We start from the raw sequence: 60948 nt of genomic DNA, 5'->3' as shown, positions 1-60948 counted from the left end.
CTTTTATCATTTATATCAATTTAGTGAAAATATTATTGTGTTGTCTCACATCATAAATGTATTTTCTTTAAAATTTAATTTAAATTCTACTAAAGTTTATGTTATATAGTTACATATAAAATTAATTTTTTGACCCATATATTTTTCTTTTATTTCAAAATTTGTTCTTATTAATGTTAATTGGTTATATAATTTCTCAAATTGCAATTATTTATTCATTATTTGTCAGCTTTTTAAATAAAAATCCACTTGAATCTTTTTACTTATATTACTAATAAGTTGTATGTTCAAAACACGATTAATATAATACTGTAGTTTGTGTTCCGTATTCAAAACTTTATTATATTAATGTTTGCTACGAATTTCTTCGAGATGATATTTTTATGTGATTTATTAATAATTTTTAAAAGAGAAGACTTGTTTAAAAGGAAACTATTTTCTTTTACGACATTAATCTCTTTTCACATTTATTAGAGTAAGAATAAAAATGAAAAGTAATTAAATTGAGTAAGCATAAAAATGAAAAGTAAGTAAATTCTATCTAATTTTAAAATATAAATATTTTAAGTATATTATTTTAGTAAACATAACAAATAAATGACACGGCGAAATAGCAAATTTTACAACAATTAAATATCTAGATTAGATTACAGGCTAATATAAGAAAAGAAAGGAAATTCTATGGTTGGCTACTTAACCTTTTGAAGAAAAACAATAATATAGGGTCCACCTTTTTGTTGTATAATGAAGCCACCATTATTAACTTAATGAGAGATACTTTGGGAATTACATGGATAAGTCATTGCTTTCGTTGCACAATGTACAAATGTTCTGAGCTGGAATTCTATAGGGCCAGTCGAGTAGTTCTCTTCTCCCATATCTACCAGTCGAGTAGTTCTCTTCTCCCATATCTGCCAGTCAAGTTGACTCATTTTGATTATCGCTTTGGGACCCGACTGTTGACACCCAACTTTGGCTCATCCTACTTGAAATTAAAGTCTCAGCACAAAATGCAAGTGTTTACATATTTTTCAAATTTTAATACGATTTATTGATACTTATCCTTATTTATTTATGCAAAGATTAGAATTTTTGTCAATTTATTGTCATTTGAATTAATTTCAATAATCGTTAATTTTTCAGAGTCATCTGTACAGATACAACACAATAGTGCAATTATATCTCAGTAAATAATTTTTTATTTCTTTACAGCACATTACAGTTTCAAGTATCAATCACATTTTTATTTACATTTTTTTAAATTGTATATTAATACTCGCATTTTGATATGTATATATACAGTTCGTTAATACAGAAAAGCCGGAAGAGTTTATCGCAACACAATTAATTCAAAGACACCTTGTGCAAATTACCGAATTATCACTCAGTGTACAATTAAAATCTCATCTACCCCTCATATGATTTCTTTTTCCTCCTTTTTTCTCCACGGGCCCAACGTGTTTCCCCTTTCTTGACTTTTCTCCCCTTACTTTTTCTCCACCCGCCCAACTTTCTGTCTCCTTTTTTTTCCCACTCTCTTCCTCCCCTTTTTGACTTTTCTCTATTTCTCCAAAATTACGAAACTGCCCTTACAGGCATGTTGACGATGATCCTGCCTAAACTCACGCTTCTATGTAGTATAAAAATCCATAAGTCTCCTAACTAGTATTTTACGATTGAATTACCACATTGGTATCAGAGCCTTTTAACCCCCTACCACCCAACAACAAAAAAAAAAAACCTCATCCCTTTCGAGAATCTTGTATGAAGTGAATTTATTACTCTCTTGAGTGATGGACATAAAAAAATAGTGCAACCATAGATGTTTAAGTTTCATTTTTCGATTGGGCATTATTATACATTGTCAAACCCAACTCAATCATCACGTTTGTCATTGAAATCCTTATAGAGAAACTAAATTTGAGCAAAGTGCTCAATTTCATTACTCTTGTGTTGTCTATCACACTCTTTCATTATTTTCGTATTTGTTTTCCATCAGAAAAATGATAAAATATATTAAACAAGCATGTGTATAATATCACTCGATATAAATTTAGTTGTCTCGTGGCAAAGAGATATCACTCTTACGAAGGATAGAGGTAAGAAATCACGCAAAATTTAGGCTTGTAGAGGGAGGAGAAGGGGTGGTTGTTGTGGGATTTCAAACAAGTTTAGGGGGGCAAAATATGTGTTCTCCTTAACATATTTTACGATATGGAAGTATGAGAGTCGATTTAAATGGAGAAAAACTGATAATTTGGATATAATATAATGGTCATTGTAACCTCTTAAATTTTTTCGTTACTGTGAAGCTTTTTACTGGGAGTAGTCCTTTAACATGACATACATTGAACGGATAATATTTTAAAATCACAAAAGATAACACTTCTCGTCCAACCTAGTAGGCGTTTGGACATGCGGTTTGAAACCATGAGATGAAATTGACGTTTGGACATGCATTTCATCTTATGGTTTCAAACCAAACCCCAAATCATCCAAAAAGGCATGATTTGGGGCTTCAAACCATGGTTTCAAAAAAAATTAATATAAAACTTGACCCATAAGTTTATATTTTATATATATAAAAAAAAGATACATAAGTTGGTAAATATTTTTAACAATTACTCCCACCAACCATTTACCAACCTCATTAACTTCTACCGACCTTTATTTATGTCTACCATATGGGAAGATTATATTAAACAGTAGTTACATTACTATTCATGTTAAATTTTTATTTTTATTGAACTAAAGTTTGATCAATTGATGTTGTATTTTTTAGAAAGGCCTTCTAGTACCGTATTAATTTTGTTATGAATTATGACTTGCTCATTTTGGTAAGATTGTACAAGAATTGGGAATGTTTTGATAGTTTTCACAACTTGTGGAGTTTTTATGTCTATAAGAGAAAATACAACTTAAGATATCCAAATTACATGTCCAAATATGATTTCAAACCATGGTTTCAAACCATGTCCAAACGGCTCCCTAATAGAGCCTTGGGTGACATTCTTTAAAAGCTAACATTAACATGCATAATCCTTCAAGTTTAGAGAACACAAGTGCTTTTGGTTTATCCTACTGGAATTCCATATGGATTTCACTACAAGTTGCAGAAATCGATCATGTGCAACATTAATTTGGAATGTCGAAAGTGGAAGGTGAGTTCATTTCGAGCAAGTAGGGCTTTCGGGAACTCTTAACAAGTCGATTTTTCTAAGTTTTTTACTGACCAGGATCTTACTGACCTCCGATTTGGAAAACCAACCTCTGGGTCAATTTTCAGTGTTTTTTTAGCAGTGATAATTAATTCGTACAATTAATTACTTTCATAATGTTAAAATTGTAATTCCGTCATGGTGTTTAATTCATTTTAAGAGTCCTTTGGTTTTTGCATATATGGTTTTTTTGTTACTTATACCTTATGTTTTCTTTATTTTATAATTTAGTTTGTATATCTAAGCACATGAATTGTCAATATTCTCTAGGTGTGGTGAAGCACAGGAGTACAAATGTTCATAGCTGTATATTGTGGTCACAAATCGTTTGGGTTTGTTGAAAAAGAAGTGAAACAGAGATCTTTTATACATGCTCTCTTCTAATTTTGTCATTTTTTTTTTCTTCCTATTTTGTCCTCATGATAATTTTGTTATCAGAAAATGATTTTATTATTTTGTAAAGAAATAAAGAAATTAAAGTGTAAATTTAAAATAAAGAAAAACATAAGGTATATATAAATCACAAAAAAGAACATATATGCAAAAAACAAAGAACTCTTAAAATGAGGCAACACCATCAAGGAATTACTTTTTAACATTATGAGAGTAATTAATTGTACGAATCGGTACCATTAATTATTTTTTATCCTTTTCTACATGAATTCTTTCTTACTTCATTCGTTCCCAACTTATGTGATGCATTTCAACGGGCACATAGTTTAAAAAAATAATTAAATATATTATGATCTAAAATAAGTAATAAATATTTGTGTGAATATAAATCTCATTAACAAAAATAAAAAGTTTAAATTTAAATTGTCTCTAAATATAAAATTTAGACAAACTAAATATTAGAGTGCATCACATACATTTGGACATGAAGGATTTCTTTTCTCATCGATTGTTTCATTTTTCTCATCAACCAAAATTTAATCTAATATTAACATTTAAACATTTCCCCTATCTATGTTGCTTTTCTTTAACCAATAACAATATGAAAAAAGACCAACAAAAGTTGTGGTATAGTGGCTGGTATTACTCCATCTTTAATCAAGAGGTCTCGAATTCAAGTCCCCTTGGGTACAGAGTCACCATTACTGGAGAGTGCTTTGCCCCCCAATGTGGGACTACTTGGCACGAATCGGAATTTAGTCGGGTTTCAATGAGGGTACCGGACACCGAATGAAAACAAAAAAAAAATGAAAAAAAGAAGACGTAATCAACAAACAAAAGAATAGTTAAATATTACTCTCTCCGGATCGAAAAGAGTGTCCACCTAGACATTTGCATTCCCCTTAAGAAAATCAATTTCTAGACAAAAATAGATAATTTGACTAACATATCTCTTAAATACCAAATTATAAGATTAATTATTTCTTAGTTTAATAAGTAAATATTTTTTTTGAACAAAAAACAAAAGCTAAATGGTGGCTTTTTGATCCGGAGTGTATTTTGCCAACAGTATTGTAATTTTAGTCGGCAACCTCAAAATCTCAGATACTGCATTCTCTGTTTGACTTTGAAAGGTGCACCACTTCATTTATTGTGTGGTAATTTATTGGTAAACAAAATTATGAATCTATGATTAAACCTCCACCACATCTACCAGAACAAGAATCCAAAAACATAGAAAAGGTCGAAACCTTTGCTTGTCTTTATTCAAGAAAATCCAACCAAAAAATGTAACCCGTTAAGTCTCAAGAACCAATCAGACAGACCACACGTCTCTAATTTTCTAAACCACTAAATTGCAATAAAATCTTAGAGAAACTTGAGGTAAATAGCAGGATAAGCCCCCCCAAGATATGCTGTGAGTATCAAAATAGAAAGAGAGATTTTAAGGATCAGAAACTTAAGTTTAGTTTAGTTTCTGAGGTTTGGTTTCTCTCTTAAAAGATGGTTGAAGGTTGTCTTATGGCTTCTAATGGTTATCCTCCTTGGTTATTTTCACCTCCAGAGCAGAACATAGGAAGGGTGTCAAAGGTAAGTTAATTTAATAAGTAACTCTTTTATTGGTTTTGTTTGTTTTCAAAGATGTATGATATTGTAAGTTTGTAACTATCTTTCTTTATCTGGATTTGTTCACTTTTATAGTGGATCTCTACTTAGTTTGGGATTGAAATTTAGTCACTGATTGATTCATTACTTGATGAATTCAAATTCTTTGCAGTTTTAGGTAACATGGTATTTTTGGCTTGCTTATGTGGTTTTCAGGTGAGATTTAGTTGGTTTTCTGAGTCATAGTTATTTTCTGAGAGATTATCTATAGGTTGAGTGACTTTATATTGACAAAAAATAGTTTAGTGACTTTAGTAGAAAATCGTCCAAGTTCGATAATCATTTGAGGAATTAACTCATTTGGTTGATAACATATTTCGTTATGTCAATTTGTATTTCTTTTTCATGGTTGATTTTGTTGTTGTTTTGTTTCTCCTGGAACCATTGGGCTTTGCTGGTAGACGGGGGTTCAATTGTTAAGGCATGGGATATAATTATATGATTATTTAAAAAAAAAAAAAGACTTGATGACGTAGTCCGATACAGATGATCGTTCCAATTTTGTGAGATTATACGGTATTAATAAGTCAAATTTTCATTACAACTTTGGAGAGGCAGTGGTTCACCTCGTAATATACGTACTTATATTTTAATTTTGTTTCTAAATCTTCTATACATATATATATAGTTCGACTGCAACTTGTTTATATGCTGGCATGCTCTATGTTTGGTTCCACAATATGCTATGATGGTTGAAATGAAAAGATAGGTAATGCTAGTTGCTTTTTTTTTTCTTCCTAGCTTCCTTCAAGCCTGGATTCAAATATTATTGTTGGATTATCTGACTCGAAAAGCAAGACATTATGTGCTTATCATCTTGTTGTTCTACTCTAGTCTTATGAGTAGAAGCATGTTCCTTTGCAATTAGAGATGTGTTATTTACATTAGAGTTTCAACTTTTTATGGATTTGCTTTAATTCTGGGATATCGAGTGACATGCACCTAAGATATCTTAGGTGTAAATAAAGTTCTACAATCTTATACTTGTGTATTTAAGGCCTGTGTCTGATATTTGTTGTTGTCCTTGTTATTTAAAGAATTGCCGAGTTGTCTGGCACTTAATGAGCAGTTTATCACTCTACTATTCTACTCTAATCTTAAATGTTATGCTTTCGTTCTAATTGCAGGATAGTCTTCCTTTTTATCCTATTCCTGGAGTGAATCAAGATACGGTGAAGTCAAGTTGTGCTAGCCTAAGGTTGAATCAAAGACTGGATTTATGGAAACCAATGAGTCGGTTATTGGCAGGCAATCCCTTTGTCAGGATCCTATCAAGCGTTGAGGGACCAGTACATATAGATGTGCAAGGTTCATAGTTCACACTTCCTCAAAATTTTTGCTTAACTTTTGAGTTTTAATTACTTGATGGTCTTAGATGGATCCATTATTGCTCATGAGAACTACTCGTATCTTTTTAATACTGTACCATGCTGATGACCCCTATCTTCTGGGATTTTTTCATTTTTGGCCCGTTGGCCGGAATTAATTACGGACGCTAGCCCAAGCATACAAACCTATACACTGATTATGTATATTTATGTATATTTTATGTATAATTGTACTTAATATACAAAACATATACATTTTCCGGCTATTATTTCATAGAGCAGTCCAAATATGTAATTATCCCCTATCTTTTTCCGCAGACAATCACTTGAACTCAGTGCTCTTCAGCTTTGGGATTGCTGAACAATGCACAAGGCAGGAGAAGATTCTGAAGTACCTTAGGTCTAGATCAAATGATGTAGAAAGGGGTGGAATAGATATGTCTATACTCTTAGATCTCATGGGCCCACTGGCACATGCGATAGACATGCATCAACAACAATTTGCTTCTTATATCGACCAACAATCTCATGATGATGCTAAGTCTCCGCCATCTCTTGTTTATCCAAGTGCTGCACTCCACCTATGGGAACCTTCTTTAAATTTGATAGGTCTCAATTCTGGAAATATGATTCATTCTGATGGCCGTCTATTAGTTAGTGGTGCCAGTGCTAGAGTTGAGATGAAGGACATACTTTCAATTATCTCCGAGTTCTACTTCTCAAAGGACTCAATCAAATGCACAAAACACGCAATGCTGGTTCCATACTTTGACAGGTAGCAATAGTTTCTCTGCTTAACTTCTATTCGAAGGTTTTCATTAAGTTGATTAGATGTGACTAGTGTTTTCTTGGTCATGTGGTTTATTGGCTTTTCTCTGCTGTATTGGTACTCATCTCTGAACAAATGTAGCCCATAAAAACTTTCTTTCTGGCATGCAGCACCATTGCTGTGGTTCCAACACTCAAATATAGAGATATCGTAGCTAAATTATTATTTTTCAAACTTGAATAGTTCGGCATCTCAGTCGAAGTGAGTTAGTGCCTTGTCTCTCAGCTGCTACTTTAAGGTGACAAAATGTGTTAGCAAAATATAAGAGTAACAATGATAACGATTATCACGGATAAGGACTAGAATGGGAAATAGTTAAAATGAAGCCTCTACCATTAGAGTAGTTGAGTTACTGACAGGTGAGTTGCTCAGAACCATCTTCTTCTTCATCAATTGAGACAGTATACAATCAGAGTAGTGGCACTAAAATCATCCAGCATGTTAGTTTCCCTTTCTGTTAATACTGGAAAAAATGCATGTGTTTGATAAAGGGACCACAGCACCTCAAAGTTTAAGTCAAGTTGTTCGCTGTGCAGGAAGACATGCAAGACAAAGGCTAAAGGTGAAAGTACTGCTCAGAAGCTTGACGTGAATGCAGCATCTCTAAGGAGGTATATCTCGCATACTCCCTCTGTTTCAATTTATTTGTCTTACTTTCCTTTTTAGTCTGTTTAAAACAGAATGCATTGTTCCTAATTTTACAACTCTTTAATTTCAACATTCCACATGGCATGTTAAAACCACAAGATTAAAGGGCATTTAGGTACATTATATCCGTGTAAAGTCAACCTAAGACAAATAAATTGAAATGGAGGGAGTAACATTTTTTCCTGCTCTTTGTTCTCTTGGCTAGGTTTTCCTTTTAACGATATCCATGACATGGAAATCTGATTCAAAGATTTATTTAATCTATGATTTGTAGTTTGACTTTCTTTAATATTTTCAATGATTATTTGACTAGTAACTGTAGCAGGATCCATGTTTCCCGTATCTAGGTTAATTAGTTTCACTTCTCAGATCTAACCCGCAAGGGTGGCTCAGTTGGTTGAGCATGGGGCTTTTATAATGGAGGTCTCAGGTTCGAAACCCCCTGCCTACGACAACAGGGGATTTGCCTTCTGGGTCGAGCTCGTCGCACGGGGCTTGCCTAGTGCGGGTTATCTCTCTGTGTGGTTTGCGAGCTATTGCATAGGAGCTGGGTTTACCCTGTGCGCACCTTCGGGTAGCGGCTGCGGGTTCCCATGTCATCCAAAAAAAAAAAGAGTTCCAATTCTCAGATCTGAGGTTTCCCTTTGTATACTCTGCAGTAGTTTACTTGACACAGTTCTAGCTGTATCTTTACTTGACACGTCTAATAAAACCACCTGACGACAAGCTCTTTAGTAGTATTCGTATAATTATTGCATATTACTGACAGGGAAATGAATTCAAGGATCTAAAAGCCCTATATCAATATTCAGACACTTCCTTGAACAGATTTGATCCATATGAGTTGTTTACTGTACTCGGCTTATTTAAATGGAGGAAAGAAATTTCAACTTTCATGTGTAATAGCATTGAGTTGCATGAGCACTAATTTCGTGTAATTTATAGTTTACACAACCACAAGAAAGATCTCTCACACGTTTATACTTTTTTGCAGTCCTCAGAAAACTAAGTACCAGACATCACCCCAGAAAAAGAGCAACAAGAAAGCAGTTAAAGAGAGAGATATCTACAGAAACAATTACCTCCATGCATGTGAAAGCCTTATGTCCATAATAGTTGACAAGAAACGGCATGGGAAAACTGCAATACTTTCATTGAAGAAATCAGGTCCCCAACTACCACAATTTCTGACCACGTTCTCTGCTAGCATAGCTGGAACCGGCATAGCTGTCCTTTTCTCTGTTGTCTGCAAACTAGCTTGTGGAAGAATTGTCTTTTCTGCGCCTAAATTGTTGAACACCAGTTTAGGCCTTGGACTTATATGGCTTTCTTGGGCTGTCAATAATTTGAGGGACACCGTTGTTGTGATCAACAGAAGTCCAGGCAAGTTGGATATGATAGAGGATGACATGATGAATAATTTGGACAAAAATGTGAAGGAAATCTACTTCAGAGCTGCAACTTTGCTGGCGGTTGTAGTATTGAGGCTTGCTTGATTTCAAGAATTCAAGATTTAGAGACTGTAAAAACATGCGCAACTTGGGGGACGATATCAGTAGCTGATTTCGGGACATCCAACTGTAATATAATAGCTGAGCAGAAAGAAATGGACTTTAACAAGCACTAAATATACGTAGTGAGTAAGAAAGCTCAACCCTTTTCTGCTCGTCCAGTTTGTGTCGTAGAGGATAGTCTTGTAAAATGACGTGAATAAAGCTAGCACGAGAGTTTTGAGCTATTGGGACAATTAAGAATTTTTGACATTATATTCAGGAGCCAAGTTTTTATTCATTCAGATCGAAGGTTGACATTTACTAACCCTTTTTTTTTTTTTTTTCACTAGAAGGATACATTTACCACTTACCGTGAGGACATAAATGATACAAAACGCTGTTCTTATACGGTTAAGTATGCATGCTTTTCCTTCTGGACACATTCTTGAAAATATTGTGATTGCCTTATCAATAGAACTCTATTCTAAAAGTGATTTCACCCGAGATGCCAAGATGATGAACGGATCCTCCAATCAAGGATTCAATATGAGACTGCACAAAATTCTCATTTCCTGAGATAAAACTCATTAAAATGCAAAGATCAAATATAGGGCTTCTGAGAAACATTTTTGGCGAGGTTGTTCATCTCATTTCTATACCTACTGTCAAGCCTAAATATCTGGTACACAAAAACTTTAAAATCCTTAATTATTTCAGACCAGTAGCTTGAACATGAACAGGCCATTAACATGTTCAGATTTGTACTAAGTTGTGCCCACTGTAGATTTCACATTTAAACCCCAAGTAAAAAGTGTACACTTGGAGCATTCATGTTTTACCCATTCATCATCTGCACAACATTTTACCTTTAACAGCAGCTAGAAAATCAGGAAAAGAGTCTGCTGCTTGCAGTTAAACAGATCGGGCATAGATGTGAAGGAAAGTTTAAGGCCATCAGACTTGGTAGAAAACAGACCATATACAGAACACCTGAGAGAAGAAAGGAAGCAAACAGCTCGAAATGATATTAGGATTTATTGTGTACATTCATATCGTGCAGCATCTACCATGGAGTTCCTCGTGAATGCAAAAAACCATAGTTCATTACACTAAAAATTTTATTATTTAGAGTAATTACCGCTTATGAACTATAAGATGCTACAAAATGGACTCCTTCCAATATATTCAATCACACAACACATGGACTCTCTCGCCATTGCAACAAAAAAAAATTGTGTCAAATGATGATTACATTTAGCAATCGTCGCGTGTCTTGTATTTCCGCAAGTAGAGCAATAGAATTTTCATTTGTCAACCCCTCTCGAGACAACCAGACTGAAACATACGCTGAATTTTCTGTGAACCCTCAGCTCAGTACTTTGGAAACAACCCCAGCACCAACCGTTCTGCCACCCTCTCTCAGGGCAAATCTTTGTCCTGAAAAGTTACAAGGTAGATGGACTATACACAATCAGATGTGTTCTATTCAAAGAAATGCTTTCTTCTTCAACAAGGAAAAGTCTAATTAAATGCCGTAACGTGACTTGCAGAAATACTTGTTCTATCTATGAATAAGAATCCAATCTCTTATAAGATATCCTTAAAACACATGCATAACTATGAGGCAGCACTTCATACAATTTGACATGACTCAATGATGGACTAAATCATGTGGAAACTTCTAACACGCAAAAGACTAGCTGCATAGCCAATGCAGCCAAGGGGTCAGCATATACCTAAATGATTGCCCTTATTTCGGAAATCATTGCAGCCTCACAAACTGACTTTAACCCACGTGGCACAGGAGAGCAATTTTACTCTAAAGCAAAATGAACGCAAGTACAATGCCATCTAACCATATAATCAGTGACACTAAATGTATCATTTTAATTTTGCTCTATGCAAAGACAAGAGTAACTATACTTTGGTCTAATATCTTGAACATTATCAGTAGGTGCCCAATGTGTAAAGAACAATCTGAAGTTTCTGGCCACCTCTTCTTGCATTGTAGAATTACTAGTCAGTTGTGGTGCATGTTTTTGGCAATATTTGGCATGTCTTGGGGACCATGCCAAAAATCTATTTTTGAGCTACTAGAATGCTGGATCAAAGAGGGGCCACGCAAGAAATCACAAAAGACATGGAATACCATCCCTCAAGCCATTTGGTGGGACTGTATGGCTTAAAGGAAATAGCAGAATTTTTCAAGGCAACGGAAGAAACAAACGTAGCCTTAGATAAAGATGTATATTTTTGATAGCTTTTAGTGCAACCTGGTTATGTACACGATGAAGATGCAATCCGTGATACAATAGAGGATTTGCATCACAATCTGTAATTATGTTGTGGCAATGGGTTAGTGCAAGTATTTATAAAATCCTTGATTACTTATCAAAGTATATCTTGAACATTATCTTTGCCCAACGAAGGGAAAAGAAGACAGATTCAATTCCTAAGTTGCAAAATAATCCAATATCTGCATAGTAATAGGTAGAAATAGGGGTGTTACAGGTTCGGTTGGCCAGTTATTCCAATATTTACAATATACCAACTTTTCAGTCATCTTTCCAAACCAATCCAATCATCTTGGTTCTCTTCTGCTTCAGTTCTTAATTTTAGGTATTCTATTTTAAGACGTCAAATAGGAATACGAGTGTTACTAGGAATCACACTTGTTATATAGAATACTAATGTTTAGATGTTCATTTTATATTTTTTTAGAAAGATTATATGTCAAATTTATGTGTACTATTTTTGTACATGTCATTGGTGCAGTTCTAGACTACCTGTCTTTATGGGGGAAAAACCAGTAAATCGTTTCAGTTAGGTTTAATTCCCAGTGTTGTAAAAAAAACTGACACTCCCAGAATCAAATTCAAAAACTATGTATCAAATGAGTTTCACTGTACATCAAGGTTAACACTTAACAGGATGGAAAGGATGGAAACTTCTGACGAAGTGGGACAAGGCATCGATTCATCATGATGTCGAGAATCCAAATATTTTGAGAATGAGATTGATTATCAAATTAGCAAGAAAAACATTGAAGGCAATGTAAATGTTCCCCAAGTGAGGTGATGATTTCTTTTTAACAGGAAGAAAAATAACCAGGCTAAGCACAAGTTAATATAAGGCATGCCAAAAAATCTCCAGATCTCAATAAAATAGCGTCGCACCTTGTAACTGACACTGACCATTTCAGAAATATTGTCACTATGCAACTTCGATGGGAGAAAAGAAGAATTACAACAACTGAGGAAGAACCCTTACTCCACAGATAAGCAAAATCATGAAAGGATTTATAGAATAAATTTACCTGTTTCAAGAGGAACTGGAGATATCAGCTCAAAAGTAGCAGTAACATTATCACCAGGCATAACCATCTTGACATTTTCAGGCAACTCCACTTTACCAGTAATGTCAGCAGTCCTCATGTAGAACTGAGGCCTATAGTTTGAGAAAAAAGCAGTGTGCCGACCACCTTCATCCTTTGTTAGTACATATATCTCCGCCTCAAATTTCTTCGACGTTTTCACACTACCAGGCTTTGCAATCACCTATAGACAAAATGCTATATAAGATGCTGGAAAATACACATGTACATAGTTACCTTATTCAGGTAATATATCGCACTTTGACTTCATGAAACATCACATTATCAGACTTGAACAAGTACGATAGCTACTTCTAATAAAATGTTAGGGGAGAAACAAACAAGCAGCCAATGTAAAATGTAGAACAAAAACGAAATCAGATGGAAAATGCTTAGGTCACTTTACAAGTAACACACGAGTGAAATTCTGACTTACCATTCCTCGTGTAATATCTTCTCGTTTTAAGCCACGTAGAAGAAGCCCGACATTATCACCAGCCTAATTAAGAAAATAAAGCAGAATAGAACACACATTAAGTGATGCATGAAAACTATTAGAAAGCCGCATGGATTGAGTCAAATTCTTACTTGACCATTATCCAAGATCTTCTTGAACATTTCAACACCAGTCACTGTAGATTTTAAAGTGCCCTATAAAAGAAAATTGATAACATGAACATATGCTAAGAAAAGCACATTAATAATTCTAATATGAAAGCACAATAATGTCACTTAACATATACCGGCATTAACAACCAAATAAAGAACCACAATTTCTCAAAACTACACATCCAGCTAAGATTAAATTAAGCATCTTCATGATTACAATAATAGCGAACCACAACCTAAACTTGCTATTATAAGGGGTCCACAAGTAACAAATGTACGCCTTTCTTGGCTGGCAAGTGAAGGGAGCAATCCTAATAGATAAAAATTTGAGGAGGATTAAATATATTAGTTGGTGCTTTAGTGTAAATATTCAGGAGGCTTTTTGGATAATTTACTCCCACTTCCTTCCACATTGATAGGTGGCCATTCAAGCCACCTTGTGGCGTGAGATCTTGAGATACCCTTGACTGCAATAGGCCATGCTGGGCACAGTAAAGTTGGCACTTTTTAGTTGGACATCTAGAAGAAGGAAGAGAAGTCAAAGTCCACGAGACATTGAGCCACTAGCACTATGTAGGTTGTATGGAAGCAGAGAAATAGAAGAGCTTTTGAAAAGATAGAGAGCCATTATGTGTACTTGATCTCATTCCTAGTTTCTTTTTGGTGCATTCATGAAGTTACAATGGGTGTCTATAACTTTGCTTGTATAGAAGAGATTTTTCAATACCTTGTAACAAAATTTATTCTTAACTTGTCAGATTGTGAAAGATTACATATAAAAACCTACAACATCAATAAGTTACATCGTATTAAATTGGTTACTCATCAGGCATGGCGTCATTCATCCTCAGGCTTCAACGCAGACAAATAGCAAAGATCAAAGTCTAGATCACTAGCAGTGGAAATTGGACTCATGTTACGAACCAATATATTCTCCCCCTAAAGAAAGTAGGTAACAAAATACTGAATACGGTAACAGCCAACCTGCATCAGCCCTAAAATCTCCACATCCTCTCCAACCTTTATTGTTCCCTGTTCAATACGGCCAGTAGCAACAGTTCCACGTCCCTACAAAAATTTAACAGAAAAAGATCAGTATCGCATTAGAGTCAAGGTTCAACCATTAATGTTTTTTCCTCTTATGGAAATGAAAGATGGACTGCTACAAAAATTCCTTTTTCTACCTTTCTCAGAGCAAAAGGATTGTATTAAAATAAGCAGCAAGAGCTATAGTATCACAGTATAAAGGGTAAACTAAAGAAAGAATAGCTTCTATGAATATATGGTTTTTTCAGCACTAAAGATACTACAGAATTTTCCTCCACAAATGGCTGGAACTATTCCCAGTTGTACCAGCAGTTTCAGTTATCTCCAAAAATATTAGACTGTTATTTACTGGCTTTAAGGCTCTAAAACCACATGCATAGAGGCATAGAGCCATATCACCCATTCAAAGTAAGAGAGAAACCTCAAAAATGAAGTGGAATTCCAGTGACAGGAAAGAAACAGAAAAGAGCAAAGTAGTTTTGACTGATCTCTGGCTAAACACGAGCTACTAGAATATCAGATTACCTGAATTGAGAATACATCTTCTACTGGCATTAAGAATGGTTTATCAAGTTGACGCACTGGATCTGGAATGTATTCATCTACAGCGTCCATTAACTTTAAAATAGCTTTCTTTCCAATTTCTTCATTTGTTCCCTGTAAAGCAGAAAGAGCTGAACCACGGATGATAGGAATTTCATCCCCAGGAAACTTGTAGAAACTAAGCAGTTCTGCAAGAAAGGAAATCTCATGTAAGGAAATGAACATAACAAAGTCATAATAGCTGCAAGCCAGTTACCAGGACTTCAGGTTCTGCATAAGTAATAATACAATTGAAGCAAGTACTGGAAAAGCTGGCGCACCCCGAAGCTCCATTTCAACAAGTTCCAGCAGCTCAGGATCATCAACAGCATCAACTTTGTTTAAAAAGCAGACAAGTGACGGTACACCGACCTGCAAAGTATAAGAAAGAGCAACAATTAGAATCACCAAAAATAGTCTATTTATGGTATTTCTCCGGTCTATCCACGAGTATCCACCTGGCGGGCAAGAAGAATATGCTCCTTTGTTTGTGGCATAGGTCCATCTGGAGCAGATACAACTAGGATACCACCGTCCATTTGGGCAGCTCCAGTAATCATATTCTATAGATTAAAACAAATCATTAGCAACTGAATAAAAAGAAAGTTTAGGAACATTAGAATTTTTTTAGAGCATATTGGAGTCTGTTATTAGCATTAACAACAGATGTATAACTTCATTTTTTTTTTTGGGTGCAACATGGCTATTGCAAATGATATAGACGCCATGGTTGACTTCTTGAGCTTATTACATAAACAGTAATGTAGCCCATATTGTAAATACAGCACTTGTTGCTGAGATTATTACAATACTTTTAACAACTAAAAAAAAGGAAGTTTAGGGGGGGGGGGGGGGGGGGGGTGGGGGAGGAGTTACAATTATACTTGAAATCCTTTTTTAACATCAAGCAGCAAAAAAAACCCTTGAATCAGGGAATGTGTTATATTTCAATTTTTGCTTCAAAAAGCCAAACAGATTCACCTTTAGGTAGCGATTGTTAAGGAACTTTTATGTCTCAGAATTTTGCAACTTGACTACCGTTTTTATTGTCAGTCTTCATAAGCTTTATTTTCAAGAAGAAACAATCACCACAAGAAACAACATAAGGTGTGACCAAACAAATATGAAGGGATCTTACGAAGGAGAACAAGTTAAACCATCTCCCACTCCAGAGAAAGATTGTCACTGTTGCTCCCAATTAACATTACTTTTCTTGTTCAGAGAGCAGAAAGCACTTGAAGAACCATTAAACAATGAAAAAACGAGAAAAGATCCCACCAAAAAAGGGTTGAAAATTTTTTATATTCCGAAATCAAGAAAGTAGTAGTGTTTTTTACATTAAGTGCTCCTGCATAAATCAAAATTTATTCACACCAAACCATATATTTTCAACCGGATAAAGTGAAGCACTCACAATATTAGTAAGAAAAGTTGCTTGATGTCTACCGTTTAGAAGCTGAGCAGGACCTCTATTTTGCCACAGTATTTTAGCCTCTAAAAATACAACTCCTTCCATTTACTATGCATTGACACTCTTACTTTGCAACATCCTAAAATGTATTAATTCTTATACCATCTCATTCATTGTATTTTTACACAGATCCACGTTTTGGTTATTTTTCAATTACAACTAATATAATATACAAATCAGAGTTAACTCCTTAAACTCAGTAATCAGTCAATAGTGTTAAATAAATGGGACAATATTTAAGGTAATGAGGATAGATGGTCTAATATGATGAAATTCCTACTTACTTTAATAGTTTCTCATCAGGAAAATAGCAAATGGAGACGTTCAATACTATGAGCGAATAGAGCTTATTGTTTTTAAGTATTTTCAGTTCTTGTTCACACAAATTTTTAATCTTAAGGAACTAGTATATTGCTTAATTACTGGCTTTACAGTCAGTGAAATAAACTCTCAAATGATACACAATCAACTGAGAACAATTCAGACAAGCCATAATTAAATACCCCTACACTCTTATTTTTAATCTTAAGGAACTAGTATATTGCTTAATTACTGGCTTTACAGTCAGTGAAATAAACTCTCAAATGATACACAATCAACTGAGAACAATTCAGACAAGCCATAATTAAATACCCCTACACTCTTAAGTCTTAACAGTCGCGTTAAATAAAAAATGTGGAACGAGAGCACTACATGAAAAATAGGTAAGTTTTGCATCTCACTTTAACGTAATCTGCGTGTCCTGGGCAATCAACATGAGCATAATGTCTTTTAGCAGTCTCATACTCCACATGGGCCTACAAAACATCAGCTAAAGCATCAAATATAAATAGATATTAAGAAACGTAACACCACTAAGGAAAGAGAAGTATCCCCTACTGTGGCAATAGTAATTCCTCTCTTTTTCTCTTCAGGGGCTTTGTCGATTTCATCAAATGCAATCGCCTTGGCCTTTCCTTCTTCTGCTAGGACCTAGACAAGGCACAGTCGCTTATCAAGCAATTGGTAGCTTATATAATGAGAGTGGAAAGAAAGGAAAACCATAAAAAGAAATGGGACTGAACATGTTTGACATCATTCCATAAATAACACTCCATCCATTTCAATTTGTCTGTCTTACTTATCTTTTTAGTTGGTTTCAAAAAGAATGCCACTTGCTATATTTAGTAACCCTTTACAACCCAACATCCTACATGGCACATTTAAGACCACAAGATTCAAAGGAAATTTTGGTACATTACACACATCTTTAGTTAGACCACAAGATTCAAAAGACTTCTTTACTTTCTTAAACTGCGTGTCGAGTCAAACTAAGATAAACAATTTGAAACGGAGGGAGTATCTTTCGACACAACCTTAAAAAATTTCAAGAATTCAAATCCGTTCACTGTTCTATTTTAAACTTTGATGTACTATTTTCTACATCAAAAGTAACCATTAACATTACTTTGATACTTTAATCCATTACCACAAGTATAATACACTAATCAATTTAACATTTCTAATCTCCTAGCCATATAAAATGAAATGCAGGCAGAAATAATATGAAAGGTCCGACCAAACTAACCCTTGTGATTGCAGCAGTAAGAGTAGTCTTCCCATGATCAACGTGGCCGATAGTTCCCACATTTACATGAGGTTTTCTGCAAGAACATATAATTAGATATTGACAAAATTCAGCTTAAAAGAATCAAAATGGCTACAATTTACAAAGCGAGGATCACATAATCACAGGCCAAGCGGAAAGGAAAGTTGAAAATTTTATTTAAAATTACAGGAGTGACACAAAATAGTAAGTGGATCAAGTGAATATTCAGCCAGCCACCAATGATTTAAAATTTCGAATCCACCTCGGGAACCAAAACACACTACACATTTGAAGCTTGTTTGTATGACTGTTACCTATCGTATTGTGTTGTTTGTTTAAATACAATGTTTGCTTTGATTGTTACTTAAATTTAATGTATTGATCGTTAAATCCATCTCTATGTAACGACGAAAAGTCCCATTTTGAGCAACGACCAATTTGTTGTGATCGCGTTATACCTTATTTTTTTTCCTCATTTTGTCTTTGCTTATTAGCAAATAATCCTATTTTATCCTTAACCCTACCTTTTTATAGAAGCTCTACCCGGTACAACTTTTCTTGTAGGTTTATCCTTCAAATTGTTGATGGCTACTCCAAACATTGTATTCATCAAAACAATACATTAAGATACAATACAATATAATACTCCATCTGTCCCAATTTATGTGGTACTTTTCGCTTCACGAGATTCAAACAACATGAATTTTGACCAATATTTTAACATTTATCTTTTCATTAATCTAATACAATTTATCTTCAAAGTTTAATCAAATTGACTCTTAAAAAGCAAACAGTATAGCATAAATTGGGACAGAGGGAGTAATGCATTATGAAACAAAATGTAACAACCATCCAAACAGATTATTAGGAAGAAACATGTAAATCTACAATGTTGAGTTACTGTAGAACTACTTTTTCTGCAGAACCAACCTCTCATGTTATGTTATATTATATTATACGTTCTCTATAACAGCAATTCGCTACAGCAGCCAAAAAAAATATTGGAACCAACAACTCCGTTATAGAGAGGTTTGACTGTACACATGTAGGGAGAAATAAGTAAATGCACAATATTGAGCTTGAAGTTTTAAGTTTTTTTAAGCTTACGTGGATCAAGTGAATATTGAGTAAAATGGCTACACACTACACATTTTAGGGAGAAATAAGTAAATATTACAATGTTGAGTTACTGTAGTTGGAAGTTACTATAAGCTTACGTTCGAGTGAAAGTGGCCATGGATCTCCACCATGGATTAGAGAGATTAGTAGTTGTTTCATTTGCATTTATAGCCTCGGAGAGTGAAAACTGAGTGGAAACTCTAGAGCATGATGAGTAGATTTGAGGGGAGAGTGATAACACGCGCTTCGAATTTGGATTTCTGAATGCGACTGACGCCATTGATGGAGGAAATGGTGTTTTGGGGGTTATCAAGGGTTTAGGTTTCTTTACAGTGTGTGTTTCTCCGGCTCTCCAGCAGGGTTTTACTTGGAAGGCCCAAAAACGACGACGTTAGAGTGATTACTTCGTTGATTGGGCCTGCTTTGCTAAGTGGCTATTCATATGACATGGGCTTTTTCTTATGTAGGTCCATCAGCATCTGACGAAAATTTCATAAATTGTTATAATTTAGAGCGTAATTACGAAATGAAGTTACAGTTTGTGTATTTACAAAATGCAGTTATAGTTGTTGTATTAAGTGGAAAAGCTATATCACGCGGTTATCGGTTGTATCAGCGAAAGAGTTGCATCAGGCGGGTATCAGTTGCATACTGTATTATCTGAAATCGCGTGACAGAGCTGTATCGGTGCTGATAGATACGTTTTATGATTACGTTTTCAAGAATTTAGATTTTACTTTCCAGTGTGTGTTTCTCTGGCTGTCTAGCACTGTTTTACTTGCGCGGAGCTAAAACGACGACGTTAGAGTGTTTACGTCGTTGATTGGGCTTAGTTACTAAGCAGCGTATCGTATGACATGGGCTTTTTCCTGTGTGGGCCCATGCAGTTTTTCTTTTTGCAGCCCACGGAGTACGTTTGGTTACGTGACTCTCATTAGTGATCGAAAAATTTTGATAAATAATCAGGTTTTTTATGGTTCTTTGTAACTCAACCACTATTTTACTAGTATTTGAAATTTATAGCTTGTTTGTCCAGTCTTCTAAAATCAGCTTATTTCGAAAAGTTATTTTTGATGAGAAGCAAATTCTGTTTGACTAATTAATTTGAAAAACATTTTTATGTAGCAATTAGTGTTTGGCCAAGCTTTTAAAAGTGTTTCTAAGTTTATTTTCTCAATGTGATTGAAACAAAAGGGAGTAGGAGCTTGTTTAGATTGACTTATTTTAGGTGTTTTTTTTTACTTTAAGCACTTTTGTAGTGTTGGTGAGATAAAAAAAAAAGTCTTTAAGCCAAAATAACAAAAATAAATCAAAAGTCATAAGTTAGAATTCCTAAAGTTATGAGTTATAAGTCAAAAGTAATAAGCTCGTCCATCCAGACTCTAAAAGAGTTTTTAAAATATAGAACAAACACAAACCAATATGCCCGATTTTGTTTTTTCTCATTAGTTATTTCCCTATCAATTAGCATATTGTACCACCTAGGCACCCAACACTTCACAAACTTTACTGTACTGTCCAATAATATATGGTTCCCCAGCTTGGACATGATGTGGAGAGTAGTCCATAAATAAAAATACCCTATCCCTTCGATTAGTTGGAAGGATCATATCGAAAGAGAAATATAATAGACTAATTTGGCAACTATGGTCTTCCTAGCTGGAAGAATCAAAGAAAAATCTTGAGCATTTTGTAAGTATTCGTTTCATATATATATGGATCATATCGAAAGAGAAATATAATAGACTAATTTGGCAACTATGGTCTTCCCAAGCTGGAAGAATCAAAGAAAAATCTTGAGCATTTTGTAAGTATTCGTTTCATATATATATATATATATATATATATATATATATATATATATCATATTGTTATTTTGCCCTTGCTATAAATTAAATTAATAAATTAAAATGTAATAAAACATATAATTAATTAAATATTACATACTAATTAATTTATAGCAAGGGCAAAATGGTAATCTGACTTTGAAGGTAAGAGATTTTCACTTTTAGTATAATATGATAAGTGGGAATCCCCAAAATTAAAAGTTGATGACAATTTATTGAACGACCATTCTACCCGTCAATTTAATAATATTCATTTAACATTTTTGTATAAAAATGTAAATTTACATTAAAATAAATACTTTATAAAGATAAAATTGATTACATTCATTTTATGTACAGGACAAAAAAACGTTACATTAAATGATTAGTATTTAAGAATTGTTCCATCTATATAAATTCGTTTAGTTATTATATATGGTCTTTACGTTTTGGTTTAGAACTTCCATGGCATGATGCCAACAACCATTTCACTTGTCTTTTTACATTCTTTATTTTTTAGTTATTGTCCTTTAATTGTTTATTTCTTTCATCTTCCAAGATAATGGAGTATTAATTCTTTGCACAGCCTTTTCACTTTTTTTTTTTTTTTGCACTATAAAAGTGTGATCTATCAAACTCAAAGTGAGTTTTCACAGTTCTATTTTGCTTTGCTCCAACATCGATATTTTCTATGTTCTTTTAATGGTATCGTAATTTTTTTATGGAAATGTAATATGTACAATTTTATTTTGTGTTATATAACTCTTTCTTACAGATTATGTTATTGACCCTAAGTTCACGGTTACTACTTACACTTTAATCGGAGTGGTCGGTATTTCTCTCCACAATTTTTACATGTTTTTTTTTTAACATTATGTATTTGAGTTCACAGTTGTGGGACAAGTTCTTGATTTTATTATTTTATTTACTCATTTATTTGTTTTTCCTTTTCAGAATTTGGTATTCTTTTTTTCCCCAGCTTACTATGTTCTTTAAAATTTGATGAAAATTATTGTGAGGAGGTTGTACGATCAAGGTATGATTTAGCGGTCACTTAAGTAGGTAAAAATTACAAGACGATATTTCAACATTGGAAAAAAAGTTAGGTGATTTTTTTCATTTGAATAAGTCTTGGTCGGGAAATTGTCCGATACTTGTGTTGGCAGAAGGTGGTAACTGATAGTCCTAGCGCACACAAGCTACACAGAGACCATCTAAGGTTATATTGTGGGTTAAAAAGTGAATTTTGTGAGCCTCCTTGTCAGATCATGAAAAATAGGAAAAACATTTGATATCCGAGCCAACTTGCACGCACCTTAACTAATTCACTATGTAAAAGTCGTTGCTAGCTTCCACCAACAAAAATACCAAGGGCCTGTTTGGAAAGCCACCTGGTAATTGGAATTGGTGTAATTACTAGGGTAGTAATTACACAACCTAGTAATTACACAGTAGTGTAATTACAACCACCTGTTTGTTTGTCATAACGTAATTACAGTGTAATTACAAGCGTGCTGTTTGGTTGCACCAGTGTAATTACACAGTTAGTTTAATTTAAAAATAAAATTTAATTATAAAAAAATTAAAATTAATATTTAAAAAATACTGCCTTTATAAATGATATTAAATTCGTTATTTAATAATACATTGTTTCTTGAAAATATATTAATTAATAATCATATATTTGTAACTAATATTGTAACAAAAATAATTGATATATATTTTTCAAATTAATATTTAATTTTAATTACTTATAAAACTTAAAAGAAGACTTTTTTTGTGAGAACGTCATGGATTAGATGTTTGACAAAAAAATAATATTAATAAATATAATGCCATAACATTATTCAAATGTTTGACACAAAAAATCCATTAAATGTAAGTGAAAAGTAAACAACATGCAATGTGAAAGCAAATAACTTAAAATTGGACATATAACCTAAATTCAAAATCTAAAAGAAAAAGTTCAACATAATTACTCTTATGTCAAATTCCAACATTACATAAGTAAGTTCCAACGTAACTTAAGTAAATAATTCAAAAGAAAGGAAAAATATAAGTCTATAACCTCATTCACAATGAAATTCTACTTTAATAACGTCACTCGTTATATGTCAAGTTTGTTAATGACTCATTCTTTCCAATATTAAGAGGTGTAGTTTCAAATATTAGAATAATAACAAGGTTATGCTAAATGAATAAAAAAAAAAATACGAGCAATTACATGGAACCACAAGAAGTAAAAGTTGGGAATGAGAAGAAAGAAAATGAAAAATAAATAATATAAAAATAAAAATACATTTTAAAAAATAAAAATAATTCAAAAGTAAAAATAAAAAAGAAATTAAAATGACAGAAATAAAAAAATATTAAAAATCAAAAAAATTAAAATAATAGAAATTAAAAATAAAAAGAAATTAAAGTAAAAAAATAAACAAACTAAAAAGTAACTCTGTAATTACACCCAATTCTCAGCCCCCCTTGAGAATTGGAGAGTGTAATTACACCCTGTCAATTACACACAATTCCCACCTAACTGTGTAATTACTTGGTCAAACAAACAGGCCAAACTGTGTAACTACACCCAATTACACCCAATTCCAATTACCTCGGTGGCTTTCCAAACAGGCCCCAAGTAACACCATCTACGTGATACTATACTCAAGTTTAGACATATGAGGAAAAAGAAAACAAAATCACTTAGCCTTTTTCAGATTTGTACTCTAATCCCCCATGGATCCTTCGAACTTTTTTGACCAGTGACACGTTTAAGTGCAAAAAGTGCTCTTTTCTTTTTTCATTTTTTGATTGATCATAAAAATGATAAACAAGTTGAATACAGAAGTAAACGGCAACTGTGCACTTCTGCAGCCTCTCTGGGTAATAATAAGAAAATAATTGTCAATACTTTTTCTTCGAGAACTTGAATATTAAAGTGTTAAAAAAATTACGCGGAAATAATTAGATTATTGTTCTTTTCGAAAAACTTTAGAAGGATAAATACAAGAAATTTATTCAAAAGGTAAAAGATTATAGGGGGAAAAAATTATATGAATGACTACTGGAAAACTTCTAATTTTCTTGCGCTTTCTAATAGAGTGTTTTCATATTTTCAAATAGTATGTTTCCTAATAACCTAAAACGTTAACTCATTACACATCGTACCCATCTAACTAAATTTAGTTATTCAACTTTGCATATTATGTCTAATCACTTAGTATACAATAATAAAGTTATTTGAATTAGCTAATTGTTCATCACTCTGAGTTTATAATTTTTCCCTTCAAATTTATTAGTATTATAATTTTAATTTTATCTATACCGTTTTAAAAAATATATATTAATTAGTATGGAGCGTACCTGCAACGCATGTGTCCAAAACTAGTATATATATATGTGTGTGTGGGACAACATCTTATCTATGACTTATCCAACAGTAATCTTCCTCATCTGAACTCTGAGGTGCCACATAAATATTCGAACTCTGAGGTGCCACATAAATATTCTTTCTTCACTTTGTTTTCCGAGTATTTTTGTCTTTACAAATTACAATGCATGGTGGGATATATTGCTTTTTAGTTTATTCTTCTTTTTCCTTTTTCACATTTACGGTTTCAATATCCCCGTTTTGTATTTCTTTAGTATATTCTTTCATACCCAAGGAAGCAGGGTGTTCGCAACTTGGCATTATCATCAGGGGCGAAGCTACTATTCTAATTACGGGTTTAATAACTCAATCGTTTTGACGGCGCAAGACTCTGTATTTGTGTTGAAAATCCACCTAATATATATAAAAAATGCATAGAAAGTTAGAAACCTAATAACTTTTTTCTTTTTATTTTTTAATAGTTAGAACTCATAAACTCAAAATCCTACTTATGTGTTTGATTACCGTCTCTCAAAGTCTCCAACAAAAATAATGATATTTTCTTTTTTACAAGCAAAAACTCATTGAAATATTACTGAAAGTGCAGTGCTACTTTTAGACTTTGAGGCCGTATCGTATCTGATGCTATCAGCTTTTTATATGGTGATTGGTGATGATGTGGTAGCTGTGACGTAGGTCCATCTTTACCAAGTTTTCACTAAATTTATAGCAGCAGTCCCTTAACTTCAAGTGCGTGCTCTCTAAGTTTTAATACTCCCCCAGTTTCAATTTATATGAATTTATTTAATTGAACACAATATTTAAAAAAGAATAGAGACTTTTGAAATTTTTAGTTCAAAATAAATCTAGAATATTTGTGTGGATGTAAATCATTTCATAAAGTAATTTTTTTTCAAATTAAGAAAGAAGTCATTTATTTTAGTCCGGACTAAAAAGAAAATAGGTTCACATAAATTGAAATAGAGAGATTATTATATATACAGAGTTGGAAACTTTTCAAATATATTAGGTTGATTGCACCCAATATTAAAAAAAACAAGTATTGGCAAATGAATTGTACATGATATTCCGTGCGTGCTTATTTATAGCTTCGAAGCTTACCAAATTGCACTTATTAATAGTTGTTGTGCTCATTTTTCTTTACGAGTTTAAGTAATATACACAATAAATATTTTTTATACTATCAAGTCATCATTATATATATAACATATCTGATATTCAAAATTTGAAATTTCATATTTTGAGAAAGCTTACCGATAGATATCGAATAACCTGCTAGCAGGGGCGGACCTATGTAGAAATTTTGGGTGCTCCGGCACCCATTAAATTCAGTTACGGAGTGTATAACTGTATAGAAAATATAAAGGAAACAGATATAAATAGTTAATAGAGCACCCCCGAACTCAAAATTCCTGGATCCAGCACCCCCGAACTCAAAATCTTGGGTCCGCCTCTGCCTGCTAGTATAAGAAATTATTTATATTGATGGTGTATAAAACTTTAAATGCGTCTATTAAATAAGAAAACAACAGAGAGTCATCAACGCGAATATATCCCCTAATGACTATTTAGACACCTTGTGTGGAATCTTGCAGAAGTTTGATGCTAATGCCCGATGAGGAATATCTGCTTGAAATTTGGCCTCTATGAAATTAAACAATTCACACCGACGAGTAAGATATGATTAAGTTTTAATATATATAATCTATATTAAATTCCTTAATCTCCCCTTATTTATTTGCTCTATCCAACCCTCTTTGCTCCATCTCAGATCACGCATTAGCTACTATTTCCCAAAGTATAGTTCCCTGTAATTTTGAAGAGTACTCGAAATGGGAAAGAACCAAATCACCACCAAAAACACAGAGTCCCAAGGTGTATGTGAAAAGATTTTCAGAGCAGTGAATATAAGTCCAGCTTTTCGATCATTACGACGAATTTCTACAGTTCATCCACAGACACAACATCCCAAATCTGCTAGTACTAATTCAGCTACAAAACCAATAGTAGCAAGTGCTGATCATCACATAAATGACCCTGCTAAAGCCACCAAATTCAAGCTAGTTGCTCAAAGTGGATCCACCATTCCTCTTGATCAGTTAAATGGCAAGCAAATTCCATTGCAAGAGAAAAATCAGAACTTGTCTAGTGCTGCCTCTAACATGGTACTGTTGAATTGTCTGACCATTTTAATTACTTATTACGTTTCAATATACTCTTTCACGTGTGAGTCTAATTCTTTTTCATTGGAAGTATTTTTTTGCTAACGGGTTGTCGTTAGACTTGAACACAAAATCTCTTACTTGATTTAATAACATGTCTAAATCTTTTGGCTCATTAACTGTATTCAGTGCCGGCTCAAGGGCCAAGCAAGTCAAGCAGTGGCTTGAGACCCCCAGTTTTTTAGGGCCCCATTTTTTTTAAGTTAATATCCTCTACATTTTATTTTATGTGACGTAATTTAACTTGATATGAAATTTAAGAAAGACAAAAAAAAAAAAAATTGTGATATAAAATAAGCCGTAAATATTTGTGTGGTTATAAATTATGATCTCAGTAAAGATAAAATAAAGAGTTTAAAGTTAAATTGAAACATTCGTATTTTATTTTGATATCAAGTTATCAACTTACTACTATCTTTTTCTTAAAATTTTTTTTTTTTTTTTACCTCATAATAGTATAGCAAAAATTAATTTTTTTTACCTCATAATAGTATAGCAATTTTTTTTTGAATCAAGTTACTCAATTTTTTATTTTTTTTGAATAAGACATTTTATTAAAGTTTAGCTTTAGGCCCCTAATATTCTTAAGCCGCCCCTGGTATTGACTTTTAATACTTTTCGTGTAGCTTTCAAATATGTATATTTTATTTTAAATGTTTTGAAGAATCTACATGCGAACATAGGCAAAATTGAGTATTTTGATCCTCGTACTCCGAACCCTTTGATATAAATTGGGACACAAGGGGTACTTGTTATGTGACCAACACGCTTTCTCATGTGTGAGTCTAATTCTTTTTCATTAGTCAAATACGTGAAACTTTTTATTTCGCTAACGAATGATAGTGAGACTTGAACCCAATTTCTCTTACCCGATTTAATAACATGTGGAATGGTGTGATCATATAATCTAGAAAAATTAAGTTGTTACTCTTTGCACACTTTTAACTACCGTAGTTAATTATATTATGTCTCGACAGGTACGTGTAGAATATAATCACAGGGCAGGAGAAAGTGCCACACCCAAGTTTAAACCTGAATCTCTGAAACCTGTGAACAAGCTCCATCAGCAGAATCAAGATCCTTATAAAGGCACGAAAGTTGAACCTCATGTGAACAAGTCCCCTGTAAAGAACATGTTCACTACAGTTCGTTATCAGATAAATGAAGGACCTAAAGATGATAGTAATGAAAGATTTTCTAATTATATCGATCACGTGAAAAACAAGATGATAAATACGTCTAGTTTTGATGATGATCATAAAGTCTCTCACTATGTTGGCCGCTCCAAGTTCAAGACCTGAACTACAACTATTGCTGGTGGGAACAAAGGAGCTGCTTGAAGAATCTTTGCAGAGTTATGTGTATGATTGTTTATCCTTTAAATAAGAGAAATTTGTTGGGTGCTATATATATGATTTTATATATAGGTTCGTATATGTATTAGAAAGATTGAATCTTGGATAAAGGAAAGAAGCTTTTAAGGGTTTGTGTATAATAATGACTTTCTGCTAATTTATGAGACATATATACTTTATCATCTTAAAGGACTTTTGATGGGTGTACGAACTGTATGTATTATTCTTCATAATAGTATGCTAAATATCATACCATCATAGAGACTATACAAGTATATATGGTTGTGAGGTTTAAGGAGAGAGCCAAAAAATAATTTTTTTCAATTGGAAATGCTTCGTACACCGAACTATCTGTAATATGACCTTCATTTTGATAATAGGCATAAGCCTATTAGCAATGAACTTGGGCATCAAGTTTTAATATGTGTGGTGGATGCATTTGTTCATGACATTACCCATGACATCAAACTTGGAGACCAAGTACTTCTTGCTATATATAGAAGAGCTTCCCATAGTTGAAGACACACCAAAAACAATTTGAAGATCTTCTCTTTCTCTTTGTCTTCGTCTCTTCTTTTAGAGTATTATTTTGTAAGAGAGTTGTGTTGGGAAACACTTGTGTGAACCCATTCTTGGAGTGATCTTGTGAGGTTATCCTTTTGGGGTTTTTGGAGTATTAGAGTATTTAATTACTCTAATTTTGTACTCTCTTTGGTTGTTTTGTACTCTTTTTTATATCCGTTGGTGTCGGTAAATTTGCTCCTCTTTTGGTTGTGGATGTAGGTCAAGTTGACTGAACCACGTTAAATCTTTGTCTCCTGTTATCTTTGTTATTGTCTTTAATTGACTACTTTGTCTAATTCCGCACTATCCCGGACTCTCGATCTTAACACTATCCATAATCAACTTAAACAAATCTAATCGACTTATATATTGAATTGCTCAAATTTACTATCTGCATCCGAGTTTGTGTTTCATTTGCATTTATCGACTAGGAGAGTGAAAACTGGGTGGAAATTGATCCTCCTCTATAACATGAGCAAATTTGAGGAGAAAATGTAAACACGCGCTTCGAATTTGATTTCTGAATGCGACTGACGCCATTGATGGAGGAAGCTGGAGATCCTGTTTGGGGGTCATGAAAGGTTTAGGTTTTGTTTGTCCAGTGTGTGTTTCTCTGGCTGTTCAACAGGGTTTTACTTGTGCAGCGCAAAAACGACGATGTTAGAGTGCTTACACCTCGTTGATTGAGTTGGCTTTGCTAAGTGGCTAATCATAGGGCAATTTGCAGGATTGGCCTTCGCTGGAGCTGATCTTTAATTTTTGTCCTTCAAATTGATGGTCTTTAACTTTTGCCCTTCGCTAAAAATTCCTTGATTTCGGGTTTGAAACCCCGCTTAGTCAAAAAATTTTAAAAAAATTCGCAAGATCGAGTTTCGAAAAATTATTTTTGATAAGAAGCAGTTTGAGTTTGGCTAATTAATTTGAAAAGTACTTTTATATAACAATTAATGTTTGGTCAAACTTTCTAAAAGTGTTTCTAAGTTTATTTTCTCAAAAGTGATTGAAACAGAGGGAGTATAGTAAGAGCTTGTTTGGATTGGCTTATTTTAGGTGTTTTTTGACTTTAAGCACTTTTGTAGTGTTGGATGAGATAAAAAAATGTCTTTAAGCACTCGTTTTTAAGTTAAAATAACAAAAATAAATCAAAAGTCATAAGTTAGAATTTTTAAACTTATGATTTATAAGTCAAAAGTTATAAGCTCATCCATCCGGACCGTAAAAGAGGTTTTAAAATATAGACACAAACACAAACCAATACGCTGGATTTTGTGTTTTTTCTCTTTAGCTATTTCCCTATCATATTGTACCACCTAGGCACCTAACACTTCTCCACAAATGTTACTGTACTGTCCAATAATATATGGTTCCCCAGCTTGGATATCATGTGGAGAGTAGTCCAAAAATAAAACGGAAAAGGGCCACATATACGCCTGTACTATCGGAAAAGGATCAAATATACCCCTCGTTATACCTTGGGTCTAATTATACCCTTACCGTTATACTATTGAATCAAATATACCCCTCATCAGTTAAGTATGTCCAAAGTGGACATTTAATCCAATGTGACACTAACATTTGATGAGGTGGATGCCACATATGACATGCCACCTCAGCGCCCCTAACCCATTTATCCCTCTCCTCTATTTTTTTCTTTCACCGCTAAAATTTCCTTCCCTCCACCACTAGTGTAACCATTACCGCCATCATGACCCCTCAATTTATTTATCTAACTTGAAAGATGAAACTTTATCCTTGGATTTCTAAATAGTAATTAAGATAATTTTTTTTGGAACGGACGGAGTATCTTTTGAACATTCTCTCGCATTGGCAAATATCACCGGCTATAGTTCAAAAAGTGACAATCTTGGTGGTGCCTAAAATGCCATGAACAATACTATTGACAAGGAGCCATTAATCGATTTAAACCAGCCTTCCACTGGAGCCACCGTGCTCAGTCAAAGTCGATATTCTGTCGTTTATCAAGGACTGTGATCCTCCTTTAATTTTTCTCTGAAATTCTGCTTCTCTAAAAATCTTGAATTTATGGGTTTTAGTTAAATTTTTAGTTGTTGAATTGTCTGATATGTGAATTTTTTCGGTGGAAATGCAGAACATTCTTCTCTTTTTAGTATGTGTAATTCACTGCCATTCGTCTTGGAAGAGCTTTTGTTATTTTCAATCCAACAATCAAAGTTTTGGTTTTTGATTTGCTTTAAATATTATATGCAGAGTTCTGACTGTCAAGCATCATGGTTATTGCTTTATTCGGTGGTCATGGTGGTAAAGGTGGTGGAGGGAAGGAAGTTTTATTGGTGGAAGAAAAAATAGAAGGGAGGGGTAAATGGGTTAGGAGCGCTGAGGTGGCATGTCATGTGGCATCCACCTCATCAAAATGTTAGTGCCACGTTAGATTAAATGTCCATCTTGGACAAACTTAACGGATGAGGGGTATATTTGATCCAATAGTATAACGGTAGGGGTATAATTGAACCCAAAGTATAACGAGGGGTATATTTGACCCTTTTTCGATAGTTCAGGGGTATATTTGGCCCTTTTCCGAAAATAAAAATATGCTCTTCCTTCTATCAGTTGGAAGGATCATACCGAAAGAGAAATTTAATAGACTAATTGGGCAACTATGGTCTTCCCAAGCTGGAAGAATCAAAGAAAAAACTTGAACATTTTTAAGTATTCGTTTCATATATATGTGGCAGGTGGCAACAACCTATCTAATGATTTATCCAACAGTAACCTTCCTCATCTGAATTCTGAAGTGCCACATAAATATTCTTTCTTCACTTTGTTTTTCGCGTATTTCTTTCTTTACAAATTACAATACATGGTGGGATATATTGCTTTTAAGTTTATTCTTCTTTTTCCTTTTTTACATTTACGGTTTCAATATCCACATTTTCTATTGCTTTAGTATCTTTGTCTATACCCAAGGAAGCATAGTGTTGAAGTTATCGTCAGGGCGAAGCTAGCATTTCAACTCAACATAATTTAGTAGATTTTGATAGACGCAGACTTTCTATTTGTGTGTAAAAATCCACACAGTATATATAAATAATGTATCAATGATTAATACTCCCTCCGTTCCATATTACTTGTCCACTTTCCTCTTTGCACGCCTCTTAAGAAATCATAAATAAAATGTATATTTCACTATCTTTACCTTATCTCCCTCCAATAAATTACACTCTAATCAATATTTATTATTTTCAAAAACACTTATTTAAAATATAGAACTTATAAACTCAAAATCGTAGCTTCACCCCCGATTTTTTTCTCTCCAAGTCTCCAACACAAATAATGAGATTCTTTTTACAATTAAGCAAGAAACCCCATTGAAAATTTTACTGAAAGATCAATGCTACTTTTGGACTTTGAGGCCGTATGGTATCTGATGCATTTGCTTTTTACCAAATTTTCACTTTATTTAAACCAGCAGCCCCTTCAACTTCAAGTGCAAGCTCTAAGTTTTAACCTATTACATATAGAGAGCTGGAAACTTTTCAAAAATATTAGGTTGATTGCACCCGATATTAAAAAAAAAAAAAAAAAGGTATTGGTGAATGAATTGTACATGATATTTCGTGCTTACTTATTTATAGCTTCGAAGTTTTACCAAATTGCACTTTCTTAATAGTTGTTGTGCTCATTTTTCTTTAAGAGTTTAAATAATATACATTGACACTGTAAATATTCTTTATACTATCAAGTCATCATAATATATACTTCCTCCGTTTCAATTTATATGAATCCATTTGACTGAACACGACATTTAAGAAAGAATGAATGCTTTTGAAACTTGTGGTTTAAAATAAGTCTTGAATATTTGTGTGGCTGTAAATCATTTAATAAAGTGAATTTATTTCCAAATTAGGAAAAAGATCATTCATTTTGACACGGACTAAAAACAAAATAGGTTTACATAAATTGAAACAGAGGGAGTATAACATATTTGATTTTCAAAATTTGAAATTTCATATTTTGGGAAGGCTTGCCGATAAATGTCTTTTGAATAACCTGCTAGTATAAGAAATTATTTATATTAATGGTGTATAAAACTTTAAATTCATCTATTAAATAATAAAACACCAGAAAGTCATCAACGCGAATATTTCCCCTAATGACTATCTAGTCTAGACACCTTGTGTGGAATCTTGGAGAAGTTTGTTTGCTAATGGCCCATAAGGAGTATCTGCTTGAAATTTGGCCTCTATGAAATTAAACAATTCACACCAACGAGTAACACATTTAAGTTTTAATATACAGAATCTAAATTAAATTCCTTACTCTCCCCTTATTTATTTGCTCTATCCAACCCTCTTTGCTCCATCTCAGATCACACATTAGCTACTATATCCCAAAGTATAGTTCCCTGTAACTTTGAAGAGTACTCGAAATGGGAAAGAACCAAATCACCACCAAAAACACAGAGTCCCAGGGTGTATGTGAAAAGATTTTCGGAGGAGTGAATATAAGTCCAGCTTTTCGACGAATTTCAACTGTTCATCCACAGACACAAAATCCCATATCTGCTACTAATTCAGCTACCAAGCCAATAATAGCAAGCACTGATCATCACAGAAATGACCCTGCTAAAGCCACCAAATTCAAGCTAGTTGCTCAAAGTGGATCCACCATTCCCCTTGAGTTAAATGGACAGCAAATTCCATTGCAAGAGAAATATCAGAACATGTCTAGTACTGCCTCTAACATGGTATTGTTGAATTGTCTGACCATTTTAATTACTTATTACGTCTCAACACACTCTCTCAGTGTGTGTGAGTCTAATTCTTTTTCATTGGAAGTATTTTTTAGCTAATGGGTTGTCGTGAGAGTTGAACCCAAAATCTCTTACTTGATTTAATAACATGTCTAAATCTTTTGGCTCATTAACTGTATTCAGTGCCGGCTCAAGGGCCAAGCAAGTCAAGCATGGCTTGAGGCGCCCAATTTTTTAAAGTTAATATCCTCTACGTTTTATTTTATGTGGTGTAATTAACTTGATATGAAATTTAAGAAATATTTTTTTTTAAAAAAAATTGTGATATAAAACAAGCCGTAAATATTTGTTGGCTACAAATCATCTCAGTAAAGATAAAACAAAGAGTTTAAAGTTAAATTGAAACAATAGAATTTTATTTTGATATCAAGTTATCAACTTACTACTGTCTTTTTCTTTAAATTTTTAAAAGTTTTAATTTTTTACCTCATAATAGGATAGCAATTTTTTTTTATCAGTATCAAAATTCAAGTATGTCAATCATAGGCATGAATCAAGTTACTCAATTTTTTTTTTAATTTTTTTATTAAAGTTTAGCTTTAGGCCCCTAATATTCTTAAGCTGCCCCTGACTGTATTAACTTGTAATATTTTTCGTGTAACTTTCAAATAATTATATTTTATTTTAAATATTTTGAAGAATCTACATGCGAATATAGGCAAAATTGAGTATTTTGACCCTCGTACTTCGAACCCTTTGATATAAATTGGAACACAAGGGGTACTTGTTATGTAATAATCAACATGCTTTCTCACGTGAGTCTAATTCTTTTTCATTAGTCAAATACATGAATTTCTTTGTTTTGCTAACGAATGATAGTGAGACTTGAACCCAATTTCTCTCATCTGATTTAATAACATGTGGAATTGTGTGATCATATAATCTAGAAAACTTAAGTTGTTACTCTTTGCACACTTTTAATTACCGTAGTTAATTATATTATGTCTCGACAGGTACGTGTAGAATATAATCACAGTGCAGGAGAAAGTGCCACACCCAAGTTTAAACCTGAATCTCTGAAACCTGTGAACAAGCTCCATCAGCAGAATCAAGATCCTTATAAAGGCACGAAAGTTGAACCTCATGTGAACAAGTCCCCTGTAAAGAACATGTTCACTACAGTTCATTATCAGATAAATGAAGGACCTAAAGATGATAGTGATGACCGATTTTCTAAGTATATCGATCACGTGAAAAACAAGATGAGAGATACGTCTAGTTTTGATGATGATCATAAAGTCTCTCACTATGTTGGCCGCTCCAAGTTCAAGACCTGAACTACAACTATTGCTGGTGGGAACAAAGGAGCTGCTTGAAGAATCCTTGCAGAATTATGTGTATGATTGTTTATCCTTTAAATAAGAGAAATTTGTTGGGTGCTATATATATGATTTTATATATAGGTTCGTATATGTATTAGAAAGATTGAATCTTGGATAATGGAAAGAAGCTTTTAAGGGTTTGTGTATAATCATGACTTTCTGCTAATTTATGAGACATATATATACTTTATCATCTTAAAGGACTTTTGATGGGTGTACGAACTATGTATTATTCTCCATAATGGTATGCTAAATATCATACCATCATAGAGACTATACAAGTATATATGATTGAGGCAGAGTTGTGAGGTTTAAGGAGAGTGCCAAAAATTAATTTTTTTTAATAGGAAATGCTTCGTGCACCGAATTATCCATAATCAACTTAAACAAATCTAGTCGACTTATATATTGAATTGCTCAGATTGACTTTAGTATCTGCATCCGAGTTGGTGTTTCCTATTGTAACAAGTGTAAAACACAAGAGATGATAAGTTGCAACATGTAAATGAGAAATGATATGTTTATGCTAGTTCGACAGACGTACAGTCAATTCCATTTATGAAATTGATTGTCAGATTATCCATCATTCAATTTATCCTTTTCACTTTGAGATCTTCCAGCTATTTTCTTTTCAAACGCGTGTCTTGTTTGATTGCTTGATAGTGATCCCCAAAATCTTGCTTCTTTTTAGTCATGGAACATAAATTCAGCTGAGCAGATTTGAATATTTCTTCCGCTATATTATGTTTTCTTTTTGACCAATCCTATCGAAAACCATTGAGTTCATTAGTTTAGAAGACTTTTATTGGATACCTACCTGTTGAAAACCATTGAGTTCATTAGTTTAGAAGACTTTTATTGGAGACCTACCTGTTGAAAACCATTGAGTTATCAATCAATGAAGTGAGTTGAGAATCATATTGAGGTCTCGGGTAATAATGACGTCTCGGGTTCATTCTTCTTATGGGTTCAAGCTTGGGTGGACAGAATTATATTTAGTCTCGTTTTAAACTTCAGTCTACCTATATATGACTGCGACTATTTAATGTTGTTGTTTTGTTTCTTTTTTTTTTTTGGTCACTATTATTAAAAAAAGAGTGATTTAGACATATGTCTTCAATTTCCTTAGTTTCGGCATGCTTCAGGAAGAAGGGATTTAGTTGGCATCATAGACTCTCAAAAGACTCCAAAACCAATCAATCTGAGATTCTTATACAAAGGAAGAGAACACATTGTAGGCAAAGTATACACTTTCTAGACTTTGAGGCCATCTCTTTCTCACATCTTTTTGCTAAATTGTAATTTAGTAATCTAGGGGAAAGTTACCAACTGGAATATGATTCCTAATAGTGACCATCCAATCGACACCTTGTGGAACCTTGGATTTAAAGTGACTAAATCAGGCTCCATATATGATATATAATGATCTCCTCTTATTTATCCAACCTTCTCCCATTTCACAACCAAAGTTGGTTATTTCCCAAAGTAGTGCATTAATTTCCCTGGAACTCTGGATACTTGAAATGGGAAAGAACCAAACTATCATCAAAGATACTGAGTCTCAAGGGGTATGTGCAAAGATTTTCAAAGCACTGAGTTTAAGTCAAGTTTTTCGATGTTGTTCCCGAAATCCCAAGTCTGCTACTAATTCAGCTACTAAGCCAAGAATAGCAACCACAGATCATCAGAGAAATGACCCTGCTAAAGCTACCAAATTCAAGCTAGCTGCCCAAAATGGATCCACCAATTTTCCCCTTCATGAGTTGAAGGGCCAAAAAACAATCCCATTACATGAAAATGACCAAAACTTGTCATTTGCCTCAAACAGGATACTAGTAGAATATAATCACAGCTCAGTGGACACTGAAATACCCAAGTCAGTGAACAAATCCCCAGTAGAGATGTTTGCAGCAAGGGATCATCTGCAAACTCAAGATTATGATGAAAGTACTAGTAAAGACAGGTTTTCTAAATATATCGATCACGTGAAGAGCAAGATGAATATGTCTAGCTTTGATGAAGATGATAGTAGTGGTGTTGGAAGAGCAGCAACAAGAAGAGAAACAAGCTTTGATGAAGATGATAGTAGTGGTGTTGGAAGAGCAGCAATAAGAAGAGACAGTTTCGACGACAAAATCCCTCAGTATATCGACCAATCCAAATTCAAGATTAGAACTGTAACTATTGCTTGTGGGGATTAAGGATCAGCTTAAAGAATCTTAGAAAACTCATATTTTTAACTACTTCCATGTTCATCTATCTATTAGGAAAGATTGATTCTTGAAAGAAAAGGAAATGGGCTTTTAAGGTATTTGATTAAGTAAAATAATCACTTTTATTACTTTGGTTGTAATGATTTACAATTGGTGGTACATCATCTTAAATGTCTTGGTTTAAATACCAATTGCCTGCTTTATTCTTAACAATGTCCAAATTATCATACCATCACAGAGACTATCAGAGTAATCAGGTTGTCTATAAGTATGTTGTTTTTCCAATTTATTAAATACCCCCCAACTTTTAATTGGAGAGTTTTGGTACAACGGTAGAAATTGTTGAGCGACCCGGATGACCTCAAGTTTTGGAGACAATCTCTTAGATAAAAGTAAAGTAAGACCATGTACATTGAAATTGATGCAAGAGAAAGAGAGAAAAAAAAAAGCCGGAGCAAAATAGCTGATGATTTTTATATTTATTTCAACTTGCATGTTTCTAACCAGATTAAAGTGACACATGGCAACTATAAAATAGTTGTAAATGAAACAACTAGGTTTTAAAACTTCCAACCCGTAATTTGCACTCCATCATTTATATAGATCCTTTCTTTTGTATGTCTTCTCGAATCGTCGGATTATGAATTTCTGAAGTAGACAATTTTGAATGAAAGAATGAACAAAATAAAATAGTTTGGCATAATTTTATGATAGAGAAATAAATGTGGAGCCTCCTTGTTTGGGATACCAGATTTATGTTGATTTTCTACCTCCCGAAGTATTTCATCGATTACTACGCACTTCCTCTCTGGGTGCCTAAGTATCCCCCCCCCCCCCCCCCCCAAACAAAAAAAAAAGCCTTTCCTCCCCTCTCGCCACACTTGTCGACTCTAAGAGCTCTACCTTAAAATGCGTTAGATTTTCTATGTTAACAAGAAGGAACGGTTCTATTTGTTTCTTACCTTTAGTCCAAATGTCTATAGAATGGATTAGATTGATTCTAGAATTTTACTATGTTTTTTGTACAAAAAAGGTCAAATTTGCCCTTGTACTTTCACAAGTAAGCTATATTTGCCTTTAGTTATACCTTTTCCACATATTTTCCCTTGCAATCCAATTTAAGGTCATATTTGCCCTTGTACTCTAAAAAATAGCCATATTTACCCCTACATTGATAAATCTCCATGTCCCACCCTAATTTTCCTACGTGGCATTATTTTTTTTCCAAATTAAATTTGGCCACCATTTTTTTTAATCGGCCCACCCGATTAAACTCGACCCACCAATCTAATTAAACCCAACTCCCGCTTAGTACGCTTCGAATGGCTTCAATGCTTGGTTTCTTCTGCACTATGGAGCTCACTGCAATGATACTCGAGCTTTGCAGTTCGTTTGTCCATGTGATTCCACAAAGTACCTAACATATGCCTAGTTCAAAATTTAGAGCAATCCATTAGGTATAGGTTCACAAATTTACCTCAACACTAGGCCTCTTGAATTCAAATTGAATACAAACAACTAAATTTACAGGAACAAGGCAGTGATTAAATCACTTGGAAACATTACAATTTTAACTGTGAAGAATAATTGATCACTGCGATCCAACAACATCAACACTATGTTAAACTTATTCCAATGAACAGAAACAGATAAAATTATGAACAAATCGAATCACACATGCAAATCACAAGAATGTAAACAAATGTGCAAAACAACAAAGACTCTACTGCAATTTATATTAAGGCTTTATATCCATTTGCAGTGAGCTCCATAATGCAGGAGAAACCAAGTATCAAAGTCATTCACAGCGTGCCAAGCGTGGAGTTGGGTTTAATTTGGTTGGTGGGTTGGGTTTAATTAGGTGGGGTTGGGGGGGGGGGGATTAAAATAATTATAATGGTGGCCAGATTTAATTTGAAAAAAAAAAGTATGCTACGTAGGCGCACGTAGGAAAATTAAGGTAGCACATGGGTATTTAACAGTGTAGGGATAAATATGGCTATTTTTGAGAGTTTAAGGGCAAATATGTTTAAAAAGTATAACAAAGAGCAAATATAGCTTATTTGTGAAAGTACAAGGTCAAATCTGACCCTTTCCCCTTTTTTTGTATGTGTAGATATAAAACTTAATTTATTGATCAATATTAAATATAATTCAATTAATATATTTTATGATTTTTTTTTTCGATTCTCCTTTTAGAAATGGAGGATTTTTATTGTGTGGGTTGAGCATATATAATTACTGAGAAAATTCTGTGGGACAATTTCATTCAACACGATTTTATATGTTCCACTTGCTTCTGTTTTAATGACATTATCATTTATAAGACAAACCCTATGATTAGATGGTTGTTTCCCGTGGTTCATTAATGTACAGTATGGTATGGTACAGTATGATGTTGTATTATATTGTACTGTATTAATGAACACAATGTTTGGATAGACTGTATCGTTTGTTGTGGTTTAATAACATTTGTATTGTTTGGTTTGATTGTATGGTACTGTATAATAACTTGTAAGTTTACTAAAATACCCTTAACTCTTAATTAGAAATTAATTTATATATATTAATAAAACTCAGGTAAAGAATAAAATAGGAACTTTAAAAAATAAGTAGGTAATGGGTGGTGTGGGTGGAGGGGTGGGTGGTGTAAGGTGGGTGGTTGTGGGATGAGAGTAGGGGTAGTGGGTGGTAGGGTGGGGGTAAGTGGTTGTGAGGGTAGGGTTGGGTGGTGGTGAGGGGTAGTGGGTGGGGGTGGTAGAGGGGTGGGTGGTGTGAGGTGGATGGTGTGGGATGAGGGTGGGGGTGAGTTGTTGTGGGGTGGTGTTAAGCGATGGTGAGGGGTAGTGGGTGGTGGTTGGGGTGGTGGGGTGGGTGGTAGGCCAGGGGTGGGGGTGAGTGGTTGGGGTTGGGGTTGGGGTTGGGGTGAGTAGTAGCGTAGGGGTGGGGTGGAGTGGATGGTGGAGGGTGGGGTATAATGGAGAAATGAAATACATAACCACGAAACAACCACCAAATCTGTGATTTCAAAAATTGGGACTTTTCATGGTTATATAACTATGAAATGAACCACGGGTTTACAACACCATACCACATAATTTTAAGAATAATGGAAGCAAACATGATTTCATAGAAAACCATACATTAATGAACCACGGGAAACCACCATCCAAACAGGGGGTAATGAATTTGCAGGTCTAAATAGGGCATGACAAAATTATCTCAGACAATCTTATTTCATTTTATCCTCCACCATCGATAGTGAAGTTCTTGCATTGTACTTTAACTGCAGGTCATGTAATGTTACTTGGAAGATTTAACTTATGGTGACAAAAAAGTCTCATAATTAGAAATGGTGACAAGTTTGACCAGCCAAGGTCAAACTTGTCTTAAAAATGTGATTAACTAAAATTGGGACTGAATTATAATTTTTAAAACTTATAATCTTTTACAAAATACACAAAATCCCATACACATTATACAAAAATTTCTTCCAACCCACACACATTATACAAAAACTCCTTCCAACCCAATTCCCCCCACGACCCCAACTACTTGTTCATTTTTTTTTTTTTAAAAAAGCAGTTCCCAGTTCGTCTCTGTCTCTCTCTGTTGCTGCTGCAAAAAATCGGCGATCAGCGACCACCATTGTTGATACTCGTTCCTCTCTCTCCATTGCTGCTGCTGCTACTCATTTCTCACTCTCTCCATTGCTGTTGCTTCTCTATTCATTCTCAGGTAAACTTTTTTTTTTTCACTTGGTTCAAAAGTTAGGGTTTTGAAATCAGAGTGTGAAAATGATGATTTTGGTTAGAGAAGATGAAGAAGAGCATGGGTTTTTCTTGAATGTTGTTTGTTTTGTTGTAGTTTTATTTATTTGTTGCACTTGTTGGGGTTTGTGAGTTTGTAAATAGTGGTTATGGTTGTGAAATTATGGTTTTTGGTGCTGTTTTTGTTCTTCTTCTCCTTATTGTTTCGAAAAAAAAGTCTTGCAATTTTGTTGATGTTTTCCAACAACCGAGGTTACCTGTTGCAGCAAATTCAGCACTTGTTTGACAGTTGCAAACATCTGCTGAGGTTGCATGGTTTGGTGTATTTTGTTTAAGTTGTGAGTGAGATTTGTGATGGTTGTGTGTTTGTAGTGAAATATAGATGTTTTGTAGTTAAATTTAGATGTTTTTGTTGTTGTTGTTGTTGCTGTTGCAGCAAATTCAGCACTTGTTTGACAGTTGCAAACATCTGCTGAGGTTGCATGGTTAAAAAAAAAATCCTATTTGGTGTATTTTGTTTAAGTTGTGAGTGAGATTTGTGATGGTTGTGTGTTTGTAGTGAAATGTAGATGTTTTGTAGTTAAATTTAGATGTTTTTGCTGTTGTTGTTGTTGTTGCTGTCATGCTATGGTTTAGGAAAAGTTTTGATTTTATCCAACAACTGTTGGATAAAATCAAAACAATTGTTGAGGTTTTTACAGCAACTGAAGCAGTTGTTGTAGCATATTAACAAGCTGTTGTAAAAAATCAAAATAGTTGCTAAGCTGTTGCTACTGTTTTTCTATTTCCAACAGATTAAGATTCTGCTGCAACAAGTAATAAGTTGTTGCAACAGCTTCGTATTTTGTTGCAACATATTCCTTTTCCCTTTTTACTTTGAATGTTGCACTAACCAATTAAAACTGTTTTTCTATCTCCTGTGTGTAGATAAAATGGCTCCAGTTAAAAGAAAAGGAGAGAAACTAACTGAGGGAGAAAGTAGTAAAAGAGCTAAGGTACAAACACCATTAGATAAACTTGTGACTGCTATTTGTCAATCAACAAATGAGGAAAGAGTTAGTGAAACTAGGGCTTCAGAAAGAGAGGAAACCCACGAAACCTCTGTTGGGCATGAAGAAGAAAGTGATAAAAATGAACAAAATGAAGAAACTAGAGAAGAAAGTGAAAAAGATGATGAAAAATCTGCTGAAGGAGATGAAGAAAATGAAGAAAATGCCGAAGGAGATGAAGAAGAAGGAGATGAAGGGGATGAAGGAGCTGAAGGGGATGAAGGAAGTGAAGAAGATGCAGAAACTGAAAATGGTAATGAAGAAGAAGAAGAAGAAGAATCAACAGATCAGACCTTGGCCGAGTTAAGAAGAAAAAGGAAACATAATGTGGATGCCAATCTTGTTGAGTCTTCTAGTATTTCCACAGATCCCAATAGACCTTCGATTGAGGAGGTCGTCAAGAGTTTCAGCATTGAAAAGTACGGCGTGACAATGCCGCTGAATGGAAATAAGGATTTGTCTGGTGATTTTGTGGTTAGATCAACCATGGGCAAGGGCTTTGACACCTTCAGGGGCATTCTCCGACAACAGGGGTTGGAGAATTTCTTTAGGGCTAGCTGCTTTGGGATCTATTTAGATTTTCCTGAAGATACAGGTGCCCGATTTCAAATGACAATGGTTTCTGAGCTTTTGAAGCGTAAGATTCTTTGCGATAGAAAGGATGAGATTTGGATCAATTACTGTGGCATGCCGGTTTGCTTTGGCATGAAGGAGTTTGCCATAGTTACCGGATTGAGATGTTATCCTTGTGAGCCTCTTCCTACTGTTGTATTAACCAAGCCAGCCCGGACGCCCAAGGCAGCCAAGAAAGCAAAGGGTTCCAAAGCTAAGAATGATGTCTCTTTGGTAAACTTAGTGGGAAAGAGCTACATTCAAAAGAAATTGTTGCAAGATTTGGAGTCCAAAACTTTCTCAAAAAAGCAGAAGGAGGCACTGTGCTTAGTTTGGTTTGTGCACAATGTTCTTTGGGTAAGAGACGTAAACTACAACATACCGCTTGGATTGATTAAACTTGCTGAGGACTATGATGCCTTCAACAACTATGCCTGGGGTTTTCAAAGCTTTAGCTTGACTGTTGAATATTTGACGAAGGATTTAAAGCCAACGGGGAAGACACAAAACCTATATGGCTTCCCTTGGGCTTTCATGGTAAATTTTCTTCAATGTTTTACCTTTTTTTTTAATTTTATTTCAATCACTATTTTGATTTTTGATGGCATCTTTTTTCTAGGCTTGGGCATTTGAAGCCATTCCTCACCTCAGGCATCAAGTCAAGGAATACTCCGAAGAAGTTACCTATCCAAGAATTCTTAGATGGCTCACTGCCAAGAACAACACAAAATTGAGTGTTGACCTTTTCAACCCCCCTAAGGAAGCTGTAAACATTAGAACACAACAGATGACTAGGTGTTGCAACAGCTTTTATAATCTGCTGCGACAACGCATGCATCTGTTGCAACAAGTTATGCATCTGTTGGACAATGTCCAACAAATAATTAACATGTTGCAACAAGTTACCCAACAGATGAATCTATTATAACATGCAACTAGTTTTTTACAACAAATGAGTAACCTGCTGCAACAAGTTACCCATCTGTTGGAAAATGTCCAACAGATGATAAACCTGCTGCAACAAGTTGATAATCTGTTGGACAAGTACCACAGCTGTTGCAACATATCACTTTATTTGCTAATTTGATAACTTCTGAATCTGTTACAGTAAGTTTTTACAACAAGTACAATAATCTGTTGCAACAAATTACTAATCTGTTGTACAATATCCAACAGATGAGCAACCTGCTGCAACAAGTTACCCATCTGTTGGAAAATTTCCAACAGATGAGATACCTGCTACAACAAGTTACCTATCTGTTGGACAATGTCCAACAGATATGTAACCTTTTGCAATAACCTGATAACTTATTTTAAATAGGTTTTGCTTTTTATGATTTAGCACCATTATGATATATCTACTTTCTTGTTGTAGGTTGTGAACCCATGGCTTGTCCCAACAATAAGAGAGTTGGAGATGCCATGCCTTGTCACCTTTGTGCCCATAGAATCTGTGCATGACAGATTGATTGATGGGTTCAAAGGGGAATTGGCTGGAGTGACAGCCATCACTAGGGTTGATGATGTTGTAGCTAATGGTGGTGGTCATGTTGCTGGTGGTCATGTTATTGTTGGTGCTGGTGGTGATGTTGCTGTTGATGTTGTTGGTGGTGTTGTTCAGCCTGTTGATGTTGTTGTTGTTGGTGGTGGTGTTGGTGATGATGTCCCAACAAGTATTGCTGGGGAAAAATTAAGAGATGATGATGCTAATATTGGTGGATTTACTCCAGTTCCTGGATTGAGTGATTTTTCCGGATTGATGGTAATTTTAGTGGTGGTGGATTGAGTGGCAGAAGATTTGCTGATGTTGGTGCCGGTACTTCTAAGGTGCCCTCATGTGCTTGTGAGTGAACTACTTGCTAGGACAAAATAGATAATTTGATTAGAAAGGTGGAGGAATTGGTGCAGGCCCAAGAAGTCACAAACACTTCTATGCAGAGGTTGATATCCAAGAGGGGTATCAATCCATCAAAGAATCTTTCCTCACCTTATACTCCTGCTCATGTTCGGAGGAGGGGCAAAGTAATTGCCAAGGCACTTGCATCACTTAGATCAAGAAGATCTGTTGCTACTCCCAGTAAGTCAATTGGGACTCCTCTTCTTGATGTTGGGCCAAAAGTGCTAAAGAAGGTGGACATTTTCAAGCCTGTACATGCCCAAAGAAAGAAAAAGGTTGAGACTGCAATCAAGTCCAAAACGAGTGGGAGAACCATGTACTCAATGCATGAATTTGGAGCAGCAGACTTCAAAGCTTTGACAGGCATGGAAATTTAGTGGGAGGATTGGGTAAGTTTCAACACTTGTATATATCTATCTAATTCAGTATGTTGTTGCAACAAGTAGATAATCTGTTGCAACAAGTTAACTAGCTGTTGCAACAGTTCCTTTATTTTTTTGAATCTGCTGCACCAAGTTAACTAGCTGTTGCAAGAAGTAGATAATCTGTTGAATCTGTTGCACCAAGTAACTAACTGTTTTACTACTTTTACTTTAGTAAGTAGATGAAGTCTTGCTTCTAATGCGTATGAGGCAAATCAATTTCCTTGAGTACTATGATTCCACTGACATAATCCTGGACCTCAACTTTTACAACAACATGTCCAAGAGGTACGCAGAATTGACAAAAGAGAGTACAGTTCCAAATGTCGTGCCTCTGAAGGTTAGACTTGCTGAATTCAAGTGGGATGATGATATGGTCGATTATTGTAGGGGTGTCAGACCCTACCCGGGAGGCTGCTCGTGGGCTGGTGCAAAGAGGGTTTTAACAGTGATGAATATTAATGTCATACATTTTGTCACTCTCGAGTTCATGATTGAAGAGGGAGTGGTAAATGTGTATGACTGCAATGTTCCTGTCTACGAAGAATCTGATTTCTTTTGTTTCATGGAGCCGGTAATGGAATTATGGCCCAAGTTATTGCAACAGAGTGGAATGTTCGCACACTTGCCTGGAATTCAATAGGCTACAAATCTCCCCCGCAATGTCACTAGTAGGGCATGTGGTTCATGGTTAATTGCTTTTATGGAGGCTTTGCTTACCGGTACAACTGTGACAAAACCCGAAAATCTAATCAGTGACAACTCTGTAGGGAGGATGCAATGGAGATGGGCATTAGGTGTCATTGAAAAGGTGTTGGAGCCCTAAGATGGGTTGATAAACAGTTCATTGATTTTGCATTTTTTGGAGCCAAAATGTCGCCTGTTGAACAATTTAAGTATATACTAGGCGTTTTTTTTATGACATTATGTAATTTAAGTATATATTAGGTGTTCAGTACTTTTCGAAGACATATTTTTAAGTATATATTAGGTGTTCATTATTTAAGTTGTGTTCAATACATTATGTTCAGTGGTTTCAGTAGTTTTAAACAAGTCACAATATCTAACAACTGTTGAGGAAGTTGCAACAACTGACCCATCTGTTGTAACAAGTTTTTAATATGTTGCAACGGATGAGTAAGTTGTTGCAACAAGTTGGTAATCTGTTGCAACAGATGGTTCAGTTGTTGCAACATATGGGTTAGTTGTTCTGACAAATCTAACTGCTATTGAAGAAGTTGCAACGACTAACCCATCTGTTGCAACAAGTTTGTAATCTGTTGCAACATATGGGTTAGTTGTTGCGATAAATCTAATTGCTGTTTTAGAAGTTGCAACAAGTTGATAATCTGTTGCAACAAGTTTGTGATCTGTTGCAACAGATAAGTCAGTTGTTGCAACAAATCTTTAAATTGTTGAAGAAATTGCAACAACTAACCCATCTGTTGCAACAAGTTTGTAATCTGTTGCAACAAATGGGTTAGTTGTTGCAACAAGTTCATAATATGTTGCAATAAGTGCATTATCTGTTGTAACGGATAAGTAACCTGTTTAAAAGCTTCAGATTTAGTAAACAATAAATATCATTGGTTTTCGTTGTTTACACCTAAATATGGGTGAATCAAGTAGTTCTCATCAAATTACACCAACGATCGCTCGATTTGGGAAGTATACACTTAGTTGATCATATGTCCTAACTCAGAATACCATCAAATTGGTTAGGAACATTTAGTAAACAATAAATATCATTGGTTTTCATTGTTTAAACCTAAATATGGGTGAATCAAGTAGTTCTCATCAAATTACACCAACGATCGCTCGATTTGGGAAGTATACGCTTAGAATTTCTCATTAAATCAATGAAATTACCATCTAATCCATTAAGGATGTTAGTAGATAAATATATTGATCACTAAATATCATTGAATCCCTTTGTTTAACACTAAATATCATTGGTTCCCTCTGTTAATAACTAAACATATGTTACTTATATCCTAGTTGTTGCAGCAATTTCATGATCCGTTGCAGCAATTACATAATCTGCTGCAGAAATTGCATAATCCGTTACAGCAGTTGCATAACCTGTTGCAACAAGTACATAATCTGTTGCAGCAAGTACATAATCTGTTGTAGCAGGTAACATCTGTTGAACAAGTCATATCACTTGTTGGATGAAACAACTCATTTCATTTGTTGGATGAAACAAGTTAAGGACTTTTTGCAACAACTCATTCGATTTGTTGTAAAAACTCAAAACACTATAGGAACTTACTGTAACAAGTCATGTCACTTGTTGGAAAACCAAGTTAAGTTAATTGCTGCAACAAGTCCGATTACTGGTTGGCAAAATCCCAACAAGTTATACAGCTGTTGCAACATAATTTTTACTTGGTGAAAACTGTTCAGAAATTGCAAAACCACAGAACATACATTGGTGATTTGAGCAAGATCAACATATCATTTAAACCAATTTTACTAACAAAAACAACATAAAAATGTCATAAAATCCAATTTCACAAACACAAACAATAGTAATTATTATTACAAGACATTGCAAATTTAACAACTAGGGAACAATTCGGTTTGGGCATGTAGTTTTTTTATGGCCAGCTGTTTTGCATAGGGAGCATTTGTTTTTCCTCGTTACAAGTGATTCCCTAATTTCACGCCTCCTCTTTGTCCGTCTTCTTCCCGGTTTGCTCGGATCAACATGTGGAGGAGGTATTTCTCTCTCTAAAATTTCCATAGGAACTTCCCAAGATTCTTCAGAAGGCACGGGATTCATTTCCTCACAGTATGCAATTATGTAATTCTCCATCCTGTGTTATGGAGATGAGTAGTCATAAATCCGCCTTCCAAAGTCTTCACCATATTGGACTCGAAGCGCTGCCATAGCATGTGGGCAAGGTATTTTGTCCAGGTCAAAAACTCTACAAGTACAAGATCTTCTTTGCAGTTCGACTGTTGCAACTGAACCGTGGCCGATGACGCTGAACTTGTAGTTGGCAATTTGATGGGCCAATAACTTATTACCCAAGTTGATAAATTTTGATATTTTTTTCCATTAAGGGAACAAAGATGGTTGGTGAATCGATGAACTCCATACGCCTCTCATGAAATTTCTCAGTAAACCTCCTGTTTATGGAATCAAATAGAGTAGTAATGGGAAATTCTCTTTCAACATTGAACATTGAGTTCACCGACTCAGCAGCGTTTGTCGGCATAAAATTATACCTGACAAAACAAACATTTAGTGTTGGAACATGTGGCTGAGGCTCAGCTGTGTCAAAAATCACAACAAGTACAATACCTGCCGCAACAAGTTACCTATTAATTGCAGCATATACGTTACTTGTTGGAAACAGAAATGTGCAAATACCTATTTCCGGTGCAGAATGCCCTGCTTCATCTGTGGAATCCAGCATGTTCAAGATGTTCGGCGGCCCCAGGAACCAAATCTCTGATTTGATTGAAATGGTTATTGAAGACATCAATATTGTACGCTTTTGCTGCTTTATAAAATTGAGATACGACCGCCCCATTATGAAAGGTGGTTCTCAAATTTTCCCCTAGGTGCCTCATGCAAAAACCATAATGACATGTAGGGAAGACAATTGAAACCTCATTTTTGATACTTGGATGTTAATCAGAAATTATGGAAAACTCAGGGGTATCCTCTATATAGCTTCTCATTTGTTCAAAAAAATATTTGTACGAAGCATCACACTCCTTGTCCATTACACAAAATGCCACTGGAAAAATATGATTCTCCGCATCTTATGTGACTGCTGACAACAACACTCCTTCGTACTTGCTCCTCAAGAATGTCCCATTGACAGCTATGACTTTTTTCATTTGTGCAAAACCAAGCATCCAAGCCTTATAGGCTACAAAAAGTACTTGAACTTCCCATTTTCATCAACTTTCAATGCCGTCTTACTTCCTGGATTTGCAGAACGAAGCATATAACGATACGCATCAAGCATCGCATACTCGTGCCCATGCCCTTCCAGACCTTCCAATAACTTACCTTACAACCCAAATCTGTACGGATTGATTGACTCATATCTTTTGTAGATGGGCCTTTACCGTAAGAAAACTTATCTTTGAAGTATTCACCAATGACTTTCGCAGTAGCGTGTGGATTATGGCTCGTAATGTGCTCAGAACCACATGTGTGATGCTTTATGTAGGTTCTGATACAAAATCTATCAAAACTTAAAAGCTTCACAGCCCTCAGCCACCACTTGCACTTCGGATGTACACATCTGAAGCAATACACAGTACGCGAATTAATCACCTTCTTGATTCTAAAATCTTTCTTCAAGCAAGAAAGTTTCAACCAAGTGGCTAGTTCTTCCTTGTTTTTGAATGACATTCCTTTATAAAAACCTATTTCATCATCTTGAACATGGCTAGACTGTATTGATTGTGTAGTGCCCACTGTATTGCTCGCAACTTCGGGTATAGGAATCGGGTCAGCCTCACTTCCATTATCTGGGATATCCACATCCACCCCATCTAATTCATCATTTAACACATCTTTTTGGTCTTGAGACAATTTGTGGTTCTCTACCGGGCTTCCAACAACGTATACCCTTAAAATGGGCCTAACTACATCATTCAAATAAGCACGCAAACGAACCTGATCAGTTATCTTAAATGGCAAGACCCTCTGATTTTCAAAAGAGATGTGCATGTAAGTGGTAGCAAGATCTTTTGGTTCACAAGTTAATTCGCAATAGGTGATGATTAGGTTCACAAAATCATCGAACATAACATCTCTTTGGATAGTCATCGCTATCGTCTCTAATGTGTCACTACCCTTCCATCGCCAAATATATCGATTGTTTTTCTCGATCCATTCACCATGACAATCAAACCCTATTGTTATTGAGTCCCCTATTAGTGGTGTTCGAGGTACCTGAAGATATTTTGTTTAACAAAAAATTGGTCATTAGAGTACATACCAATCTATAGCAAAATGAAACAGCTGCAGCAGTTGTTCCAACAGATTATTGATTTGTTGGAACAAGTGGACTACTTGTTGCAACAGGTAATAAAATTGTTGCAACAAGTCACTAATCTGTTGGAGTCAGCTTCAGTTTTTTTGGGGTAATGTTTCAGACTGTTGAAGATGTCCAACAGATTATCGAGTTGTTGCAACAAGTGTATTACTTGTTGCAACAAGTAGTACACTTGTTGCAGCAAGTCAATAATCGGCCAAAGTCATAGATGGACCCCTGAACTTGTCCTGATTTTCCATTTAGACCCCTTAACTGGAACGTTGACCATCTGGACCCTCGAACATAAGATAAACTGTGCCATTTGAACACCTCGTGCCATCTGGGCACACGCGTGCAGTACACTGCTTTAAACAGAGAGTGAGAGACCAAAATTTTGCTTTTTAAAAAATTTTAATCATTAAAAATTAATTTTAACAAAAACTCTATTTTAAAATCTATTTAAGTAATTAAAAAAAATTGAAAAACCCAACCCATCCTCTCCGATAGCCCACTTCGCCGCCGTCGCTGCTCCACTTCAAAATCTATTTAAACAAATCTTCGACGAAAAACAACACTTTTTTTTTTTAATTATTTAAATAAATTTTGAACGGAGGCGACAACGGCGGTGGGGGAGGCGGAGGCAGTAACGGCAGTGCCAGCGGTGAAGTGGGCTATCGGAGAGGATGGGTTGGGTTTTTCAGATTTTTTTTAAAATTATTTAAATAGATTTTAAAATTAATTTTTCTTAATTTTTTTTTTTGTTGACATGACTTATTTTTATTGGTCTATTTTTCCATGTCACAGCAAGTGTACTGCACGCATGTGCCAAGCTGGCACGAGGTGTTCAAATGGCACAGTTTATCTTATGTTCGAGGGTTTAGATAGTCAACGTTTCAGTTGGGGGGTCTAAATGGAAAATCAGGACAAGTTCAGGGGACCATCTATGACTTTGGCCTTTTTTTTTTAAAACAGTACTCCTATATGGTAATGATTTATAGTTGCGAGCGCATCCCATGGTCCACAAATTCTGTGTCCACTATTTTGTCTCATAAAAAGAAACCTCATAGAAGTAATGTCAGTTGTATGACACACATATTAAATTCTTTCATCTTTGCCAATGGCATTCACTTTGAAACAGCCTGTCAACTACGCGCGTGAAATTTCAGCCTCTCTAGAATTAAGTGGAAGGGCCAAAATACCCCTGAACTATTTGAAATGGGTCAATTTTATCATCCGTTACGTTTTTTGCTCAAAAATTCCCTAGCAGTTATGTTTTTTGTTCAAAAATGTCCTTCCTGCTAACGGTTGCTCCAAAACAAGAGAAAATAGGGTAATTCTGTCTTGAACTATTCGAAATGGGGCATTTTCGCCCTCCATTTAAAGTTTGGGACAAGTGTCTTAATTGTAAATACTTGAGGTAAACATTATATTGGATATTATGAGATTAATTTTAAATGACAATTTTTATACAATGCCAATTTTATGGAATATAAAGTTATATTACCATCTTTTCTCTGTCTTCTCGAATCGTCAGATTATGAATTTCCCAAATAGACAATTTTGAATGAAGAATGAATTAAATAAAATAGTCTGGCAGAATCTCATGATAGAGAAATAAATGCGGAGCCTCCCACTTGTCTGGGTTACCGGATCTATGCTGATTCTCTACTCCCCGAAGCATTTGATCGGTTACTACGCACTTCTTCTCTAGGTGCCTAAGTACCCCCCCCCCCCCCCCCAAAAAAAAAAAAAAAAAGCCTTTCCTCCCCTCTCGCCACACTTGTCGACTGTAAGAGCTCTACCTTAAAATGCGTTAGATTTTCTATGTTAACTAGAAGGAACGGTTTCGTTTATGTCTTATCTTTAGTCTAAATGTCTATAGAATAGATTAGATTGGTTCTAGAATTTTACTATATTTTTTGTACGGAAAATGATCAGATTTGCCCTTGTACTTTCATAAATAACCTATATTTGCCTTTCGTTATATTGTTTTCACATATTTGCCCTTGCTATCCAATTTTAAAGTCATATTTGCCCTTGTACTAAAAAAAATAGTCATTACACCGTTAAATATTCATATCCCACCTTAATTTTTCAACGCGGCATTTTTTTTTTCAAATTAAATCTGGCCACCATTTTAATTTCTTTAATCCGCCCACCCAATTAAACCTGACCCACCCCAACTCCCCACTTCGTATTTTCTGAATGGCTTTGATACTTGGTTTCTTCTGCACTATGGAGCTCACTCCAATGATACTCGAGCTTTGCAGTTCGTTTGTCCATGTGATTCCACAAAGTACCTGACATATGCTTAGTGCAAAATTTAGAGCAATCAATTCAGTAGAGGTTCACAAGTTTACCTCAACATTAGGCCTCTTGAATTCAAATTGAATGCAAACAATTGAATTTACAGGAAAAAGGCAGTGATTAATGCACTTGGAAACATTAAAATTTTAACTGTGAACAATAATTGATCACTGCGATCCAACAACATCAACACTATGTTAAACTTATTCCAATGAACAGAAACAGATAAGATTATGAACAAATCGAATCACACATGCAAATCACAAGAATGTAAACAAATGTGCAAAACAATTAAGACTCTACTGCAATTTTTATTAAGACTCTATATCCATTTGCAGTGAGCTCCATAATGCAGAAGAAACCAAGTATCAAAGTTATTCACACTTTCACAGAGTGCAAAGCGTGGAGTTGGGTTTAATTTGGTTGGTGGGTCGGGTTTAATTGCGTAGGTGGGTGGGTTAAAATAATTAAAATGGTGGCCAGATTTAATTTGGAAACAAAATAGGGATTTTTACATTGTATGCCAATTCAGGTAAAATATTTACCCGATTTGGCCAAACTTTTTTTCTTACACGCTGTAGCCGGATTAGTTAGCCTCCGGTGTTGTGTGGTGGAGTGTTGGTTGTGTTGCCGAAGCTCCGGAATTGAGAAGACGGAGAGTGGCTGGTCTTTGGTTGCTGGTAAGATATTCGCCGGAGCTCCGGCGTTGGCTCGTCGGAGAAGAAAGCTTTGATGACTGTTTTTCAGTAGATCAGAACTCCGGCATCGATGGAGGAGAAGGAAGCGACGCCGTCACCGGTGACTGGAAGTTAGACCTGTGACAACAATGAAGAAGCAGCGTCGTTGCCGGTTTGGATGCTGGTGACACTGCACTTTTGCTTCTTGCCGTTGCCGTCGCCATCGCCATCGCCAGATCTAAGGTTCCGATAAAGTGTTTATAAAAACCTCATATACACTATTGTACACTTTATACACTTTTATACGGTGTAGAAGTGTGCATAAACACCTTATACATTATGTATAAACATCTATTATATAAGTTTGTATAATATTGTGTACTAGTCTTATATATTATTATACACTTTATACAAGATTTATACATTATCTACAGTATTGTATAAAGTTGTATATTCAACCCCTTTAATAGGTGGGCCATGAAATATTGGGTTGTAAGTTTGTAATTTAAAATATGGGCTATAAATATGTAATTTTGACCAATAAATTGTTTATAAGTAAAAAATTTCCCAAAAAAAAACTACGTAGGCACCATGTAGGAAAATTAAGGTAGCACATGGGTATTTAGCAGTGTAGGGATAAATATGGCTATTTTTGAGAGTATAAGAGCATTAAAAAAGTATAACGAAAAACAAATATAGCTTATTTGTGAAAGTACAAGGTCAAATCTGACCCTTTTCCTTTTTTTGTATGTGTAGATATAAAACTTAATTTATTGATCAATACTAAATATAATTCAATTAATATATTTTATGAAAATATGATTTTTTTTTTTCGATTCTCCCTTTTAGAAATGGGGGATTTTTATTGTGTGGGTTGAGCATATATAATTACTGAGAAAATTCTGTGGGACAATTTCATTCAACGCTATTTTATATGTTCCACTCGTTTCTGTTTTAACGACATTAGCATTTATAAGACTAATGAATTTGCAGGTCTAAATGGGGCATGACAAAATTATCCCAAACAATCTTATTTCATTTTATCCTCCACCATCGATAGTGAGGTTCTTGCATTGTACTTTAACTGCAGGCTATGTAATGCTACTTTAGACTTTGAAGCACATCCCATGGTATCTGATGCTGTTTTTTTAACAGTACTCCTATAAGTTAATGATTTATGTATATAATTCTTAAAATATATCTAATATTAACTGAAGGAACACATGATCAAACAAGATTGAGTGAAGCACTGGTAAGTGTTGTGTTTAATCCCTTCAGGTCGCGGGATCAAACCCAACTTAATGCACTTTTGCATCTTTTTATCTTAGCAGCAATGGTGAACCCATCCTCTTAAAATTCTGAATTCGCCTCTGGCCCTAGCTATTATGTTTTTTGTTAAAAAAATGTCCTTCCTGCTAACAGTTGCTCCAAAACAAGAGAAAATGGGGCAATTTTACCTTGAACTATTCGAAATACGACAGTTTTGCCCTCGATTTAAAGTTTGGGACAAGTGATCTTAATTGTAAATACTTGAGCAAAAAATTATATTAGAGATTATGAGATTGTTTTGACTATTTTAAATGACTATACAATGCCAATTTTATGCAATATAAAGTTTAATTACCATAATTAGTTTTTCAATTAAATTTTTATTCTACTGTTTGCTTTCAAAATTATTAAATGGGTCATCGGCCGAAACTTGGGATGAGTTAAAGTTACAATAAGTAATATATGTACCAATATATAATAGAATTGATTTATTTTATCATATTACTAGTATTCGTACCCGCGCGATGCGCGGTTGATATTAAAAAAATTAATTATGTAAAAATTATAATAAGCAAATGGTAAAAATTTACCCACACTGGTAATAACTACTTGACATGTGTCTATATATGCTTCTTATCACCAAATTTTAATTAATTACACATTTTCTCTTTAATTTATAACTTAACCAAAGTAGATTAATATGATTTAGTGTAAACACCAAGTGTGGATAAACTATTACCATCAAAGCCTACTTAATACCTACACTAAGTTATACATATTACTGGAATTTCTTTAATCTATTTGAGATTTGACAACTGATTTCTTTTTTGAGACGTTCTGATTTTAAAGTCTAATAGATCATAATATTCTAACAAAGTGTTTAATAATTATTTGTTTAAAGGAAATAATTATATCAAAAAGTCATCCAATAATTTTTAATTGTTGCCCATTTTTCTTTATTACTTTTTCACTACTTAATACTATTAAATTGTCTATGTAACTTTTTAGTTTTTCACTTGATTTAATATTTTCGTCCAATGCTCTTATTAATATTGACGTTCGAATCCTAGGCATTTCAAGTGTCTTGACAACACCCTGAAGAGAATAAGAAAAAAAGAAAAAATACAACTTTAGGATTTTGAAGGACAATGTAGTCTTTTATTTATCATGCTTCACATGATTATTAAATAAATTAAAAGTGAATATATGATTAGAGTCCTAAATGTTATATAAAAAAGATAATCTATCTCTCGTAATCGATTAGTTGTTTGTATTATATGGAGTGAGGTGAACACTTCTTTCCCAATTGACATTACATTGATCAATAATCAAATAAGTAACTTAAAATAGAGAAACAAATTATAAACGGTCCTTCTCTAATCATCGGACCAAGCCACCAATCTCAGTCTCTTGTCTTTTTTATAAGCAAACTTTTGAAAATATAAGCAAACTTTTGAAAATCTAACAAAACGGACCACATCATATTATGAACCTATTTGTTTTTTTATTTAGTGCAAGTGGGAACCAACTTCTATGGACAAAGAAAAACATCTTTTATTAAGAACAAATATTACCTTCCTAGTTGCACCATTCGTAACTTTCACATTCAAGCGAAAAATGGAATCCAAATGATACCAAATTTAGAGAAGAGCTAAAATTTGAAAAACAAACAAAACCTAATAACCTCAAGCAAGATACATTTTGCAATTTTGATTTGCCATCATTTCCGAAATAACCTTATTCTCAATTCCATTAATACTCCTTACACTTTTTTTCTTTATCATTTTTGTTTATAGACTTTGTTATCTAGTGGTACTATTTTTACCGAAAATTCATGCCCTAACGGCAATGAAATCTTTTACTTAATAACTTACCCTTATTTAAAATTCTTACTGCCTTGCATTTCAGTTAATCCTTATCACAATAAAATATTTTTGTATTTGAATAAAGAAATCAATAAACTTATCAACTTATTTTTTCTCAAGAGCGAAACACACTGCGGATAATTAAAATCATTTTCAATAAATGTTTTCCTTATTCCAAACCTATGTTGTGAATACAGTGTTGAACCTCCTCATACGTTTCTTCTTCTACTAAATCCTCATTGTGAATTAGTGATAACATCCCGTCAACATGCTTGGTCTGTTGATCTGCCAATACCTGTTATTAAAAGGATTAAAAAAATCAAGAAAATCAATCACCTTTATATTATATTTATGCAAGACCCCAAAATAATATATATCAAGGAAATATAGATGCATGTAGTATAGAATTCCCAATTTATGATCTGAAAAATCAAGCACTGAAAAGCAAAAGCAAGCAGGATGTTTGAGAATCAACTGATGGCAGAAAAGTGGTGACTCTGGGTATTTATAACTCTCTTTTTGTTTAATAATTTGTACAAAAATAAATATTCCATAATTATGTATCATTATTGATTGATATTCTATTATTTCACACCTTATACATGTGCCACTTCATCTTCTTCGTAACTTCCCCTTAAATATCTCTTAATTAACTTACCCCTTTAATCTTTCGTAATTTACCGTATGATTATATTTAACTGATTACTTAATTACCTCCATAAATGTTAGGGAAGGTTTTCTAGAATCAAATAAGGTAGCTGTAGTGTTTCCTCTAATAATGACTATCTGGATTTTTTTTTTTTTGAATAAGATAAAACAAATCAATAAGAGAAACAAATAAATAGAATTTCAAGTAGTTCCTATTTATGTGCCGCTAAATCTTCTTCGTAACTTCCTCTAGAATCTCCCTTAGTTAACCTCCCTTTAAATCTCCCTTAATTAATCCCCTTAAATCTACCTTAATTTTTCGATTTAATTATCTTTAACTGATTAGTAATTAATTACCTCCACAATTGTCGGGAAGGTTTTTTGGACTCAAATAAGGTAGTGATTGTTTTCCCCTCCTAAAATCAGTTAGTTTTTTTTTTTTGCTTTAAAACGTGTAGATATATGTGCTTTAAATCGTGTAATTGATATATGTTATCTTTAACTGATTAGTAATTAATTACCTCCACAATTGTCGGGAAGGTTTTTTGGACTCAAATAAGGTAGTGATTGTTTTCCCCTCCTAAAATCAGTTAGTTTTTTTTTTTTTTGCTTTAAAACGTGTAGATATATGTGCTTTAAATCGTGTAATTGATATATGTTATGAAGTATTCTAATATTTTCTATTAAAAATACTCAGTACCGCTTTATAGTTTTTTTTTTTAGTTCTATCATGTAATATTATATCTTACCATTTAAAGGAGTATTCTTAACTGTAAATTAGATCCAAGGATATCAATTATTATATTTCTCCGATCAAATCCACCAAAATAGCTAAGCACATAATAGTTTAAATTGATTTCTAAATAGGAGTCAATCTAAATTGATTTCTAAATAGTAGTAGATTATTATTGTTGCTAAGCGACTTGTTCATATTACGCCATTTGACTTAATATCAAGCTAGACTACCCTCCTTTTATTATAATATAGATTCTTAGAGTTAGTAAAATAAATCTATTACTATTTATGTAGAAAAATATTAAATAGTTACGTAACAAAAGGTACATGACTCATGTTCAGAAATAATAACTCACACCTAATGCATTAGGAACCAAAAGAAAAACAAACATTCATTAGTTCGAGGGAAAAATTGGCTTACTTTTCTTTTTTTGGAACAACCGTTAGTAAGAAGGATATTTTTGAGCTATTTGCCTGGTTGAGGTCATGATTGAGCCAAAAATGTAATGGCAGGGACATTTTTGAGCCAAAAAGGATAGATCTGACCTATTTCAAAATAGTTCAGATCATTTTTTCCCCTTGAATTAAACAATTCACACGAAACGAGAAACACATGCATGAGTTGTAAAGTTAAAGAATCTAAACTAATTTCCTTAATCTCCTCCGATTTATTTGTGTTAGGATCGAAATACAGGGCGACATGCGGAAACTTACAATTGCAAATCTTGAACACGATAAATCAGATGACAAAGAAAAACTATAAAAAGAGTTTAATAATTTGATATGACTTTGGTCAATTGACTTACATATTGCAAAAACTAATATAAATAAGCATAATATCTATTGGGAGAATAATCTCCCCCTAAACAAGACTCTTATAAAAGACTATATTGTGGATGCTATTGTGTTGTTTTGTGAGAGAGACAGATCTTCAATTTATAGAAGTCTGAAACTTTTCCTCCAAAAAAGGATTATTCAAATATGGAAGAAATATTTTCCACCATGGAAACTTTTTCCATCAAGAAAACATTTTTGAAATAAAACACAATTATGGTAGAATCCAAGTAAGGTGGAAAATTTAGAGCAAACCCTAACAAATCTCCCCTTGGCCTGAATTTTCTGGCAAAATAATCTTGATTCTCCAACTTTATAGAATCTTCATCACCACTGCTTGTCATGGTTAAAAATAAAGTTAAAAATGTTATGGGGTAAAACTGGTTTAAAAAATATTTTGTTTTTATTTTCAAAGATGCAGAAGCAGAGAATGTTAAAAATATGGTTGAAACTTCGTCTCCACGTGTAGTGCTTCAGACTTTCATTTTTACTTATTGGATAAAAAATCTCCATTATCGTCAACAGGTTGCAACTTAATCTGAATATGCTTTGAACCTGTCTTGAACCTTGTTGGACCATTGGCTCTGATACCACTTGTTGGGATCGAAATAACAGGGCGTTATACAGAAGCTTACAATTGCAAACCTTGAACACGATAAATCAGATGGCAAAGAAAAACTATATAAAGTCTTTAATAATTTGATATGAGTTTAGTCAATTGACCTACATATTGGAAAAACTAATATAATTAAGCATAATATCTATTGAGGGATAATCTCCCCTAAACAAGACTCTTTTAAGGACTACATTGTTGATGCTATTGTGTTGTTTTGTGAGACAAACGGATCTTCAATTTATAGAAGTCGGGAACCTTTTCCTCCAAGAAAGGATTATTCAAATATGGAAGATATCTTTTCCACTAAGAAAACTTTTTGCATCAAGAAAACCTTTTTGAAATGAAACACAATTATGGTAGAATCCAAATAAGATGAAAAATTCAGGGCAAACTCTAACAATCTACTCTTAACTGATCGGAATTACATAAAACTATGGCTGGTGGGAATTAAGGAGTTGCTTTAAGAATCTTAGCTTATATGTTTAATAACTACTTTTAAGTAAGGAGAAAAGTTGTTGAGTGCTTTATGTATTGGTTGAACCCGTTGGTATACGTTTAGCAATTATACGTTTTAGCAATCACAATTTGAATCTTTGGAATCAGTCCTTATGCTGGCTGTGTTGCCTTGAAATAATTTAACCCAAATTTAGATGGTTTTTATTTGGTTCTACTAGAAACCTGAGTTCATTTTTTTTGGATAACATTTTGTTTTTCTTTGTTGAATACACTTCATATTAATTTTACCAACAAGATCTTAACCTAATGATTTAGGAGGAGATACTAGATCCAAAATGCACCATCATTCAAGTATTACTAGTTTTTTTCTTCTTCATTTTTGTCGACAAGAGCAAACTACTAAAACCCAAGAAAGATTTAGAAGCTCAGTCGTCTTATGGTCTCCAAATCTGGCATTCATAAGTAATCACTTGTGCTTCATTTTGGTCAAGTTATGTATTAGGCCGGTCAACCAAAAATAATTACATTCGCTAGCTAAATATACAAAAAAATATACATTGTTATTTATCAAAAGTGTATATTTTGTATATTAATTCTTGATATACAAAAAATATACATTTCCTGACTATTATTTTAGTGGATGGCTATTTATGTTAATTTCTCCTTCATTTTCATATTTGGACTCACATGGGCCTCATTCTAATTGAGTATTTGCTATACTTCATAGCCCAAACAAGCAATTACGTAGATATACCTATTAAGAACAAATATTTATGAAACGTGACGATAGTTTTTTATTTACGGAACATAACATTACAAACCCTATATAAATACAATTAAAAATAAAAAAACTGAGCTTCCACCAAATAAACGCGTGTATCTCCTCTTCCAAAAAAAAAAATACGGAACCAAAATATGTCATTTTTTTCCTTTTCTCCTTCTTTCTCGTTTTTTCTTTCTTTCTCTCCCTCAATTTCACCAAAATTCGCTTCTCATCTCATCAATTAGGGTTCAAAATACGTACAGGAGATTCAAAATTGGTATGAAGTTTGCACCAATTTCACCAGTTTTGCATATCTTTTCTGTAGTTCTTTTTTCAATGAATCAACTGTGATTGAAAAAACGGATGATTCAACATCGATACACTTACAAATTACCAAAATAGATAGTAGAATTACACAAATTTTCGTTGTAAATCTGTAGTTTAGGATGCTGCTAACAATGGCGGATAGCACAAATCATTCAATAATGATACAACACAGTGGGAGATGGAACACATCAGGTGAATATACTTGAACTCCAAACACATTATGTTTGAAAATCGTGTATGAAAGTTGTATGAATGTGCGTGTATGAATAGTGTAAATCGTGTATGAATGGTGTTATAAATGCAAATTCTATAGAATCGTGTGAATCGTGTCTGAATTGTGTAAATCGTGTATGAATAGTGTATAAAAGTTGTAAAAATCCAGCTACAAGGGTGTAAAAATTCGTGTATGAATAGTGTATAAAATTATAAAAATCGTGTATGAATAGTTGTAAAAATCCAGAAATCCTGAAGTAGTTGTAGAATGGAAGTGATTTAATTTAGACAAATTTGTTTATTGAAGCATGTATGAATACTCTATTACAGGTAGATATGTCGATTTCAAAATTGAAGGAATCCTGTACAATTCAAATTCAAAGTATAGTGGATTGATTTATGTAATTGCTGCTTAATTGGGGATGGATACCACACTC

At 34.1% G+C, this 60948-nt stretch overlaps 3 protein-coding genes across 5 annotated transcripts; 2 read left to right on the top strand and 1 right to left on the bottom strand.

Moving 5' to 3' along the window:
- Window positions 1–4784: 4784 nt before the first annotated feature.
- LOC132609637 (uncharacterized) lies at window positions 4785–9876 on the top strand. The gene is made up of 5 exons (XM_060323707.1): window positions 4785–5201; window positions 6404–6584; window positions 6923–7379; window positions 7970–8044; window positions 9076–9876. The coding sequence occupies exons 1-5, from the start codon at window positions 5115–5117 to the stop codon at window positions 9575–9577; spliced, it is 1302 nt and encodes a 433-aa protein (XP_060179690.1). The 5' UTR covers window positions 4785–5114; the 3' UTR covers window positions 9578–9876.
- A 694-nt stretch (window positions 9877–10570) lies between these two features.
- LOC132609636 (elongation factor Tu, mitochondrial) lies at window positions 10571–19708 on the bottom strand. The gene is made up of 12 exons (XM_060323706.1): window positions 19462–19708; window positions 18224–18299; window positions 17536–17628; window positions 17379–17453; window positions 15644–15748; window positions 15467–15557; window positions 15129–15334; window positions 14541–14624; window positions 13536–13598; window positions 13384–13446; window positions 12891–13131; window positions 10571–11011 (listed from the first exon to the last, which is right to left on the bottom strand). Exons 1-12 carry the CDS (start codon window positions 19641–19643, stop codon window positions 10941–10943), a joined length of 1350 nt encoding a protein of 449 aa, XP_060179689.1. The 5' UTR covers window positions 19644–19708; the 3' UTR covers window positions 10571–10940.
- A 6449-nt stretch (window positions 19709–26157) lies between these two features.
- Window positions 26158–35025, top strand: LOC132610722 (uncharacterized). 3 transcript variants are annotated; one of them, XM_060325076.1, is made up of 2 exons: window positions 26158–26742; window positions 27777–28336. In XM_060325076.1, the coding sequence occupies exons 1-2, from the start codon at window positions 26410–26412 to the stop codon at window positions 28098–28100; spliced, it is 657 nt and encodes a 218-aa protein (XP_060181059.1). In that variant the 5' UTR covers window positions 26158–26409; the 3' UTR covers window positions 28101–28336. The 3 variants fall into 3 exon arrangements, with proteins under 3 accessions (XP_060181059.1, XP_060181060.1, XP_060181061.1); XM_060325077.1 differs by lacking the exon at window positions 27777–28336 and adding an exon at window positions 34464–35025 and having other exon boundaries at window positions 26177–26742; XM_060325078.1 differs by lacking the exons at window positions 26158–26742; window positions 27777–28336 and adding exons at window positions 32903–33444; window positions 34464–35025.
- Window positions 35026–60948: the final 25923 nt, after the last annotated feature.

The sequence above is a fragment of the Lycium barbarum genome, chromosome 9 (assembly GCF_019175385.1).
Source record: "Lycium barbarum isolate Lr01 chromosome 9, ASM1917538v2, whole genome shotgun sequence".
Lineage (NCBI taxonomy): Eukaryota > Viridiplantae > Streptophyta > Magnoliopsida > Solanales > Solanaceae > Lycium > Lycium barbarum.
This window is presented reverse-complemented; position numbering and strand designations above follow the sequence as displayed.

What these genes read in the sequence shown, in the direction of transcription:
- LOC132609637 (XM_060323707.1), top strand. Translation starts at nt 5,115, where the DNA reads ATGGTTGAAGGTTGTCTTATGGCTTCTAATGGTTATCCTCCTTGGTTA. An exon ending in ACATAGGAAGGGTGTCAAAG is followed by an intron (nt 5,202 to 6,403) that starts GTAAGTTAATTT and finishes TTCTAATTGCAG; the next exon opens with GATAGTCTTCCTTTTTATCC. An exon ending in CTGGTTCCATACTTTGACAG is followed by an intron (nt 7,380 to 7,969) that starts GTAGCAATAGTT and finishes TTCGCTGTGCAG; the next exon opens with GAAGACATGCAAGACAAAGG.
- LOC132609636 (XM_060323706.1), bottom strand. Translation starts at nt 19,643, where the DNA reads ATGGCGTCAGTCGCATTCAGAAATCCAAATTCGAAGCGCGTGTTATCA. An exon ending in TTACTGCTGCAATCACAAGG is followed by an intron (nt 17,629 to 18,223) that starts GTTAGTTTGGTC and finishes TGCCTTGTCTAG; the next exon opens with GTCCTAGCAGAAGAAGGAAA. An exon ending in ATATTCTTCTTGCCCGCCAG is followed by an intron (nt 15,558 to 15,643) that starts GTGGATACTCGT and finishes TATACTTTGCAG; the next exon opens with GTCGGTGTACCGTCACTTGT.
- LOC132610722 (XM_060325077.1), top strand. Translation starts at nt 26,410, where the DNA reads ATGGGAAAGAACCAAATCACCACCAAAAACACAGAGTCCCAAGGTGTA. An exon ending in CTAGTGCTGCCTCTAACATG is followed by an intron (nt 26,743 to 34,463) that starts GTACTGTTGAAT and finishes ATGTCTCGACAG; the next exon opens with GTACGTGTAGAATATAATCA.